Source organism: Electrona antarctica (genome assembly GCF_951216825.1).
Source record: "Electrona antarctica genome assembly, chromosome: 17".
Taxonomy (NCBI): domain Eukaryota; kingdom Metazoa; phylum Chordata; class Actinopteri; order Myctophiformes; family Myctophidae; genus Electrona; species Electrona antarctica.
Window position 1 is genome coordinate 35,761,839 of NC_136798.1, and position 60,948 is coordinate 35,822,786.

General features: G+C 42.0%; 4 protein-coding genes across 10 annotated transcripts; 1 reads left to right on the top strand and 3 right to left on the bottom strand.

Moving 5' to 3' along the window:
- Positions 1 to 11,702: 11,702 nt before the first annotated feature.
- On the bottom strand, positions 11,703 to 22,443 carry LOC306941094 (polyunsaturated fatty acid lipoxygenase ALOX8-like; the record flags this gene model as incomplete). The annotated part of the gene is made up of 14 exons (XM_079526400.1): positions 11,703 to 11,949; positions 12,220 to 12,387; positions 13,302 to 13,402; positions 13,547 to 13,668; positions 15,265 to 15,431; positions 15,600 to 15,683; positions 16,500 to 16,703; positions 16,919 to 17,062; positions 17,509 to 17,681; positions 18,258 to 18,361; positions 19,254 to 19,376; positions 19,619 to 19,700; positions 21,591 to 21,738; positions 22,309 to 22,443. The coding sequence occupies 14 exons, from the start codon at positions 22,441 to 22,443 to the stop codon at positions 11,770 to 11,772; spliced, it is 1,935 nt and encodes a 644-aa protein (XP_079382526.1). The 3' UTR covers positions 11,703 to 11,769.
- An 8,010-nt stretch (positions 22,444 to 30,453) lies between these two features.
- Positions 30,454 to 42,349, bottom strand: epm2a (EPM2A glucan phosphatase, laforin). 2 transcript variants are annotated; one of them, XM_079527102.1, is made up of 4 exons: positions 41,986 to 42,349; positions 40,322 to 40,496; positions 32,871 to 33,115; positions 30,454 to 31,781 (listed from the first exon to the last, which is right to left on the bottom strand). In XM_079527102.1, the coding sequence occupies exons 1-4, from the start codon at positions 42,233 to 42,235 to the stop codon at positions 31,498 to 31,500; spliced, it is 954 nt and encodes a 317-aa protein (XP_079383228.1). In that variant the 5' UTR covers positions 42,236 to 42,349; the 3' UTR covers positions 30,454 to 31,497. The 2 variants fall into 2 exon arrangements, with proteins under 2 accessions (XP_079383228.1, XP_079383227.1); XM_079527101.1 differs by having other exon boundaries at positions 30,454 to 31,821.
- On the top strand, positions 42,267 to 51,033 carry LOC306941568 (kelch-like protein 23). Of its 6 annotated transcripts, none has more exons than XM_079527093.1 (13): positions 42,267 to 42,394; positions 43,373 to 43,601; positions 44,288 to 44,422; positions 44,513 to 44,704; positions 44,850 to 44,993; positions 45,163 to 45,361; positions 45,498 to 45,617; positions 46,133 to 46,264; positions 47,117 to 47,308; positions 47,466 to 47,597; positions 48,489 to 48,645; positions 49,188 to 49,450; positions 49,635 to 51,033. In XM_079527093.1, exons 2-13 carry the CDS (start codon positions 43,395 to 43,397, stop codon positions 49,688 to 49,690), a joined length of 1,929 nt encoding a protein of 642 aa, XP_079383219.1. In that variant the 5' UTR covers positions 42,267 to 42,394; positions 43,373 to 43,394; the 3' UTR covers positions 49,691 to 51,033. The 6 variants fall into 6 exon arrangements, with proteins under 6 accessions (XP_079383219.1, XP_079383220.1, XP_079383222.1 ...); XM_079527094.1 differs by lacking the exon at positions 42,267 to 42,394 and adding an exon at positions 42,593 to 42,701; XM_079527096.1 differs by lacking the exon at positions 42,267 to 42,394 and adding an exon at positions 42,760 to 42,871 and having other exon boundaries at positions 49,188 to 49,460.
- A 4,956-nt stretch (positions 51,034 to 55,989) lies between these two features.
- LOC306941095 (cysteine-rich venom protein TEL1-like) lies at positions 55,990 to 60,388 on the bottom strand (the record flags this gene model as incomplete). Its single annotated transcript, XM_079526401.1, has 8 exons — positions 55,990 to 56,156; positions 56,656 to 56,738; positions 57,305 to 57,399; positions 57,669 to 57,820; positions 58,147 to 58,237; positions 58,365 to 58,462; positions 59,207 to 59,304; positions 60,381 to 60,388. The coding sequence occupies 8 exons, from the start codon at positions 60,386 to 60,388 to the stop codon at positions 56,041 to 56,043; spliced, it is 741 nt and encodes a 246-aa protein (XP_079382527.1). The 3' UTR covers positions 55,990 to 56,040.
- Between the last annotated feature and the right edge of the window lie 560 nt (positions 60,389 to 60,948).

Here is a 60,948-nt window from a genome sequence, read left to right on the forward strand (position 1 = left end):
AGAGGAAAGGAAAGAGAATGATAGTACAAGATTCAGTGACGGGTGCTCCTGGGCCCAAACGACATCATTAATTCTATTGGGTTACTGACTGTCTCACCTGAGTAGTTTGCAATCAGAACTCAGCGAAACAAAGAGGAGAAGAACAGGAAGTGAAGACGGAGACAGTTGGAGGGAAGAGTGATAACAAAGTTTAATGTAGTTTGGAACGTTTGGAAAAGAGAGAGATGTGAAGGAGGGGTGTATGTGTGTGCGTGTGCACTTGTGTGTGTGCGCGCGTGCGTGCGTGCGTGCGTGCGTGCGTGCGTGCGCGCACACCTAGTGCGTGCGTGTGTGTGGAATAGATGAATTGTTCATCCCTATCTATGCACCTCACCCAGCATTGATTACGCCAAGCTGGCACTCTTTAGCCAACCACAGACGAACAATAAGTCATGTCTTAGTGAACTGCAACCAATCTTTGTCCAAGGAATAGTCTGCCGTGCTTCTTAATGAGCTGGCTTCCATGCTATACGTCAGTGCTATAATAATCGTCAAAGGGGTGATTTAGCTAAGCCAGTGAGCTAAAAATAAACAAATTGTGTATTTTATGCAAATGTCTACACAAAAAAAGAGAGAAATATCAGAATAACCTTCAGATGAATACAAATGTAGTATTTGCAGACATGGGTGGTGTAGCTTCTGTCCCTGTGGGCTATAAGTTATTATCTGTCATGCTGGAAATGTGACATGAAATTACCCACAATCCCCCTCTGTCCTCCCATCAGCCTGGCAGTTTCACGGCCCCTCTGGCTTGCAAGATAATTTAGAGTTTTGAGGTAAAAATGCATGTATCTGTGCATGTGTCTATTGTGTGTATTTCGTGTGTGTGTGTGTGTGTGTGTGTGTTTTGTGTGTGTGTGTGTGTGTGTGTGTGTGTGTGTGTGTGTGTGTGTGTGTGTGTGTGTGTGTGTGTGTGTGTGTGTGTGTGTGTGTGTGTGTGTGTGTGTGTGTGTGTGTGTGTGTGTACACTATGAGGAAAAAAAGACGTAGAGAGATATTATGCAGGTCGACAGATTGACAAAAGAAAATAAGACTCTTTCTAGAGAAAGCATTTGGAGAACAGTGTAAAAAAAATGCAAACTCCTCTGCAGATATATAGTTCTATTTGTAAAAACACGATGAATTAAGTAATTTGGCAGGAGAGAAAAATGCTGCATAGCTTTGTGAGCTATTTAACCACATGGTCCCTGATGTCCCTATATTCCGGGCATGTCATAGGCAAACCTTCATCGACCATATCATTTTTGTTGAATAGATTAGGTGTAGAGGGGGAAAAAAGTGGGCCAGGTACAGACCCCTGCGGGACCCCGGTCAGAGAAGTATGCGTTTAAGTGGTCCTGTTATACTGCTTCACAACTGACCAAGATCATCTTACAAAAATGGCTTTGATCTGATTCTGATCTGTGCTAATTTACACTTCAATGTTGCGCCAAGGATCTTTTTCTGCTAGTTTCTGCTAATAGTAAGAGAAATCTATGAAAATCGGGGAACTAAATCGTTACCAAGAAATTTCTTCACCAATGTGTTTCTAAAGGTGTCTAATAACATGTACTAAAAGTTTGAAATTCAACTCCCGTGGGAAAGTTGAGTTATTAGCATAATATGTGACCATACCCATAACATCCTATATAAGGCAAAAAAGTCCAAATTTCATCATTCTTTAAGTAGCATATGAGACATATGAAACTAGGGTGTTTGCATGATTCTGAATCCATTCCAAGCATTAGTTTTGCACAAAAAACACTCCTTGGGAGGAAAACGGCCACACAAACGTGATGAGGTCAGCACATTTGGTCAAGTGGATATGGCCTAATTTAGCCCAAGGAGTGTTTTTTGTGCAAAACTAATGCTTGGAATGGATTCAGAATCATGAAATCACCCTAGTTTCATATGTCTCATGCTACTCATGAAATTTTGACATTTTTGCCTTATATAGGATGTTATGGGTATGGTCACATATTATGCTAATAACTCAACTTTCCCACGGGAGTTGAATTTCAAACTTTTAGTACATGTTATTAGACACCTTTAGAAACACATTGGTGAAGAAATTTCTTGGTAACGATTTAGTTCCCAGATTGGTCAAATACCTGATAAAATGCCCTTACTATAAAGGCCTTCAACAATGTCTGAGGAGAGTTGATTGAGTCAGGGCAGGCAAATACATCCCTGTTGTACTGTAAGTTGTGAGCACCTGCTTGGTTCCAGTTTAAAGACAGGCCTCATCTACCCTCCATCTGTCCACTTTATGAGGCCCAGATGTGCTGATCAGAAACTAATGAAGGTAAGGCAGCAAGATCAGGAGACTGGGGGTAGGCCTAGGGGCTTTGAGGAGCGCAGGTACCATGACGGTGTCCTTGACAACACAGCACTCAGATTGCATTGCACTTTCGCCATAAACGTTAACATGTCGGGAGCGATGCGATACAAAATCACAAATCCCATCCGAACCTTGGATGGATGGATCATCATAACCACTGACAGCGCTCATAGTTTCAGAGATACGAGGCATTGAAGATCCTACCTTGACTGGAGGTCTATGGGGGCCGGGTGCAAAAATCGGTGACGGAGGCGTCGCAACCGGGCCAATGTTAAAGCTTTAGGTATGAACATTTTCGTACTTATAGCAGTAAAAGAAAAAGCCAGTGCAAATAATTGTCTCCACCAGGCCGAAGGCATGGGGAGAGAGTATTTGTCTCCACCAGGCCGAAGGCATGGTGAGAGAGTATGTTTTGCACTCCGTCCGTGTGTGTGTCCGTCCGTCCGTGTGTGTGTCCGTCCGTGTGTCCTTCCGTCCGTCCGTTACCAGCTAATCTCCGGCACCGTTAACCCGGTCGATGCCAAACTTTGCACACACACTCCCTAGATGCCAACGATGAACCTCTGCCCCGCATTTTCCAGAACGGCCTGTTATAGCGCCACCATGAGGCAGCTTTTCACATTTGTTACCTAAAACTGCACCGATCTGCGTGAAACGTTGCATGCACACTCCCTAGAGGCCAAGGACAAACCTTTGACCTGCATTTTCTGCATCTGCCTTTTATAGCGCCACCAGGAGGCCGACTTTTGTAAAACACATTTTTGGATATTACTCCTCCAGATTCTGTCCAAAAATCTCACAAATCGTTACACAGTATCTCTATGGTCATGTGCTCAAGTCGGATCTGTCCGATATTTCATATTCCACCCTAATTGGCTATAATTGCCTTTCACAGTTTGCAAGATTGCCCCGTTTTGAACAAAAGCCTCAAATCATGAACACAGCATGCAATTTACGTGAAATCTTTCACACATTTTCTTACTAGGCTGAGGAATATATCCCACCCTTTTCACATTGGCCTGTTATAGCGCCACCAACAGGTTGATTTTTGCAAAACAGGTTGATTGGAACAAAATGCCTCAAATCATCCAATTGCCATACAAGGCAAACATGTTTATATTACTACTAAACATTTTGCCAAACATCTCACACAGTCCTATCCTCCTGGTGGAGACCTGTGCCCAGAAGGGCACTTTTTCTAGTTTGCACTCCGTCCGTGTGTGTGTCCGTCCGTGTGTGTGTCCGTCCGTGTGTCCTTCCGTCCGTCCGTTACCAGCTAATCTCCGGCACCGTTAACCCGGTCGATGCCAAACTTTGCACACACACTCCCTGGATGCCAACGATGAACCTCTGCCCCGCATTTTCCAGAACGGCCTGTTATAGCGCCACCAGGAGGCCGACTTTTGTAAAACACATTTTTTGATATTACTCCTCCAGATTCTGTCCAAAAATCTCACAAATCGTTACACAGTATCTCTATGGTCATGTGCTCAAGTCGGATCTGTCCGATATTTCATATTCCATCCTAATTGGCTATAATTGGCTTTCACAGTTTGCAAGATTGCCCCGTTTTGAACAAAAGCCTCAAATCATGAACACAGCATGCAATTTACGTGAAATCTTTCACACATTTTCTTACTAGGCTGAGGAATATATCCCACCCTTTTCACATTGGCCTGTTATAGCGCCACCAACAGGTTGATTTTTGCAAAACACATTTTTGGAACAAAATGCCTCAAATCATCCAATTGCCATCAAAGGCAAACATGTTTATATTACTCCTAAACATTTTGCCAAACATCTCACACAGTCCTATCCTCCTGGTGGAGACCTGTGCCCAGAAGGGCACTTTTTCTAGTTATTACTGTTATTTCAGCTGTGTTTAACTGGGCAGGTTATTAAGAACAATGTCTTATTTACAACAACTGCCTGCAGGCATGAGGCATCGGTCTCTCGGGTAAAAGCTGTAAAGAATTAAATGGAATGCATATGAAATTCACCCCTCTTATTTCGGATGCATCATTGTGGTGGCAGCTGAAAACACGTAAATGCCATCTTATCGCAATCTCACGGCTCATGGGTGGCTATTAGAAGTAAGGTTTGTGGTTCAAAAGTACCAATCAGCTTATTTATTCAATCAGTTTAAAAAATAATCATAATAATCACACCCGTGTGAAGTGAGGGGTGCTCTTGTACATCATCACAATCCGGCCAATCACTATTGGCGTCCTCACTTTTCTGTCCTCACTTTTTATCCTCAATTCTGTGGCTCAGCCAATCAAATCATAGCTATGGGGTACACACACACAAAGCTGGGCAAAACTGACCTATACTCGAACACCGTCTATCGAGCCCAGACCATGTGTATAATTACTCTTGATTTTCCTGAACTCTCTTAACTGTCTCCAGTGCCAACGTATACTGTACTGTCGCTTCAGAGACATTTCTGATAGATCTGCATTCATTATGTGCTGTCATCAGTGATTTATGGGTCTATACCAGTATGGGGTTCTGGCAGCCATATGTTGGCTCATCCAGCCAGGGGGGCGCCATAAGTGGCAGGAAAAGCTGAATGATTCAGAGAAGTCCCATAGCTGGACAGGTCGAGACAGCTTGGTTAACACAAAGGAGAGACCATGTGCACCAGGATATCAGAGTGGTTTAAAAGTGAACCATGTTGTAGCATATTTTAAAATGGTGCATTTATATAGCGCCTTTATCCAAGGCGCTTTACATAGATTGTGCATTACATTCACCCATTCACACACACATTCATACACCGATTGCGGCGGAAGCCATGCAAGGTACCAACCAGCACATCGGGAGCAATTTGGGGTTCAGTGTCTTGCCCAAGGACACTTCGACATGTAGCCAGGAGGAGCCGGGATTCGAACCACCGACCCATGGATCATTGGACGACCTGCTCTACCTCTTGAGCCACAGTCACCTGTAGGATCAATCAGGATAGAATATGAAAACCACACCCGTGTGAAGTGAGGGGCGTTCTCATCATACATCATCCTACATCAACTCCTTCCGGCCAATCACAATTTGCATCCTCAACTACGTCTTCAATGTTTGTGTTTACACAAACCCTCAAAGGTGGACATGCAGGGATTGAGAGACTAAACTGAGCCTGAACTGTGTGTGTGTGTGTGTGTGTGTGTGTGTGTGTGTGTGTGTGTGTGTGTGTGTGTGTGTGTGTGTGTGTGTGTGTGTGTGTGTGTGTGTGTGTGTGTGTGTGTGTGTGTGTGTGTGTGTGTCATACAGTGTAAGGGCAGTGCCGTCTCCAGTCACAAATCCGCAGGGGGGCATACTTTTTTTCCAAAGGGGGCACTTAATTTGTCAACCCCCCCCCACCCCCCCAATGTATAACAAATAGTCGCCTATTAACAAAGTGATGCTTGAAAAAGGCTACAATTATGCAGCAGTACCAACAACAAACAAAGAAATACAAATATGTAAATATGTTAAGCATTATAATGTCTTCTGCATGCATATATTACCTTGTATTTCTATTAACTAATCAATTAATTTGAACATGTATATATTTACAATAATCATGGAGAAGTTATAGAGTTAACATTTGTAAAACATTAAAATATTGGTAGGCTAGGGTACTACTGGCCAATCTGGACTGGAGGGGCACAAAATCCAATCTGGGGGGGCAATGCCCCCCAATGCCCCCATGTAGAGACGGCACTGTGTAAGGGTGTCATACAGTGTCATACAATGTCATATATATATAGTGTAAGGGTGATGAACAGGCTTAAAACCAGACACAGTCCTTGTCAGCTCAACGTAGAACCCCCCCCCCACACACACACACACACGCACATACACACACACACACCCCTCTTCTCTCTCTATCTCCTTCAGTGGCCTGGTGGTGAGGCTTTATAATATTGGACAAGGAATACACTGGGACCTCAGATGGGATCACTGTCACATTCAAGCTTCCACTGCAGTGACATAGATTCCCTACCTGAGTTTGTAATACAGACATTGAGGGACATTAAATCGGTCATATATACCGTACCATTGTGGCTGCTGCCAAAGGCTATCCTCTAGCTCGTTCAGTTTACACATTTATGGACGGTTAAAAACACATTTTAAATGGCTAAATGCCTTGATAATAGTGATGATGTACATATTGTAGCCTAGTATACTCTCCCTGGGGTACAATGCTATCCGTGTAGTACAGGGAGTACTAGGGACTTCAAAAACATATTTCTTAACCAAATAAATGTAAATAGGTGTAATTACTGTAATGTGTATTGCGTGGCAGCCCTTCCTTCCCCAATGGAGCCATAGAAATGATGGACTTTTCTTTCACTGGGTCGTTTAGCGCTCATTGATCTCGTGATTACCGCGTTAACGGAGCTGTCGGCTTTGGCATCTGGCATTAGTGACTGAGGCGAGAGGAGAGGAAAATAGGCAGCGAAAGCCACTTATCATGCAGTGCCACACGCTCTCTCTACATGTCCCTCCTCATTTAAAGCCGAGCTACAGTACTTTAATTACAGTTATAAATTGGTTCAGGTTGGCTATATTTCCATATACTGTACCCCGTATACCTGATCCAGTCCAGCAAGCTTATCTCAAGCAAAATTTTGATTATTGTGTTGTGGATACACCTTGTACTGAATGTATATACTGTAGTAGTAATAATAATAATAAAAATAAATATACTCAAATAAATATATTATTATTATTATATTACATATATTATTTTGTGTATTTTCTATGGCCCCCTTTCTGTGGAAGCAGCATGATGGACTATTCGGACAGCAGACAATAACCAAGATGAAGTGCAAACCTAAGCATAAAAAAGTGATTTATAGAAAAGAGACATGTGACTGATGCGTTTTGATTAACCTGTCAAACGCTTACCCCTTCCTCTATTTTTGGATGGTGAGTAGCAGTAACAATTTAATGACACTAACTTATGGCCATTGAGGCGCAGGATTTATGTAGCTGTAAATCCACAACGCAGCAACCACTAAAAACAAAAACAAAAGCATAAAAAAATACCCCTATATCTACCTCCACACGTAGAGAAACCATAACTTCTTTCATCTTTAAGGCTTCCCAATTTGATTAACAGAGACTCGAATCATAAGAAGCTCTTAGTATGATTAAAACACAAACATAATGCTCATTCGTCGACATCTCGTCTAATCTGTCAGGCTGTTGAGGTTTCTACTTTAAAAGAGTTTTTAAAATTCTTTGCATTTTTTACATTCCCTTCTCCCTCAACACCTAACCATTGCATCGGCACTCACTCTTGATAGCAAATATGCTCAAAAACCATAGAACAATTATGCAGGAAATGGTCATGGATCAGAGTTTAATATATTTTGCTACCAGTGCTCATATATTCACTTCACGTAGTCTAGTCCGCAGCACAGAATTTGAGAATTAATTTAACAGCTAATAAGTCTGAGTGCGGGAGTAAACGTTATTATCTCCATCCATGCTGCGTTAATTTAATTGATCAGAGCTGGATGAAAGGAATCAGGTCCAGTATATGTGCTGAACATCAAGAAGTGTTGCAAGTGGTCTAATTTAGACTTTAGCCAAGATGAAATATATCACAAATCATGATTTTCCCTTAAGCGTAATGTTCACATGGGCAGAGGCAACGACGCAGTCTACCATTCATTGTCAATGGAAGCCAGCGGCATGACGATGCAAAGATGCAATGATGCATGTACAGTAGCTGCTCCAAATGATACCCCCATTCGTCTTTGCGTCTGCCCGAGCGAACGCACCATAAGCCTCTCATTAACACCCACCGTAACCTCAATCAAGACCTCGCAAATTCGCAATATACCATATTATATAATACAGCACTTTCTTCTTTTTTGTGGATGACAATTTTAGAAGAATTCAATTTGAACTTGAATCAACTGTAAGGTGTTATCAATACTCAGGTGAGTCGTAATTGATGTCAGTATATGGCCTCTCGATCTCCTAAAGGATTCCAACTGCACACAAGCAACATGCAGTGTTGAGAGACAATACATAACAACCCCGGGGTACTACAGACATGACCCAGCGGGGTCAATTAAGAGATGAAATGTATCCATTTGTGATCTATCTCTGTTAACCCATTTTGACCTGGGAACGATTCTATAAATGTCTTCTAAATCCTGACAGTTTTCTGAAAAAGCTGTGTTTCTATGTCAGTAAGTTCTTCGATTTTTCAAAAATAGCAGACCTACAAGCTCGTAGCGCAGATCTGCTATTTTTCAATAGCTAAAGCATAACATAACCCAAATGGGGTTCGCGCCCAGATTGGGTTAACCAAGTCCTGAGGTCAATGAACCTCTGTCTAAGAAGAAGACAGTGTGCTGTCAGTCTCTCTTTGGTATGAGAAATGGTATGACATCTTCACTGACGAATGGCATTTGATCCGCTGCGGTATAAAGGATTGAATTTCACGACTTCATAAGCAAAATGTCACCGTCCGCATAGAGAGGAGGCAACTTGTCATTCTTAGTATTTCCATATATCTTGTGTAGAAAACAATCATTGCATCCTATCATTATATCGCACGCACGCACGCACGCACGCACGCACGCACGCACGCACGCACGCACGCACACACGCACGCACACACACACATAACTACAGATGGCAAAGCTTTCTATGCATATTGGGATATATCCGACTGACAGACAGTATCAGGAGGTTGTGTCTGGATTAAGAGAGTCTGCTAAATGCTAAATACCTGAATTGTAAATAGTAAATTGTGTGAAAGATTTGGTAGAGAGTTCACCAGAGGTATTGACACTAAATGGGTTCTACAGGAATTCAGCCACTCCAGCAGCCCATGCACTGGTTGTCCTTGGTGGAGGCTTGTTACAGCAAAATGACTGTCCCTCACCCACCTTCCTGTCTCTTTTTGATGATAAAACCCTGACATGCTTCAAATGAGAACCCTTCAGAGTTGATCTTTAACCACTTCAACCCGAGTGCACCCTACAGTTGGGTGCCACCGATATTGTCCCTTATCATTTGACCCATTTAGGCCTGACCTCAAAATTTAAAAAAATCCTTCTAAATCCTTTTCACGATTTTTCAAAAATAGCAGACCTACAAGCTCGTAGCGCGCCACCGAGTGGCGCGCTATGAGCTTGTAGATCTGCTATTTTTCAATAGCTAAATTATAACATAATGTTTAAAACACCAAAAGGGGTTCCCGCCCCAAAATGGGTTAACTTTCCTTTTGCGCAGATCACGCAAACCTCAGCAAAAAGAAAAGGACAATATCGATGGCCTCCAACTGTATACTGGGGGGGGGGGGGGGGGGGGGGATTCCGCAGAAATTGCAGCTCTACAAGCGTCACAATGCGATCTGCATGTAGTCCATAGGTAGATCTGCTATGTCTGGCGAAGCGATTTTAGCATATTGTGCTGTATTTTTCAGTAAAATATGTGTTTTTTTATGTATATTCAAGGAAATAACATGGTCACTGCACATACTGTAGTGTATGTCAAAACTGTTCACTTCCATTCTATGGGAACAAAAGGATGGAGCTTCGGGTTCTAAAAATCTATATTTTTTATGTTCTAGCCTATATCAAATACTCTACTGTGTTTGTGGGATGGCATTTCTGAATTATACTTATTATTTGCCAAAGCTGTATGATGTAGGCTACTGCATGATCGCATCTATAAGCTCATGGAGGGCATACAATCTCACCGTCTGCATAGAGAGGAGGCAACTTGTCATTCTTACCATTTCCATATAATCACTGCAAATTTCAAGCACATTTACATGATCCATTGCAGTTATACAGTATTCATGCTGGATGTCACCTGGCACCCACTGTGATACAAAGTCATTGCATGCAGGGATCAAAGCACCTCCCCTTTAGACTATGGAATATTCTTTGCAGAATGTTAGTACAAAAATGACATTTGCAATGCCCAGAGAACAGGTTTAATGGGCTATATATGCACGCATAGCCATTTTGGAAAGAACCAATGGGGCCCCTTCCCTACTTCCTTCACAGGTGTTACCGATGATACTAATGAAGGTTCTGTTCCATTCTGGTCAAAGAGCCAGGTGCTGCTATTGTGGATGTTGGCTCACTGGAAACACTCTGGTGCACCTACACCAGTGGGTCTCAAAGTGTCCTTGAGTGCGTTCCAAATGGCCCCATACGGGCATGTGCAACTCTGAGTGTACAAATGGAACCAAATGGACCTGTAAGGGTCCATTTGGTTCCATTTGTACACTCTCAGAGTTATGGGGGTCCTTGAAATTAAAAAGTTTGAGAACCACTGCACACTGAATGGAACAGACTAGAGCCTTAATTAGTATCATTGGTAACACCTGTGAAGGAGGTAGGTATAAGCGGCCCAGAGGTAGGAAGAGTTATTCTGTCAGTGTGCAGCCCATTGCCTCTCTGTGGAGAGGGGCTGTCCAGCTCTGATGGACTAAGCTCAGCTGGCATACATGGAGGGCAGCCAGCACCACCACGGTCAGTTCCACTCTGTTACCCTGCCAAGTGGCCAGTTGGTTGGTGGCGGCGGCACAACACCTGAGCCACAGAAACTTGTCAGCCACAGCATTTTAGTCCCAACGGAGGCTTTCAAGGGGAAAGGAGGCCGCTCACTAGCTACCGGTGATTTGGGTTTTCCCATGTTTTTCTGTCATCCCTTATCGGCATTGGATTCGGTAGGCAAGGAGAAGAAAGAGCAAGGTCCCCGGGAAGAGAATGTTTAATTTCATCCCTTGAGAGTTTATTACGTGGGCAGTATTTTAATAGACATTACCACTTGCTTGATATTTACTGTGGCAGCAATACAGTCGTCACGGTTACCATACTGTGGTACATCATTATGCAGGAATTGTATTAACACAATTTGAAGGGAAATGCAGGTATTCTGAAATCATGGAGCAATATTCAAAAAGGCGAAACATGATAGAGAGGTGTAGTGTGATGCAAAATGAATGCCTTTACAATCCAAGCGAGACAAGGACAGTCTGTTTTTTTAAAGTTTTTTTTTTTTTTGCGGCTTACGCCTTTTATTGGTTTTTTGAAGGGACAGACAGTAGGCTGACAGGAAACGGGAGAGAGATGGGGGAAGACATGCAGTAAAGGCCGTGTCGGGCTCGGGAGTCGAACCCGCGGCACACTGCGACTGGATTACCAGTCGGGTGCCCAGACGGTTACGCCACCGCCTGGGCCAAGGACAGTCTGTTGACGCACGAGCCCGATTCAACTATCAGAATCCCAATGAGATAGCTCTGATATCATTATGTACTGTAGTGGATCTACAACAATGACATAAACATGAATTAATTTATGTTCTCACAGGAGAGGACAGTATTAACATAAGTAAAATAAAAATAATCATTATGTAACGTGACCACGTTCAGAGGCCTACAGTACTTAAACGTATGTACTGTTTTCTATCTCCGCCGGGTTTAAATAGTTGTAGGGCACGGGGAGCTCGGAATTCCTCTTTGCGACAGAGTCTCTGAGGCGGGACAGCTCTTCTTGGAAAGCCTTGATCATCTGCTTGGGCGCCGCCTCGTCAAAGCACTCGTCCCTATATGAACCCAGAGGAACCTGAGGAAGATGATGGGAAGAAGCAATTAATCAATTTTGGCCTGACCTCGAAATTTAAAAAAAATCTTCTAAAATCCTCCAGTTTTCTGAAATAAATATTTTCACGATTTTTCAAAAATAGCAGACCTACAAGCTCGTAGCGCGCCACTCGGTGGCGCGCTATGAGCTTGTAGATCTGCTATTTTTCAATAGCTAAAGTATAACAGAATGCTTGAAACACCAAAATGGGAGTCATAGGGTTGCGCTCTTTCGTGCAATGTTGAAACGTACAAAGTCAAATCTCTGGCTCAGCATCCATGCGGTTGCCAGACACCTAGCGGTGATCCCCTTGTTTGGCAACGTCTCCAAAATGGTCTCCATGGTAGAGTTCCCCTTAGTGGTTGGAGGAGCTTTGCGCAGCACGGGAGGGTTGTTGGGCATCCAGCTGTGGTAGTCAAACTAAAAGAGAGAGACAGGTGTACAAGCTTATTGCAACATCTAAAACATGGGCTTAGTCTATCAGGGCTGCCTCTGGCTCATCCATAAAGTTCCGTGCATAAAATGTGATGTGATGCCTCTTGGAACTATGACTGGTGGCCTTCTGTTGGCATTGTTTCTTTATTGTCTATGTACTGTGTGATCTGTTTGTTTGTATATGTTTTATGTATATCCTGATGACTGCTGTGCACAAAACAAATTTCCGAAAGGACAAATAAAGTATCTATCTATCTACATCTGTGCAGTGGTGAGAAAAGTACTCAAATGTTTTGCTCAAGTATAAAAGTATTAATTACTGCAATGTAGAATTACTCTGTTACAAGTCGGAGGCTGGAATTCAATTCATTCATTGTGCATAATTGTGCATTGTGTTTCAAGTTTTCAAATGTATACAAATATTTTGAAAATGGCAGATCTACAATATTTAAAAACAAAAACAATATTTGGATCCGAGATGTATACTGTAGAAGTAAAAGTACTGGAAATACTTGGAAATACTCAAGTAAAGTGCAAACACGAAACACTTCAAAATTTTACTTAAAGGGAGACTTCACCCCTTTTCCAACCAGATCTTATTTTAATGATGTTTGGGAGACAAGAAACACGTCCCTTTCCATGATGTCATGGACACTGGGCTCACTTCCTTCCTGGACTACAATTCCCTTAATGCTTTGGTGCACTGCTCCTCCTTGTGGATAGGGAGAGGCTGTCTTACTGAGACAACATGTAGTCCAGGAAGTAATGACACTTACCCACATAAATACCCCAGAGAGTGTTTCTTGTTAAGTACAGTATAAAGTAAATGTACTTATTCCACCACTGCATCTGTGCATGTTCCCACAGTCAGGGAAGCGTTGATGACTCCTTCGTCTCACCTGGCCACCGTGGACTGCGGCATGCTGAGCTGACACTGTGAAGATCACCATGGTGATGTACTTGATGACCTCCTCCACATTGAGAAAGGTCGCAGGAATCCCTGTTTGTTTGGGTCACCGACACGTCCGTCCAGCAGCCATTTTGATACGGTATATACGCTTTTGTCAATGTCCAGTCATGTTAAATATTCACTCACATATTTGATGTTTACTCACTACTAGATGGACACTTTAAGTTACATTACCTGAGCTTTCGTTTCCTAAGAAGCCATGGGTGAATATGTCACTGACCCAGGCCTGCAGCTCGGTGTCCTTACACACGTCACTGTCTGAGGGGTAATAGTGCCGCACTATTTCCTTCACAAAGCTGGAGAGGAAACACAGTACCGGTAGATATCAAAAACTTTGTTGTGCAAAATGCTGCATGCGTTCTGTTTTTTAACCGTATTAATGCCAAGACCGCGTTCTTCTCCCGCCTGTGCCAAATCGAGGGACCTCGCCTTTCTTTAATTTAATTTAATCGTGTAATTAAAAATATTTTTATTTATTTTGCTTTTACTCACATACAGCCTGAGCCTACATACGGATCCGACATGCACGCACATGCACGCTTAAAACTCCCCTTTCTGCTCAAAATGAGCCAAAATCCAGTGTTTGGAAGGTTATTATTCCCTCTTCTTAGATCCGCAGATGAAAACAACTCAGTGCCGGTCTACCACAGCCTACAGTTTATTTGCATATCTATCACCTCTCTCTCTCTCTCCCTCCCCCACTCTCTCTCTCTCTCTCTCTCTCTCCCCCACTCTCTCCCTCTCTCTCCCCCCCACTCTCTCTCTCTCTCTCTCCCCCACTCTCTCTCTCTCTCCCCCACTCTCTCTCTCTCTCTCTCTCTCTCTCTCTCTCTATAGAGCAGTGGTTCTCAAAGTGGGTTCCGGGGACCCCCGGGGGTCCTTGGGGGGGGGGTGGGGAGTTCCAGGGAGTCTTCAGCTAAAGTATTGGTAATTAGGAACCAAATGGGCCGTAACACAGGGCTGTAACTCAGAGTTTACAAATGGAACCAGATGGAGCCTTATGGGTCCATTTGATAAAAATGTTACACTTTCAGATGTATGTGGGCCTAATATACCAAACTGAGGGTCCTTGAAATTACAAAGTTTGAGAACCACTTCTCTAGAGAGACTACTATTTATTTTAAGACAATTACCTATGTGTGTGTGTGTGTGTGTGTGTGTGTGTGTGTGTGTGTGTGTGTGTGTGTGTGTGTGTGTGTGTGTGTGTGTGTGTGTGTGTGTGTGTGTGTGTGTGTGTGTGTGAGAGAGAGAGAAACCTGTAGCAGCAGTTATTGCGACAGCAGGTCGCATTTACTATGAAAACCTGCATTTCCCGTCAGTTCGTCAGTCAATCCATCACCCCACGCCTCCAAATATGGTCACACATTGTGACATCGCGTCTCCATATATGGTCACGCATTGTGACATCACCTCTCCATATATGAACACGCATATGTCAGTCTGACATGATCAAACCCTCTACACTCAACAAGACACGATATATATGGCCATGAACCCTGGCCATACAGTACATGTTTTTCATTGTGCATTTTTTTGGTCAAAGATGATCCCATGCCAAAGCGACAGCACTCGCCCAGCAGTCTGCCGTCACCCAAGCGGATGCGTGCACACGCTGATCTGCCCCAGCAGTGCAACCTCCACACTCTCACGGAGGCTCTCGCCACCGCCAGAGTCTCACGCACTAGCCGCCTCTTGCCACGCCTAAGCAGAAGTTCTTAGCCTGTGGCGTCTGCGACGTCTGTAACCGGCCAGCAACTCCACATCTGACCTCACTGACACCAGATGAATAGTTTAACTCCTGCTTCTCAACTGTGCCGTATTAAGAAGCTCTGTTGTTTCAGCCCTCAGGCGTCTTACTGGTATGTCATAACACCAAATTGTATTCTGTTCACCTGGTGATGATATCCCACAGCTTGAGTCCATCATCTCTGTAGTAGTAGTTAGGGACAGACTCCAGTCCTCGTGCTGCGATGTTCTCTGGCAGACACAGTGAGTTGTAAGTTGTCTGAGCATGAGCCCTCCTCATCAGCTCCGTAATCCCCTCTGTTGCCAGTGTACTCTACAGAAAGACAGCATGTACATGTATGCTAGTAGTATCCCTTAATTACTAAAACACCAACAATGATTTTCAAAATAAGTACCGGTAATTCAAGTTTAAAATGTTCATGTTTGTGAATGTATTTTCCGTATACGCGGATATATTTCTATCCTTGTGGAGGGTTCATACTTCGGCCATAATTCCTCCTGGCCCGAGTTGCTCACGACCTTGAACATTCAGTTGGAGGGTGTAACGGAAGTGAGGCATCAGCAGCTGGACATAAAACATAATCATGAATATTAATAGAAAGGTGAATATTGATGTCAAATATTCAAGGCAAAAAAAAAAAAGTGATCTGTCACAAAAGGTGCTTATTTTTCATAGAAGACTTTAACCCATTTTGGGCGGGAACCCCTTTTGGTGTTAGCATTATGTGATGCTTTATCTATTGAAAAATAGCAGATCTACAAGCTCATAGCGCGCCACCGAGTGGCGCGCTATGAGCTTGTAGGTCTGCTATTTTTGAAAAATGACGTAGATGGATGTAGAAGACATTTTTAGAATCTGATCTCAGGTCAAAATGGGTTAATCAGAGGGTTGATAATGAAGCTGTAGTATACTGTAGTAATGGCTTTTGTTATATGGTCTAAAGAAATAATAATACTGGCACATCTACTGGATGGCAGGACCAACAGTGGATAAGGCAATATAAAGTCTGCACACTGTAACACTGCAAAGCTCCCAGTCAAGGCTTTATATTTATAGATTGCTTCGACACAGTCTTTATCAGACTCATATTATGGTCTGACCTTATTCACAAAAGCTTCATTCATATACAGACATATATTTAGCCCATATTATAACTTCATGAAAATAGAGTATAATATAAACTCTATTTAAATGTATCACTGGAGGGGCTTTTAAAAAAAAACCTGTAGTAAAACAACACGGCCAGTTTGTGCTACAAAGATTTATGGTCTGAGAGGTTTGACTTTGAAGCGGAAATAAAATGCCCTGTTCGGGCCATAAAAACGGGACCAGAGACAAACAGATCAAATAGCTGCACAATCTCTCGCCGCATGATCGTACCTTGTAGATGGGATGAATACCCGGAAGGCATCGCAGAGTGGCAATTGCAAAGACCTCTGCCAGCAAATGAGTATTCAGAAGGTGATAGACAGCCTGATTTAGGAGGGTATCTGCATTTTTCAGAAAGATCTTGGCTAGCAGCCAGTCGGTCTCTGGGTCACAACGCAGATAAATTGCATTTTCCTCTGAAGGTTGCTGATTCAGCTTTAGGATGTCAAAAAAGACACATTATTATACATTTTAATGCAATATGTCATTGGAACTTTGCACACTTTTTTTCCACCAAAGTATATTGATAGTTTACATAGCACTTTTGGTAAAGTGCTATGTGTCAAATAATGATCCAGTGACTTCTATTCTTTGACTCTTTACAGTAGGAAGCCAGGCAGTGATATACTGTATGAACATCAGCAAAATACCTGAATTGCAATGGGCATCAGTTTCTCCTCAGAGTTCATGTAGAACAAGCAAAGACCAGGCGTCAGAGGCAACGGTGCACCTTTGTCCTCCCTGGTGGGCAATCCATCCATGTTCTTGTAGTCACAGATGAATATGTTGCCTTTCTGTATGGGAGAAACGGGTAGATTACGGCAGTGGTTTTCAAACATGTTGTGCCCGAGGCTCATCAAACAAAGGGCAAGTTAAAAACTGAAAGCACACCTATATGCTATATTCATATCTGTGGAAAAATAGCCTCTAGTCTGACTATAACATGTGTTTATCACTATAGTACACTTGTTTTTATTTACTAATACCAAATAAAATGTTTAACCAACTTAAAGCCCTATTTCATACTTTCACTTGTCATAATATTGAAATTCGAGAGACAGCTTCTTCACCCTGAAGAAGGCAGCTTGACTGTCCGAAACGTTGGTCTTGTCTCTGTGATCCACACTCGCAGCTATACATACATACATACATACATACATACATACATACATACATACATACATACATACATACATACATACATACATACATAATTATTATTATTACTACACTTCCATACCATCATCTCAATCTGCAGAGAGCTGCCATCCTCTAAGAAGGCCTTCACCATCTCCTCTGTGACTGGAAAGTTAGAGGGAAGCTTCGAACAGCGGCAGATCACATTTGGATTGGTTGCGTTCAGAAACTGGTATCCATAAAATGCATCTTCCATCCAGTGCTCACAGACGTACTCTGGAAGGAACAGTTTTAATCTATTGTTTAATTAATGTATTTATTGTAATGTCTCTAACGAAGCTGTGAAAGTATGTCAGTTTGACCAAGTACGGTATTAAGAAAAAGCGGATATGTTGCTTAAAAGTTTTTTAAGAGAATGATGCATTAACCCATTCAGGACGGAAACCCCTTTTGGTGTTTTAAGCATTATGTTATACTTTAGCTATTGGAAAATAGCAGATCTACAAGCTTGTAGTGCGGCACAGAGTGCCACGCTACGAGCTTGTAGATCTGCTATTTTTTTTTAATCGTAAAAATGTGGCAAATCTTTGAATATATATTCTTTCAGAGCGAACATTTTTAACTCAAATCTTTGCTTCTGGAGGGGTCCCTGGAACAACATATTTTCAGATGGGGGTCCGCAGCCAAATACATATATAATTCTGGAGGTCCTCGAAATGAAGAAAGTTGAGCACCACTGACATAGAAACATAGGTTTTTCAGAAAACTGTTATACGATTTAGAAGCAATTTTTTTTTTTTTAATCGGCCTCAATTCTAAATGGGGGCTTGACAACCTGCAGGCCAATCGTACCAGAGATGGGTGTCTTGTTAATGGAGAAGACCTTTTTCATGGCCTCAAGGTCTTTCCACTGATCAGTAGAGTCTTTTAGTCCCTTCAGTACGAGTTCAGCATTACTGAAAATGAACAGAAAGATGAAAACGTTTCTGACTCTGCACATAGTTATCAACAGATGATGATCCCACAACCTTTTATTTTTATTCTACCGTTATTCAGATTTGAATTATATCCATTAGCTTTAATTGCATGGCATGTTTTGTTTCTAGCTAAGTTATAAGGTACATTAATTAACAAAATACAAGGTTTGTGTGTGAACAATAATCACAAAGAAATTAAATTACAATAAAGAAAAATATGCAGGGATTTACATGCCTGGCCTACTCGCAGTGTGCACATTAAAGGACCACTTCACCACTTTTCAACTTCTCTTCCTATAATTGGTCCTAACTAATGTTCATGATAAAATACCACCATGTTTTCCTACTCAGTCTGTGTCTCATAGGAAGGCTGTGGGCAGTTCAGAAACCCGTCCACCAGTGACATCATCAATGGTGAATCCAAGCTAATAGAAACGGCAGGCTTTCTTTTCCTGAAAAGTTGCAATGCAAAAGTTGAAGCCATCGTTCTCACGATAATACAAATCTAAATACATTTTAAAACAAATCTTGTAAATGATGATGTCACTGGTGGACGGGTGTCCGAACTGCCCAAAGCCCTCCTATGAGACACAGACTGAGTAGGAAAAAATGGTGGTGTTTTATCATGAACATTAGTTAGGACCAATTATAGGAAGAGATGTTGAAAAGTGGTGAAGTGGTCCTTTAAGAAATGTGGCACTGATCGGGTCAAGTGGTTTGCAAGATTAGCCGTGGAAAGACACACAGAGAGAAATTAACGGAATTTACGGAAATCGACACCGCCTTCTGTTTCTACGTTACCCCAATCTGGAACATATGGCCAGCGGATTTCATGTTTCCTGTGGAATTGGGAAACGGGTTATTAACTCACGTTGTTTGTTTGGAAATAAAACGCTCTGATCTATATTTGAAGTTGAAGCACATTTCGTCTGGGAGCTCCGAGCTATCCTTGAAATTGCTGATGTATGGCAGCCCTTCAGCATATGTCTTCCACCTGCAGACCGAGAAATGACAGCATGTAAAATCTAGTGCTTGGTGGAAATAAAAACGTCTGGGTTTCCGAGGCTAGTCTAAAAGAGACTTCTGGCACTACAACCTAATTCATACTGTGTTGTATGACCCTTTCACTTGCTGAGAACATTTATGGCAACACTGTTTATACACACACAACAAAATATAAGGTTTAAAACAGCAACGTAACGTTGATTTGTACTGAGCACGCACACAAAAACGTACTGGTACGTGGCTTGGCGACGTAACAACTCTTTTTTCCGAAGGTCAATAAGCAGAGAATGGTCATCCTCAAAAAGCTTTGTGGCTGAAAATGGCAAGGACAAATAAGAACAGATCATAAAGAATCCAATACATCAAAAACACCAAAGGAATGCTTTACTAGAAAGGTTAGAACAAAAGGAATTCTTAAGAACCTAATAAAGGGATAAAAAAAAACACTTTTGGTCATTTTATCATTTACTCAGGTTTATGTGAACACCCCAGACAGTTTTAAAGTTGCTCAATTCAGTATTAAGATATTTGATATTGTAGCTGCCCCGCCCCCTTCCAACACAAACCCATTGTAACTTCAAACTCAATTTTAACTATGATAGATTAATCGAAAACACCTGTGCTTTATTCTGGTGACTGATACTGCCCATACGTTTTTTTTATTCCTGTTTTCCATTAATTGTTAATATTTTTTGGGGGAAATGAAAAACATCGGGGAAAGAATACAAAATACAAATTGTAAATAAATGAAAAAAGTAATAATAATAAAAACATGGGCACCTCACATATTAGGAGGACACTATGAGTCACCAGAAAAAAAGGAGGTTGAAGTTGCAATGTGTTTGTATAGGAAGAGGGTGGGGGAGCTAAAATGAATATCAAAAATCTAAATACTGAATCAAGCAACCTAAAAACTGTCTGGGGTGTTCACATAAGCCTGTGTATAGACGATGGCATTTTGTTTAATGTGTACTGTGTGCATGTCTGCGATTGGCTAGCCACACCGGTATCCCATATACTGTTGGGACAGAAGCGTTGTAGTTGGCTACTTCGTAGTATAGATCCCATAAGCCGGACAGACAGGCGCACAATCGATTGGCTATAGTCAAACAACAACTGGTCAGCCAGCAGACAAAGGCCAATAGGTCAAACTTGATTGCTGTTGACTGTGGCACAAACGTGTGCCAAACATGGTTCCTTTGTTGTTTGTGTTATCAAGAATCTGCACCCGGTTTGACCGTAAGCTCTTCGAGTTGAACGTGCCTAGTCTTATAAGTGAACTTGCCAGAGTCGCTATAGTGCCACGCCATAGTATTGCGGGACGTGTTTCCCATATGACACAGGGATGATTGCTCTGTCATTATTAATTGCGACCACAGGTTGTATTTTTAATTGCGACTGCAAAACGCATTTACTTTGAAATCGTGCATTTCCCGTCAGTCCGTCCGTCACCCACCCCACGCCTCCATATATGGTCATGGCTCGTGACATCATCAAGGATTGAGATCCCTTCATCGTCATCAATATTAAGCCCATATATGGGAATGCCCATATATGGAGATCCCTGATGTCATCAATATTGGCCAGCAACTTTAAATCTGGCCTCAAACCCTTAGATCTCCATATGGAGCTGACCTGTTCTGACATTCCATATGTTGATCCTTCTCCATCCATCCTTCCTCTTCGATGTCTCCCTTTTGACTGATAGCTGTCCATTTAAACTCTAGACAGCCTAGGCCCCAAAGTTATTAGTGCAGCCGTGCCCGGCAGCCGGTGAAAACATGCCCAAAAGTTAAGGCCCTCATCAAACCCTGTACACTCAAGACACTGAACCCTGTAGTGTACACGCTGCCACTTTTAGATCTCCATATATGGAGCTGCCCTTTGGGGCGAGCTCGCTTCTCGCCCTCAGGGCGTCTTACTGGTAAGTAATAACACAAAAACAACGTGCACAAGAAACCAGCTAGCCTATAGTTTTTGCCAGATTCACTGTGGAAAGGCACGCACGCACGCACGCACGCACGCACGCACGCACGCACGCACGCACGCACGCACGCACGCACGCACGCACGCACGCACGCACGCACGCACGCACACACACACACACACACACACACACACACACACACACACACACACACACACACACACTGGGGGTGAATGAGCTAAGAAACCTTATGTCCATTTGGCCCATCATAGGTACCTCTTCCTCCTCTAAGCTCTACGGGGTCCCCCCTGGACAGCCAGCGGTGACAGGGGAAGAGGATCACATCGTTCTCTGGCGTCGTCAGCGCCACCTTGGAGCAGAACCATTTGTCTTCTGGGTTCAGTAAAAATGGCTCTTTTTCAATCTTTACAACAAGGATTTGGCCCAGAGGCGAAGATGCTCTCACAGTGTAGTTCCCTGTCTGTTGGTTGGCGATATGTATAGGAAGATATGCAACAGCTTGCATATTTGATGTATATTATGCATACAGTATGTATGCAACAGGTACCAATGAATTTGGAAACAAATCTTTCATTGTAATGTATATTCACAATTTCACACGCACGCAGTCGCACACGCACGCACACACCCCTTTGTATTTTTGATTTTTTTCTTTTACAAAACATAACCACTTCAGCCCTATATGGCCTACATTTCGGCCATTCGAAAATAGCCGAACTACATGCTCACAATGCTTCGCAATGTGACGCATTGTGAGCATGTAGATCTGCTATTTTCAAAAGATTTGTATACATTTGGAAACTTGAAATGGAACATTCTGCACAATGAGTACTTTCTACTTTTGGTACTTTAAGTAGCCTACATTTTTATGCCAATTAATTTGTACTTTTACTCAAGTACATTTAGTGGTAATTTGAGTAAAATAAAAACCACTGAATATTACCTGCCACACATGGTTTCAATAATACTGTACCTCTCCTGCCTCAACGTTGTCCAGTTGCGTGCGTTTGCTCTCCCCTTCAGTGCCGAACAACGTCACATATATCCGGTCATATGTTCCTGCAAAGGCCTCGTCTGCTGTTGTCACTGCTAGCTTGTACTCAGCCATGATGGCTTAGTGCAATTACAGTCTGCAATAAAACATAGAGTTATACATTCCATATGGCCGCCTGAATACATATCGTTATAACCTATATAAAAAATCATGTTTGATTAAAAATTGAAAACATTCAGTATGATAAAATATATTATGAATATTATCTAGGCCTACACAACATACCCAGTTTAAAAATAATGTAGCCAAAGTTGTCCAATTCCTTGCACTCACTCGCCACCTTAGCTCGAAGTAAGGTGAAATGAAACCAGATCTGTCAACCACAACACTGTCACAATCGTGTCTACCATGGTCAAAATGGACGTGCGTCTTTCTTTTTATACTTCAGTAAGAACAGTTGGCACAAGCACAAGTTCACTTGGTTCTACTCCTCGTTGGGAGGAGACTGACATCATATTCAAATACTTCTAGTCTAACTATACAATAAACCATGACGTTTCATAATTGATGCAAATTGATGAACAGTCCAACCAGCTGACACTTTGACACAATCATAGTGAATAAATGCACTGTTATACTGTAATACTATTTGAGTGAGGGGCGCTCTAATCATTGTACGTCATCTTACATCATCATCAAGAATGGTGGTCCCTTATTGGCCAAGGCCAAGGGTTCCCTCCGACAAACATATGCCGATTTGTTCAGACACATATGACGTAAAATCTCCATCCATTCATTGTCAATGGCAGCCATTTAATGTCTGTGTTCAGACAGAATCCACACTATAACCCCTCAATAATAAATCCCCTCCCATCCACTTGCATGCAGTTGCTCACCCAGTGCATACTCCCTTTTCACCCCTTCTTCCGGGTTGGAAAAGTGATGGGCGCGGCCTGTTTGAGTCCTCTTGACGTCATAAATTGTATTCACGAACGGGCTGGGGCTCGTGTCATGAACGAGTACGAGCTCCGTTGTATCGTGTAGTGTATCGCTCGTTCATGTGTTTGGCCCAAGCTGCGGTGGTCTATGATCGGCCAGCATGTAGATTTGGCTTCAATTCTTTTGGTTAAAAAAAAAAACCTTATCTCAAAAAGTACTGGCTAGATAGCCATGCCATATTCTATGCACTCATGCTCCCTGGAGGATGAATCCTGCTGATTTTGGTAACCCCATAGCCTTGCTTCTAGCCGCTAGTGGATATTTTGACCTCAAGGTGACACTCCGAGAACTCTAGATAGAATCTAGCAACGTCCTGAGGTCAAAATGTCCATTTGCACAGAAGATATCTCAAAATGAAATGGGTGAATTGCAATTAAACTTGCTGAGTGCACTTGCATCCATGCATGGTGAATATCGTTGCTGTCGGAGGAAACCTCATAACTCCATTTTTGAGTTTTTTTATTTTTTGGGCATAAATCAGTGCTATTGAACACCCTTTACGTCTGTGTGTTGTTTCGAAAATATTGAACCAATGGAAAGTAGTAAAAAGTGCTTTGGACAAAACCTCTTAACTCCATTGGACCCTCAAAATGTCTGCTAAAGCAACTAACTCCACCACCTCTCCCCCTCTCATGGAAGTAATTGACAATATATAGTTACAACACCAACTTTGATGAGGCTGCATATTGCTTTGTTTTAAAAATATAAGGTTTTCTTCATTTCCTGAAAACATTTTTTTTGGAGTTATACGTTTTCCTCCCGACCGCAGAGATATGAACCATAACCATTTGAGCACCAATAGGCATACAGTATGACAGGATGAACCCGTTAGTGAATGACCCTATATAGATATAGATAGATCCGACTTTTTTGCCGCTGGATTCTTAGATTGTGCAGTGGTTCATCTTAATCCCCCTTATTTATCAGTATATAAAATATCACACAATGCAACTGAAACCTTGACTTCAAGCTACATTTTTCACTACATGCATGAGTGGCCAGTGCATTTAGGTAAAAAGACTTTTCTGCATTCAACTAAAGATATATTACTCTTTTGTTTCAGGGTTGGTAGCTCCCTGCATGACTGGAGGTCAGTGTGATGTTTTATCATAAGCACATACTGAAACTGAAATTGCTACCTAAATAAAGTGCCCCTCGGGGCACAGGTCTCCACCAGGCCAGGTCAGGTTGTGGCCTCCTGATGGTGCTATAATAGGACAGGTCTCCTCTCCACCAGGCCAGGTCAGGTTGTGGCCTCCTGGTGGTGCTATAATAGGCCAATGTGAATAGGGTGCCATTTCTTCTTATGCCTTCCTCAGCCTAGGAAAGTACATGAAAGAATTCAAATTGCACGCTGTGTTCATGATTTGAGGCTTTTTGTTGAAAACGGGCCAGTCCTGCAAACTTTGGAAGCCAATGTTAGCCAATTAGGATGGAATATGAGATATCGGACAAATCAGTCTTGAACACATGACTATAGAGATACTGAAATGAAATTAAATGATTACTATATTTACCCAGGGTATCTGGGCTAAGCTCAAGAACTTGTTTCCAGCCAGGCCAGTCATAGAACTCATTTCATCGGAGTGGTTCAATGCCTTGTTCAAGGGCACTTCAGCGGTGGTAATTTTAACGTGTCGGACCGCTGATTCGAACTGGCGACCTTCCGGTATCAAGACCGCTCCGCTATCCGTTCGGCCACCGCTGCCACACTGTACACTACTGTGTACCGATGTGTGGGATGTTAGACAGAATCTGGAGGAGTAATATCAAAAAATGTGTTTTACAAAAGTCGGCCTCTTGGTGGCGCTATAAAAGGCAGATGTGAAAAATGCAGGGCAAATGACGGAGGGCTAAAACATACTCTCTCCCCATGCCTTCGGCCTGGTGAGACAATGATATGCCTGGGTCCTGAATAGAATAGACAAATGAACCTGGAAGTTAGTTTGTGATCATAGGGATTAGGGAAAACTTTACTGTTTAGAATAGATCACCATGTTTTTCATAAGCACATGCTGAGGCAATGCAAATGATATGGGCTCAGAATAGATTAGATAAATTAACCTGGAAGTCAGTGAGTGAGGGCAGTAAATGTAAATCACACATTTAATAATTTACTGTGCATGAGAGATGTCTGTGTATACGAGAAGGCTTTTGAGGAGTGAGAAGGCACACTTCCTGACTTCCATGATGAATGGAATGAGTGTCAGGTGCACAGTGCACACACTACCAAGCTAATAGAAGCCTATGGAAGATGAATGGCAAATGTTTGAAAAGCCAAAACATGTGCCTTGGGCTTGGAGGACAGAAGAAGCACAATTCTCTTTTCTGCAGTCATAGGGAAATGACTTGGAAGTTTTAGTACTTTGGCATTCAATTTCCTGAATGTCCATGACTTATTTGCACGTACTTCCTCTCTGGACTATTATTATATATTTTCGGTGTCTTATTTCAAATTGAACATGCCATCCATCTTGCAGATGGGATACCGGAAGCTGAGGAAAGTGCAACGAGCACTGCCTGTCAAGGCGGAATGTGTGTTCGGTGCCTGGCTAATTGGGCTGCTGAAAACAGCCTGTAGCCAAACAAACAGTTGCAGGAACTGAGGCAAAAGTTGGGTAGTATTTTCCACTGCACAAAGCCATAGAATAATGAATGCTGGATGTTGAAAGACAAACCAGCATATACCGGTACTGTGGTACTGTGATTGTCATGTAGTTTTATCTTTACTGTACATGATTATGATTCTTAAGGATTCTGATGTATGAGTTGTTTCATCAAATTATTCACCCGCATACCCTTTGTCTGCACAATCCCAATTCACCCTTTGTCAAGTCCCGCCCGTGGTTGTGCCCCTCTTCACACCCAGTGGTTGTCGTTTCGTGGTTGGACAAAAATACTTTTTCTCCATCCACTACCAATTTTCAGTTGCTTCGTATTGATATTCTGTGCATTCAATTCTTATTTTAAACTTGGTGTCATATACTGTCAGTTAAAAGGTACAACACAGGTGCAGCCATGGTGACTGGGCATATCATGTTTGTTTTTAGTTTTTGACAATAAATCATGTTTTAGCAAATTCAACATGAACAAGGTGGAACAAAGCAGAAAGAGCCTGCTGGTTAGTCAGTCAGGGAGCAATCAGAAGGCTGACAAATGGTGAATTGGATGTGATTGCTAAAATAAATGCAGGTAAGTGGCATTTGCATAAGTGTATACACAAGAATGAGTTCATAATTTATTGTCTTTTTTGGGGGGCAGGGGGAAGTGAGCCCGTGACTTGATGTCAGGCAAGGTACTGTACATGTGGTAAGTTGGTAACCACTTGTCTATCGATGCCCCAGGTGTTCATAATATGTTGTGATTAGTTGTCACATCAGGTTTACAGGTGGGGGAAACACTTTTTCCCCCTACTACATCGTTTTGTAGTATTCCGTGAGAAAAGGATAGATAGGAAGAGTGAGAGCATAAGGGAAACGGATAGATAAAACAAATATATAGTATACAGAGAGGGCATGTGATGAACATGTATAATTAATTATATACATGGTGTTTAGAACATTAGCATCATATGCAGATGTGTACATATTATTTTAGAGACATTAGCTTCATTTGTTGCCGTCGGGAGGAAACCTCATAACTCAATTTTTGAGGTTTTTGACTTTTTTTTGGCATAAATCAGTGCTATTGAACACCCTTTATGCCTGTGTGTTGTTTCGAAAATATTGAACCAATGGAAAGTAGTAAAAAGTGCTACCCTCAAAATGTCTGCTAAAGCAACCAACTCCACCACCTCTCCCCCTCTCATGGAAGTAATTTTGGAGTTATGAGGTTTCCTCCCGACAGCAGAGATGTACAGGTGTGTGCATATATGCTATGTGATGTGAACAAAGTGTATAATAGGGTCTAGATTACTGATGTTTGCCTCTAACTTGTTCGTTTGTGAATGGCCCTCCAAATTACACTGCTACGAAGATATTAATATTATATTAATGAATGAGTTTTCATTCTCCTCCTCGCCTAATGTTATTAGTGCCAATTAAAAGATCTGAGAGCTGCAAAGACCTTGATATGAATGTATTCAGACTAAGGCAGCCATTATTAATTTCATAATATCAAATACTGACACTTTCAACTCGCAGGATTCCAGTAAATGAGAATTTCTTTAAAAGATGGCTTGAATTATACTAAATACTCTTTAATGAATATTTAACAAAGTCCCACAAATTATTTGTGACTGGTTATATTATAATCATGGTTGACAGGACACAGTGTATCATTTTGGAACAGCTCTTCCAGGCCAGCTGTCCTGATCATGTCCTAACATCACTGGGCCCCTTCTGTGAAGTCATAGGTTTATTTGGCCCATAAACTGTGGCCTTTCACCCCAGGAATGATTTTCCATAAACTATGGTCTTCGCCTTATAGGAATGATTTTCCATAAACCTTGGTCTTCCACCCCAGGGAGGATTTTTCTCTTAAAGGTTTTTATTTCATTTCATCTTACGGTATAGAGGTATAGGACAAAACAGTAAAGGGTTTTATTTCATTTCATCTTACGGTATAGAGGTATAGGACAAAACAGTAAAGGATCCATCTTGGGTGGCGGATCCATTAGGGGATAAACTGGAAGGAAAACTGCAGAGCCGAATCTAAAGAATGGTTCTGTGACGGCTTAAATCAGTAGAATGAATGTCTGTAAAAGGAAGGAACGGCAGGAATAAATACAGGCCGATGGCATGCTTGGCCCGCTGCGATATGTCCAGAGCCAGTGGCGTGCACAGATAGACACTAGGGGGTGCTAGAGCACCCCCTGCCCTTTTGGCAATGTGCCCTTTTGAAAAAAAAAATAATAACTTTTTTTTTTTTTTTTCCCAAAAATAGCAGACCTACAAGCTCGTAGCGCGCCACTCGGTGGCGCGCTATGAGCTTGTAGATCTGCTATTTTTCAATAGCTAAAGCATAACATAAGGCTAACACCAAAAGGGGTTCCCGCCCAAAATGGGTTAAGGCAACCGGCCGGTTCCACGCGCTGCACAAGGTGCCCTTTTTTTACTTGAGCACCTGCCCCTCTAAATGTCTGTGCACGCCACTGATCTACAATGGAATAAGGAGGATTAAATTGCACAAAATAGCTTTGGCAGTGGCATGCAGACATTTAGAGGGGCAGGTGCTCAAGTAAAAAAAGGCACCTTGTGCAGCGCGTGGAACCGGCCGGTTGCCTTAATAGTGTGAGATTTATAGATTTTGGGGCATAAATAATATATTAGAAGCTATTTTATCAATAATTGATCAATGTCACCATGGTCCACATATTGTACACTATAATTTTTTTTTTCAAAGGGGCACATTGCTGTCCAGAGGGCAAGGGCAGGTGGTGCTGTAGCACCCCCTAGTGTCTATCTGTGCACGCCACTGAGCTTTGGTAGAGGATTAACATACTGTAGCTAATACATCAATACCCATTTATCTAGCGCAAGGGTTTTCACCTGATTGTGAACAAGGGACCACCACCCTGGCTTAGAATCAACCCGGGTACCACCGTTGTGTTGGGAGGTGACAGGTGATATGAATGAATGTTTATTTCGATCTTTTTCAGTTAAGACATTACAAAAATATTTTTTTCTTTATAACGTCGAAAAGGTATAGGCAGAAGCTTATAGCTTATTAATGCCTATCCTTATTACATATTAACAAAGAAAATGTGAAGAACCTACTGTACAAATGGGCTAAGATTAGTAACACATCTATCCATCTACCAACCTGCCTACCTACCTTAGTTCCTACCTAACTAGTATCAGACCCAACACCACAAAAAAGGGTGAAAAGGTTTGTGAAAAGCGACATATTATCCTTTCAAAAAATAATCCCCCCGCATATGCTCATTCCACCTACCCCTACTCGTGTCACCAGACTTCTGAGTTCCGTCCGTAACCAATGAATGCAGGCCCTCATAACGTGCTCTTTTCTAACAGTTCTAGAATAGTTATTAGAAGTCTAAGAAATCTCCCTTTTTTTCCCCAACTGATATTAATATCCTCTTAAGCTAGGCAAAGATTTAAAAATGTATTCAATGCATATTTCTTAAGTAATAAATCCTATAAGTAATAAATCCTAGGAAGCCCAAATTCTGAATATGCCAATAAACAGCATAATCTAAGGCCTCACTGTGTATGCATCAAAAAGTCCATCAGCAATGTTCTTTGAGCAGTGGTTCCAAACGGTGTGGCCAAGGCAAACTGGTATGCCTTCATACAAGTCCAGGTGTGTGTTGGGATTTGCATTGCAATATATTGTTTTGTAATTTACTATATCAGTACTTTGTGTGCACTCATTTCCCAATATAGAGGCAGATTGTATACCCTTAACATATATTTTAAGCAATCTTATCACTGGCTTAGCCCAGATAGGCAGGAAAATCCCCTCCAGAATGAATAAAGATGAACCGCTATCATGCCCTGATAGCTTGGCGGAGTTTAGTTGTTCTCTATCCCTGAGGATAAATATCTGCTCTGACAGAAAGTGGATGTACAGTACAGCAGTCTGCGTTTAGTTTTTTTAAAGAATTTAAAGGAATAATCTTTTTGAAGATGAAGACCATAGGCAGGTGGAGAAATTGTATAGAATTCCTTTGCACTGCTGAGTGCTGATAACCTGACTCCGCCAGATGGGGCAGCAGAGAGTACACTGGGTTCCCCCCTCCTGCTCCCATCTGGGAACTCTCAGGCAGACTTGATGCTTCGGCCACAAAACGGCCTGGCCAATCAGCGGCAGCTAGAGGCGGGATCAAGGCAGCACTGTGTATGGGTGCTGCCACACTATGGAAAGAGCCGCGCACGTCCTCGGCTGCGCGCAGCTTAAATTCTGAGTTTTTAGACAGCTGGTGGATGGAAAAGAAGCGCCACCTCCGCTGACTTTTTGCGCGACGGCCAGATTCCCGGAAACGATCTCCTCCGTGCAAAAAGTCCGCGGAGGTGGAGCTTCTTTTCCACCCACCAGCTGTCTAAAAACTCGGAATTTAAGCTGCGCAGAGCTTAAGTAGTGCGTGGCTGTCGACCGTTTTGCGCTTAGGTGTGGAAAGGGCTTATGTGTATGTATCTGGCGGAGTCAGGTTAGAGTGCTGACCCTGCGCCTTGAACTGTAAGATTAAGAACACTCACATTTACTATGATGTGATCATCTGGCTGTGAGTCCCTCTCATTCATTAATGTTCACCCTTTAAATCAGCACAAAATCAATTGCAAGTTGCCTTTTGAAAATGTCGGCTCTGTTCATTGATTTATACAAACAATACAAGGCAGAAACAAAAGGTCTTTTTTTAATGGGTGGCTCTCAACAGGCCCCTGCTGTGCAATTAATAACCATAGCCTATATGCTAAATGGCAGAGAGTATTTCCCATAGCTAAACACTAACACAGTAGGATTAATTGCCGACAGTAGCTTGCTGTGGGGACTGCCCATAACTCCGACAGTGGTGGAACAAGTACTCAATTGTTTTACTTAAGTAAAAGTACCAATACTGCAATTTAGAACTACTTTACTTTAATTGAAAATGTACTTGAGTAAAAGTACAAAAGTATCTGCATCAAAATGTACTTAAAGTACTAAAAGTAAAAGTACTCATATTGCAGAATGTCCCATTTCACAAGTTCAAAATGTGTACAAAATCTATTGAAAATAGCTGATCTATTTTCAAATGGCCGAAATGTATAGGGTTGAAGTGGTTACTGTATGTTTTCTAATCAAAATTAAAATCTCCAAAGTAACTAGTAACTAGAGTTTTCAAATAATTGTAGAGGAGTAAAAGTACAAATTTTGCCTCCGAGATGTAGTGGCGTAGAAGTACAAGTACTGGAAATTGGAAATACTCAAGTAAAGTACAAATACCTCAAAATTCTACTTAAATACAGTACTTAAGTAAAAGTACTTAGTTACTTTCCACCACTGAACTCCGACATCCCATTACCCCGACTACGTGGCTTTGCGTACGGTTAGGGTTAAGGTTAAGGATAGGGTTAGTAATGCGGCGGGTCGGACCAAAGCGCAGTCGGAAACTAATGACACGGCACCCTTGCTGTCAGCCAGCATAACTGTCTCTGGATACCTGAAAATCAACTTGCTTATCCAGAAGCACTTGAACATGCATTTACGTGACAATTCAGCACCAACTCAACACATCTCTGGAGAGAGCGATGATCGCAGCTGTCCAAATTTCTGGACGAAGTCGGCCTGGGCTTGAACCAAAGCCTCCTCGTCTATGTAAACCGACGACCTCCTCGCAGTGACAAAGTACTGCACTTTCCTTAGGCTCCAGCCGAGGACATACATGAGGAGGCCACACACGGCTGCGGTTGACCTTCCAACGCCGGCATTGCAGTGAACATAGACCGTGTGGCCGTTCTCCAGGAGGCCGTGTAGCAAAAACACAGCCTGAGGAAGCATCCTGATCCGACCTGTCGATGGAGACAGGAGACCATGATACGCAAGGAGACACTTTGATCACTTTTCAACCTGCCATCCATATTTTGGGATGGAAATTATAGGCAACACTTCTCAAAACATGTATAACCATTTAAACAAATATTAAAAACATGAATTTTAAACGTCTAACATTTTCTAAAATAGTATGAATAACAGATTTGGGTCCACTTTACGTTAAACAGCCTGTGTGAAAAGTAAAACAGTAAAATCTTGAATTTGATCCAACTGGACAGGGACAACCAGTTTTACCCCAACAACTTGATCATAGAAGTCAAGTGAATGACACAGTTAATACTTAATATCCCACCTGTGGGCCCTTACTCAACCCAGTAATTTCTGCAATGTTTTCCTAATATCTGATTGCCCACGTTTTCTTTCAAATCCTTTTGTTCCTCAACTAAATGTATTACCATTAATGTCGCTCTTTGGGGATTTGATTTGCAATTGTATTTTATTTACCAGAGGCGCTGAGCAATATGCACCATTCTAAGTTTCCTTGTCTAAGCATACACATCTCTCTGGTGCAGTGTTGATTTTGACAGCAAATTTAGATTTTAGTCATAGTCTCTTGAATAGTTTTCATTTAGTTTTAGTCATAGTCTCTAGTCTTGAATAGTTTATTTAGTTTTTGTCATAGTCTCTAGTCTTGAATAGTTTATTTAGTTTTAGTCACATTTTAGTCACCTGGAATGTTTTAGTGGAATTAGTCTAGTTTTAGTCGACTAAATATCATAAGATTTGAGTCTAAATCTAGTTGATTTAGTCGACTAAAATGTATTTTGGCGGGCCTTGACACAATAGCTAACTGAGTTAGTGTAAAATAACTTGTGTCTTTTACTTATACTGTCTTGTCCACTATTTTAGTCTAGTTTTTATCAACAAAATTGTCAATATATTTAGTCTTAGTTTTAGTAATCATAGCTTAGTTTTCATTTAGTATCCATTTAGTTTTCCTCAGTGTAAAACGGTAGTCGACGAACATTTTCCGTCATAGTTTTAGTCGACAAAATCAACACGGCTCTGGTGATTGACCGGACAAAGCGTGCACTAATTCTCCTCACCCTCAGTGCTCATATCTGGTGTTGGCATCCACACATACACCAGGCCGCAGTCCCTGTACAAGTGCATCATGGTTTCTGGTGTCATGGCCTCTCCAGAGTCGCGCTTGCAGCCCTCGGAGTTGTTTACCACGTCCCGCTCCGTCTGAAAGTTCATCACCGCAGTAACGCCAAGTTCCTGCTTCAATTTGAACGTCACATGTTCAACCTGCCGTGGACAGCTACCCAGCCACACGCGTGGCAGCACCCTGGAGGGTGACAACAATGAATGATTAGGGGGCGGTGTGTGTGTGTGTGTGTGTGTGTGTGTGTGTGTGTGTGTGTGTGTGTGTGTGTGTGTGTGTGTGTGTGTGTGTGTGCACTATGAGGACAAAAAGGCGTAGAGATATATCTGATATCATATTATGCAGGTCGACAGATTGACAAAAGAAAATAAGACTCTTTCTAGAGAAAGCATTTGGAGAACAGTGTAAACAAAATGCAAACTCCTCTGCAGATATATAGTTGTATTTGTAAAAACACGATGAACTAAGTAATTTGGCAGGAGAGAAAAATGCTGCATAGCTTTGTGAGCTATTTAACCACATGGTCCCTGATGTCCCTATATTCCGGGCATGTCATAGGCAAACATTCATCGACCATATCATTTTTGTTTGTGTGTGTGTTCAGTGGGTCCAAATGGAGCTGTCATACAGACCACAGGCAAGGTGGCCTGTTTTCACCAATCATATACTTGTGAACGGAGGGGACGATATTATCAGAAAAGCCAGCATCCGTCTCCTTCCCTCCCGCATTGCTTGCCTGCAGTGATATTTTATAATCGCTCAAGCCAGCATATCTCTTCCACAATCTTCGAATGCTCCAGAGTCCACTCGGTAAAAAGTTTTGAAAAGGAAGCTGTCATTTTCCAAGACGACAGCTAGCTTCCCCTTTCTTAACTTTGCAAAGTTCAGACTTTGCAAAGTTCAGAAAGAGTTGAATCAAAAATATATTTTTGAATTTCCATTTCTGGCTTTGACTCATTCGTTTGGTTTCCAGTAGGACAACTGCACAGGTGACATGGAAGTGGGTAAAATACCGAATGTCCCGCTTAATACGCATCTTCAGGGCTTCTGAATTATAGATGGATAAGCGGAAGCGTTTGGAAATTGTGAGAGTAAATGCATCTGCCCCTTAAAAGACTGTATTTTATTGACTTCAGCCCCAGTCTCACTTTCTCTGTGGTCAGATAATGGTTTGACTGCCGCAGGCTCTATTTAGCACTGACAGCATTAGCATTCATAACCTCCACAGCCAGAGGACATTACATAAAAGGAAACGATGTGGAAGAACTGCTACTGTCCCAGTAGTGATACCGCAGAGACCTCTCTGAGCTTTATACTGACTGTTGGCTATACGATCAGGAGACCCCTGATTTGTTCTTGAAGAACTGCTACTGAGCCATTCTGTGAGACACATTCAGAACAGTGTTACCCACAGCTCATCTCAAGATTACTCAACAAAACTCCTTAGACATCACTAATTAAGTTCCCCATAGTCCCGGCATCATATTTTTAATACAGCTCGCACACTCTTAAAGGCGTAGTGAAACGGAAATGGTGGACATTTTATTTTGAAGTTTCAGACGGTCTCAAGTTGAAACACCGCTATGAAGTTTCTGAACCAATCAGAGCGTCGCATCCCTTCAGGGGATGGGACGGTAGCTAGGGACGGTAGCTATGCTACGCAGGACAGCGTGTGGATGTTTGTTTACAAATCAGATAATCGTCCAGCTTTACCAGTTTACTCTTATGTGGCTTATTTCTACCCTATAATGTTTTCAGATACATTTTTTAGCGTGATGATTAAGTTAAAACCGAGTAATACACTCTCTGGATGTTATCTTGAATGGGAATAAAAACGGAAGATATCTGTAATCAGTAGCAGCTGTGCAGCCTGTGCTGGACGGATGCGGAGATATGGGGAATTAAACGGGTGAGCTTCATTTTTATTGGCTTTTATCGCTGTGGGCCTCGACACGTCATCACGCAGCACGTTTTCGTTTTCAGGAAGTAATAAAAAATATATTTTTATGGACGTTTGATATAAAAACACACAAAAATGAGAAATTTCCCATTTTTTTGGCATCCATTGTTAGGTATGACCATATGATGACCACGGATATGGTCTAAAAGTGTGAAAAACGTATTTTTCATTTCACTACACTCTTAAAGCCACTGCCTCTGTGTTAACCCAGATCGGCCACCCTAAAGTCCTCCCACTGATACTTTGTCCATGCATGCTGCTCACGCTGTATCTTAATTATGCCTGTTTTTCTGCTATGTTTTAATATTAATTATATGATATGTCTTAAATGTTGTTTGTTGCGCTCCCCGTAGATATCTTTCCTAAATTCGTCGGAGAGCATCCTCGAGAGCAAAGCCTTTTCTCCAAGTACAACTGTATAATAAATTATTGCAAAACATTGTACTAAATCCTTTGACCTGCGATTGTCCAGTGATCTCTTAACAGGGCAAATTTGGGAGAAACTTCCAACTATCCGTGTGCTCCAGTGTTCTGTTTTGGACTAAACGTCTGAATCAATAATCACACAACAAGCAATTAGCACAAGACTGCATGTGCTAATAACAGCAATGTCTAATACAAGAGGTTAATAAATAGACAATAGTAAAAAAAAAAAATATGTTTTCTGTAGTTTCCCCCTAATTGATGTTTTAGAGTAGTTGTTTCCAATAGAAATTAAGCATTACTGAAAATAATCATTTCTGATCTCACAGGTATGGTCCAAATAGTAATAGTATACAGCAAGTATAATCATTAAATTGCCCTCAGTGAAATGCTTTGAATCGCTGGCATCTAATGAACAGAATGGGCTTCATTAAATTGAACGAAGTGTGTGGCATTTACCTAATTTACCACTACCAGTGTAAAGTGCACTCCCCTCGCACCATTATTATTACCATCATTATTATCAGCATCATTAGGGCTTATGGCCTATGGCTGCCTGCTACGCTGAAATCCTTGTGACCTCAGATTCCAATTATACTCCCTTAAATTGACATCAAATGTATAATTTACAGAATCAGAATGGGAAAGAACTCTTAGGAAAGGAGACCTTTTTATATTTTTCAAATATAGAGCATATTGGAGACAATCCAGGCTGCATGAAGTGAATTAGTTTGACAGCTCGGTGTCGAAGGTGGCTTGACAAAGATAACCTTAATTCACAATCGCTGTGGAATTTTGGTCTGCTATGCAGCATAAACTGTATCATTGTGGAGAAAAGAATGCCTGGCCTAGAATATACCCTTTCTCACCAATCTGTTTATTTTTAGAAATACCTCAACATTTTAGTACTTAGTAAATGTACTTGGTTACTTTACACCACTGTTTTTAGGTATTTACACGGTACACATACCAGTATGCACAATGAGACCAAAGGGGCGTTGTCGGCACAGATTGTGTAATTACTAATTATCTTCAACCTTTGTAAATTAGACATTAGTTCCGTTGTTACAATCTCAATCCCTTAACCATGCCGATTAAAACCGCAGCAAATTCTCTGAGCTTCAGTTGGCCTTATAAAAGCAAATCAGGGGCCCGGGCGGCTAGTGTAGCAGTGTAGCATTCCACTCCCGATCCCAATTTGCTGCGTGTCTCTCCCCATTTCCTGTCACCATACTGTACCCTATCCAATAAAGGCAGAAAAAGCCCAAAAATATATCTTAAATGGGAATTACCAATTACTTCATTAATTGAAACATTTTGATAACCTTATCGACCGATTAACCAGTTAGTTGATAAGAGGCGAATCTTAATTTCCCTCAATGTCCCTCAATAAAAATCTACATTTTGCTGATATACAGAAAGAATACAAAAGGCATATTATTGCGACTGCAGGTCGCATTTACTATGAAAACGTGCATTTCCTGTTGGTCCGTCACGCAACATGCATTTCCCGTCGCTCCATCAAGCTCTGTTGTTTCAGTCCTGAAAACGTCAATTACAAAAAAGAAAAGAAAAAAAAGGTCCATATATGGGCATTCCCAGACGAAGCCCTAATACAATCCCTGTTATGCCCTGTTATATGGAGATCCCTGATGTCATCAATATTAATAAACATCTGACTTCGCTGACACCAGATTAATATTAACTCCTGCTTCTTAACTGTGCCGTAATAAGGAGCTCTGTTGTTTCAGCGTGACCTCACTTCTCGCCCTCAGGCGTCTTACTGGTATTCCTTAAACAAATATTTCTTTGACCATTTGAGATACAGGGCCAGGCAATGGCATCTTTTATGAGGAATGAAATTAAATGAAAAGTGCACTGTCTTGTCTGTCACATCACATGCAAAAGCAGAGACGTTTCTCGGACAGCATTACATTCACAGAAAACCGCCCAATGACGGAACCGCAGAATTTTCAATGAATTGTTTACTGTTAGGTTTAATTGAAGAATTTCTTAATGGCGATTAACGATGAACTATTAACATCCCTAAAGCAAATCATCGAAAGGTTTTCTATGGCTCACATTATTACTTATACAGTTACATGCAGGAAAATACAGTGTGACATCTTGCAAAAAATACTGTGCAACAATAATAATAAAGGGAGATTACTAAGAAAAGGCACCATGAAGACAATAATGTACCATTTCAATCAGAGCTACTAATATATGACTTGTGATTTTCAGGAATAGAATTAGAATCCTATTGTATATCATAACTGCTCTGTATGGATGGCCTTGAGATTCCCCCTCCGATTTTAAACATTACTGGGGAAAGCACCCATAAGTGAATTAAATTCTCTCTATATAGCCTACACGTAAATCTGTATGATACTTGGGGCAACACTGTCGTAAGATCAGGGAGCCTAATTTAAAAAGCGATTAATAGGAAGGAGAGATACAAGGGCATGCGGTGCCTCCAACTCAACACAGGTCCTTGACATAAAGCTTGTAAGGTCTTCAGACACCAATTAAAACCTCATTGCACCAGGTAACCATGCTCATTTTTATGCAAGACAAGTGCTCACTGCCTTAAGGGTATTCTAACTAATTCCTTCTGTGTCTGGTATACCATAGTGTGCTTTAAGCAAGGAGGGCAAATGTGGGTTAATTGACTGTTGTGCTGGCATTCTCCGCTTCACCCAATTTGTGCTGTCCGCATTTGACCACCATATATGGAGCCAAAAGCTCATAGTAGAATAATTCTCTGATTAGCTCCATTTCAATAGTAGAATGGAGCATTCAGTCTGAAAGCAGTGAGGTAATTTAGCCAAACCAAATGGCTGTCTATTTCTCTATGAGGAGAGGACATAAACCCCAATGAGGAAGAGGAGGATGAAGATGAGAGCCGTGTCATATGCACAGGATACAATCAATCTCCTTGACCAGGTTTTCCATCCCTCTTAGACAAATTAATTTACGGTCTTTTAGGACTTTTAAGTTTACTATGTCATTCGTCTAATGAATTTGGCACAGGCTAACAAAATGAGCTATCTAAGCGCTACCCAGAGGACAAAACCCAATACTGACTCACTTTCCTTCTACCCATTGCAAAGATTGAGATAGGTAACTGCTAATGATTTAACTTTTGAAGGGACCTCAAAATGGTTGTCCCTTTAATTAATTCATTGAAAAGTGCTTCAGAAAAGTTAATTTACAGAACTAGAAGGGGGCGTTCTGTCACGCCCCCAAATGAGACAGCGTCCCCACTTCTGGTCCGTTTCAACTGTGTACTGCAGCTGCCAATGCAATCCCTATGAGAGGCATCGTGAAATACCCTAATTTCACTGGTTCATTACTGAGGCTATAGCGATTTTTTTTGTGTTCTAATAAAGTGTCCCATATGTTTGATTTGTCATTTTCACATACCTGCCATCTCAATATACATCCTACAATGTACTATAATATACTCCATCAGTTTGTGAAAAGTGCTAGCATTGTAAATCTCAAGTACGGTATATACGTCACGGTTGCATCCCTTGAGGTTTTCAATACCCAGATATATTTGTTGTATTTCGTTTTATGTATTTGTTGAAAATGATCTAAACAGCATCTTGCAAGTCTATTATTAATACTCATCTGGAGAATTCACTAGGTAGTTGAAAATGTCAGGATGTCACTCCTCCATTTAGCTGGGTTATTTTCCCATGCAACTATTCAGCAAAGTTAATTATACAAGTTGACAGCGGTAAAACACACCGTTGGAGCTCCGTGGTAGGTAGAACATATTAGTAAGCCCGTGACATGTTCAAAATATAGACATGAATAACAAAGTCAGTCGGGATCGGGATGTATATGAGAATTCCACTCTTCAAAGTCGGCGCTCGTAGCCTCGTAAAGGCAGTGACGTCCCTTAAAAGCGACAGGTTCTCTGTCTGCCGTCTCCCCTCTGCTCCGTTAACATTATGGGTAACTCATTCAAGTGGTAAATTAAATTTGAAATACATCCTCTATTGAGAAAACAACAATATATGTTGACAAAGACACTTCATACATTTGGAAACATATTTTTATTCAAATATAGTCTTCAGTTAATTTCATATTATTTTAAAAGTAGGCTAACTACAGTTGAATTTCAATGGACTTCTATGGGCTGGCCTGCAGTATCCGTGCCAACGGACCAGAAGTGGGGACGCCGTCTCATTTGGGGGCGTGAAATTTGTAGTCCCTGTGTGTCTCTATGCCAATAAAGCTCCTTTTGGATTGGAAAAGACGCGCTGTGATTGGCCAGTACTCACTTGAGTGGCAGCGCCGCAGCGTGCCTACCTAGCACTTCCGCCTTACTAGTGCGATACAGTTTGCTCCAATGAACTGCACCGGCCAATGAGACATCTAGGTTTCTATAATATCTATGCTCCTCTAAGACACTTTCTTGTCCTCGTGGTTTTATGCGAGAACTTCTGGGAACTAACCTCGCGTCACCAGCCTTTCCACCTTGGAGTAAAGCCTGGTATTCGTTCTAAACTCGTCCGTGTGATCCGGTTTAGAAACAAGCTTTAACTCTGATGAATGAATCCCCCATACATTACAGGATCTGACATTGAACGTGTTCATATTCCTGAATCCTGACACCATCATGCCAGTATGAGATACCTGGATCAGTGGTTCTCAAAGTGGGGTCTGGGGTTAGGAACCAAATGGGTCTGTAACTCCGAGAGTGTACATATGGAACCAAATGGACCCTGACGGCTCCATTTGGTTCCATTTGTACACTCTCAAAGTTAGATTAACATTGATTTCACAATATAAATTGGGGTCCCAGAGATATAAATGCCATTAAGTGGGGGTCCGTAGCCTAATGCATGTCAAACTGGCGAGAAATCACTGCTAGTCGTCGTCAAAATCATCTCTTATGGGGGTCCTTAGCATAAATATACAAATGCGGGTCCGTGGGCTAAAACATGTGGATTTGGGGGTCCTTGACTTGAAAAAGTTTGAGAACCACTGACCTGGAAAAATGCATGGCCTGCTGACCGGCCACGCCAAAGTAAAAGTCAGTGGTGTGCTTCATCTCATCCGTGTGGCCCGTCTCCCCTATCCAGTGACCGATCGGGTGGCAGTACACTCCATCCACGACGTTTCTCTGGTCATACATACAACATCTGTCATGATGCGGGCCGTTGCCTGGTGGTAACAACGAGACAGAGGAGATAACAGGACAACATATTAACTAGTGGTGGGAAAAGTACTCAATACAGCAATGTAGGAAAAACTAGGTAAAATGAGCATTGCGCCCATTACAGACATGCACAGAGCAAGTTCAGTCAGGAAACTCAGTGCAGTTGCCAGCGGCCGTTCATTGGTCCGCCTCAGCATCACGTTCTCATTCACATAATTTACTTCATCCAATCACACAATCATTCCATCTTCATACTGGCTATTTAAACTGGAAGTTTGCACTGCTCATCCTGCTTGCTTGCTGCACACGGATACTGCTGCGCTGCTGTCTGCTTAAACTTTTGCTGCTCACCCTCCTCCACCTCAGCTGCCACCTGTCGTTTTGGACCCGCTGTTTAGGCTCATTTTATATTCGATAAATATATATTCCATCCATTCATGAGTTGTCCTGACTGAAAGTTCCGTAATCAAAATGTACGCACAAAAGTAATGGCATCAGGCACCCGCTGGCCTAGTGGTCCAGGCGCATGCCACATATAGGCTCTGGCCTGACAGCGTGTTGCGTGTTCGAGTCCCGTTCATGACGACCTTTGCTGCATGTCTCTCCCCTTCTCTCTCTCCCTCTTTCCTGTCATTCTTCACTTGATACTATCAATAAAGGCAGAAACGCAAAAAGAAAAGTACCAAAAAAAAGGTGGAAAGGACTAATTATGCAGAATGTCCTGTTTCACAAGTTTTCAAATGTATGAAAATCTTTTGAAAATAGATCTACAAGTTCACAATGTGTCACATTGCATTTGTTAGCTTAGATTGGCAATTTATTTATTTATTTTTACATACCGTATATATTTAGGGGCTTTTTCTTGCTTTATTAGATAGTATACATTAGTCTGACACGAAACGAGGAGAGACAGGTGACACGCAGCAAAGGTCTGGCAGATTGGCTATTTTTAAATGGCCAAAATGTATAAATGTATGAAGTGGTACTGCAGTGTGTTTTGTATAAATCAAAATCTACAAAGTAACTAGTAACGAAAGTTTTCAAATAATTGTAGTGAAGTGAAGACTTGTTAGTCATAGAATAGCTAAGGTTAAAACACATATCAGGTTATCTTTTATCAAAATAAAGGGATAATTTGTAAGAGGATGCCACATATGACATATCCTTCTATGGCACTATTAGAGAATTGCTTCATGCATTCTTTAAACAAGCAAGTATCCATTGATTCCATGAATTATCGCATGTCAGTCAAATCTGAAGCAATGTATAGCTATGCAATTTGAGGTGTGTCTTTACCGCCACCAAGAGGTTAGAATGAAGCATTACAATAGCAGAATCGTGAGATGTTTGTTGGTATTCGGGAATATCTAAAAAGATACCAAAGTATTCTATACTGTAGTGTACAGGACGCCTCGCAGGAGGCATGCGGGCATACAGGCGAAAACATGACTGTGATGCACGACAATAAGAAGTCTAGAAGACTATAATTTCTACCTTCCCAGACGTAACTGCCCCTCACTCTTTTGATGAACTTAAACCACAGACTGTCTGTGCAGGGCTCTGCCAGCTGCACGTCGCCGATCCAGAGACAGGGCTCGTGCTTTGACAAAACCACCTGCGTCGCTTTCATTTGGATCGCTCCGTTTGGTTCCCATTTACCCATTTCAGGACGAGAACCCAGAACAAACACCTCGAGACTGTCCGAACAATCAGGAGTGAGAATGACACCGAATCTGAATAGCATTTTGCCGAAATACGTTACTTAAGTTAGGTCCCCGGCTGACGCTGTGTTGTTTAATAGCCTACACGGAGCCACACGGGTCGACCTACCCAGGCTATGTTGTCTGAAATGTCATGGGTCGTGGGCTCGTGGAGTCTGTTTTGACAGAATACAGTGGCCGAGGTAGGACTTTTTCCACCACCAGAGCGCAGCGCATAAAAAATAATTCATTCAAAAGTGTTGCAGAAGCGAATCAAGTTTCATTGATCGAATTGATTGACTGAAATAGTTTATTAGACCGAATGTATAAACAGCAACAGAGTCCTTGCGGTCTTGTTTCCATTTACGCTAAATGGTAAAGAAGATGTGTTCACGTTCATTCTCCCATTGGATGATTGGAATGTTTATACCATAGATATATATATATATCTATGGTTTATACCGTGTCCAGAGCATATTTTGGTCCGCCCACTTCATGCAGATACGGGAAGTAAGTAAACCCAATCGCGTGTCTTGCTTTTCGGCTTTTCTGGTTTATAAATCTAGACCACGCAACAACGTGGAAACTGCAGGTGAACTTTTAGTAAACAAACAATACGTTAGTTTAGTTATAATATATGTACTGTCTTCATTCAGGACGCTTATAAACAGCACAACAAGGTAAGAAGCCGGGGCTAAGCAACATGCTATCTAAATATCATTCTGTAATCTGTAGCCTACATTATGGTAAATAAAAACAAATAACTAATACAAACATGTGAACTAAGTAACCAACATCAGAGAGAGAGACAGGACTGGGTGGGTGCATTTATGCATGTTTTCCTAGACCAGTGGTTCTCAAAGTTGGGTCCGGGGGCCCCCAGGGGTCCTTGAGGAGGTTCCACTTCCAGCTACATTATTGGTCATCCATGATCTCGACCGCGGTAGAAAAATGATGATGATATGTGAAAGTCTGCAAAATGGACCTGTAAAGGGTCCATTTATCTTCTATATTATCAAATACCAATTCAGTGAATACACCAGACAATCTCCTTATTTTTCACAGTCTAATGTTGGCAGGTTTGCCCTAACTGCATCCATGTGATGCTGCCGTCATTTCTCTCCTTGCATATTCTGTATGGTTACTATGTGACCAATGTATTCCATCTCCTCTGTCCTCAGGCTGCTCTAGAAGGGCTACAGCATGGCTAAAAGGACCCGGGGCGATGCTGCTTCACCCTCCTGTCTTCTGGAGGAAACCAGGAACCTAGACAAGCATCCTAACAAGCTGTTAGAGGGACTGAACCGTCTACGACTCAACAAGGTGTTCTGTGACGTGGTTCTGTGCTGTGGAGGAAAGGAGTTCCCCTGCCATAGAGTTGTGCTGGCCTCCATCAGCTCTTACTTTGAGGTAAACGCACACATGTAATGGCCTGGTGTTAACACCCTGAGCGGCAAGGACGGAGTTCTCCGTTCAATCAATTAGTAACGCCCAGCGCTCAGGACGGAGATTGATAAAAAGGACAGAGATTATTGATTATATCAAAACCGATCGCATCGCTCCACAGGCTGGGAGCGTCTGTTGCGCAACATTCAATGTTATTTTCCGGTGGGACGTCATCGAAAATGTTCCCCCCCATTTTAGCCGACGAGACCGAAAATCTTAAAACGGAATGATTTAGATTCTAAATCATTCCGTCCAATTCTAAGCAAAGATTATGTGTTAGACGGCCCGTCACGTCGCTAGTCGCGTTAGAATTAATCATACCACCCGTTGTTGTCGTTCGCCACGGGAGTGTTTTGGCTACATCAAGCTATATAATTGTGGAAACCCTGTCAGCCAATCAGCTGAGCACATTACGTGCTTATACACCCAAACACACCCCTCATAAAGTAAACAAACCTTGAGTCAACGACCGTGGCCATCTTGGATTGCCGGATCATAGCAAGTTTACATCACGCTAGCATTCCAGAGCTAACCAGATGAGCTTAGGACCGCAATTAACCTTAATCCACATAAAACATTAAAAGATGGAGCTCTCCGTCCATGGCACTCACATTCTCATTTATTTAACTCCACGTTTTCAACCCACACAGGGGATGTTTACGACTGGCATGTTGGAGTCCACACAGGACAGGGTCAACATGGATGGAGTGGAACCTGAGGTGGTGGACATGTTGGTGAGCTTTGCATACACTTCAGAGGTGTCCATCTCCACAGACAATGTGCAGGTAATGTTTTATCATCATCATAAACTTTATCCGTGGACTCCATTTCTGTCCTCCATCTGTGTTTAGAAACATGTTTATTTGGTCTTCTAGGCCCTGCTAGCAGGAGCAGACCTGATGGATGTCATAGGTGTTAGAGAAGCCTGCTGTGACTACATGGAGCGTCACATGACCATTTACAACTGCGTGGAGATCCACCTCTTGGCTGACAAATACTCCTGTGAAAAGCTGGAGAAATCCAGCTTGGATTACATTCTGGAATACTTTAGTGTCATCTACAAGCAGGTCAGTGGTGTCTAGTGTTGTTGATCTGTTGTTGGATGTTTCTCCTATGAATTAGTTTTATTATGATTACTCAACCTGTAGCCACCACAACTGACCCAGGCCTGTGTGGATAGATTTAATCACTTCACACAATCACTTCTTTTAGGAGGAGTTCCTCTCTGTCTCTGTGGACAAGCTGACGGAGATCCTCTCCAGTGATCATCTCAATGTGCCAGAGGAGGACATGGTGTTTGATGCGGCCATCTTGTGGTTAAACACATGCACTGACCGCAGGCTGACCTTTGACAAGGTCAGTCTCTACTTGGTGTCATGTTGCCACACCACACTGGATATCCTGTTGTTAACCCAGTATCCTGTAGAACTAGTACATAATGAGTGTTGTTCAGTTGAACTATAATGAGCGTTGTTCAGTTGAACTAATCAATAGTCAATACTGAGTGTTGTGTCTGTTGTTGAAGGTTCTGGAGCACATCCGTCTGCCTCTCATCCGCCCCTCTCACCTCCACACTGTGATTGAGTCTCTGGATGTGGTGAAAGAACACCAGGGCTGTCAAAGGTTCATCTCTGAGGCCAAGACCTACCAGAGGCTCGTCTCTGAGGCTGGGGTCCAGCATCTGCTGTCCTACCGTAACACAGCACGCCCCCGTAGGACCACAGGTACCTACTGTAGTGACACATCACACCACATCTACACTGTACTGTAGTAATGCATCACACCCCTGCTATACCTATTGTAGTAGTATTGTGTTTTCTCTTTGAACTCTTAAATGCCTTCTCCCACTGCTTGTTGAAGTGATTGTGGTGGTGAAGGATATGGCACTGAGGGTTTACAGCTTTCATCCCCGGACAAACCAGTGGACGATTCTGAGACGGGTGGACTTGAGGTCCAAAGCAACACGCGTTGTTGCATCAGGTGAGGAATACCATCATCAGAAAAAATGGCCTCCGGTTGGAATCAAACCCGAACTGACTGCAGCAACGACATTGTGTTCTACCAAGCTGACTCACCGGGGGTGGACCTATTTTAATACATTTCTGTGGTTTTCTAGGCTTGATAAGAACCATCACATAACACAGAAGTACAGTCAAAACTAGGGGTTGGACGATTCACTTGACTCCCGATTCGATACGATTATGATACCTAGGGTGCCGATTCCTAATTATATTACGAGACAATAAGATATTGTGATTCACTGATTTTTGCCCCCAAGTTCCTTTGCTTTTTTATACTAGAACATTTTAAAACAATTATGAACAATATAAACCATAAAGTTATTAATAAAAAAAAGAAATGGCCAAAGCATTTCCGGGGGTCCCTAGCCAAAAACGTTGAGAACCCCTGCTGTATGGTATGTGGTAACATCACATTAGTTATTTCTTTAACAATCAAGTCATAATACTTTTTATTTTAATTCTGCTCTTCTAAAGACACAGGCTCTGTTCTCTATGTGGCTGGAGGACGATTACCTCTTAAAATCAGGAAGGAGATGTGGTGCTATGACCTTCACCGTGGCAAATGGTTGAAGAGGGCTTCTATGAATGAGGCACGCTATGGTTTTGGTAAGACTTAACCCATTTTGACCTGAGATCAGATTCTAAAAATGTCTTCTACATCCTGACAGTTTTCTGAAAAAGCTATGTTTCTATGTCAGTCGTTCTTCGATTTTTCAAAAATAGCAGACCTACAAGCTTGTAGCGCGCCACTTGGTGGCGCGCTATGAGCTTGTAGATCTGCTATTTTTCAATAGCTAAAGCATAACATAAAGGGGTTCCCGCCCAAAATGGGTTAAAACACATGAACTGCCGGGTATATTATAATTAATTAACGTGTCTCGAGATGTGATCCGGATGCTGTGTGGTTGAGCGGGTGATCACATTTTTCTTTCCCCCGAAAATACACTTTGTAACCACAATCATCGGTTCTTTAGTTATGGGCCGTTGAGTAAAGCTTGTTTTGACCAAAAACGCAATCTGGGAAATTATCAGTCGAGATAAATCTATTTTTGAACTTGGAGGTGAACGACAAGCAACATTTTCACCCCTGGTTCATTTCCAGTTGTATCTGTCGCCTAGCAACCGAGAACCATTCATACGTTGGTGAAGAGCGCCATCCATTGTAAACCACTGACAAGACCATTGGATGTCTATAGACGTCTTTGGCAGTGAAGCGTTGGATTGGATAGACGTCTTCTTTCTAATGTGTCAAACTATGTCATTCAATTTGTTTTGGAATAACCACTGTGGGTTGTTACCCAAGGTCATCAATTCTAATTTGGGGTGCAACTTCTTGATTATTCACTTAATCGAAAAAGTAATCATTAGACCTAGAATAGTTGCTAAGAAGATAATGGATAGTTATAGCCCTAATTCTAATGACCAGGTTTATTCTATCCCTTGCACAACCTCACATAGGCCTAGTGATGCTGGATGGCTGTTTGTTTGCACTGGGTGGCGTGCATGACAACAGCACCAATGAGGAATCAGTGGTGGAGCGCTACGACCCAAACTCCAACACCTGGCAGCGCATGAAGTCTGGCAACATGCTATACTTTGATTATGACGAAGCTTCCTTGATGGCTCTAGATGGACTGATCTATGTTTTTGGTATGAAACAGGTTTATGCAGGACAGGTTCAACCTGCTGCTATACATGCAAAACATATTGGCTCACTGAAATAACATTTAGAATGATTACATATTCAGCCTTCTCCTGTTGACAATGAATAATGTGTGTGTGCGTCCGTCCGTCCTCCTGGCCTTAGGTAGCACAGTGTACAGCACCCCACCTGTGAGATACAACCCTATAACTGGTGAATGGACAGAAGTCGTTCCAATGCAGAATCCACGAATATGTCCAGCTGCATGTACGCTCAATGGAAAGATCTACGCTATAGGTATCTTAACTGTTCACACATTCCCCGCCAGCATAAATTATTAATTCACACGTTAACCACCAGCAATTTTCAGTGAAACCCTTATTTTGAAGGATATCGATATACAGTATACTTTGCAACTGTGAAGCATCATTATTCATGTATTCATTATTTATTCAGCAATACCCAATAATAGTAATATTGGAAACGCATGTCTCCTATAAACGTCTCAAATGTGTATTTACAGACTTTATATTCACACATAAGACATCTGCATAATCACAAGCTTACTAGTAGCATTTCTAGTTTCATACTGTTGTGTAACATTGCTTACAAAACAAAACAAAACAAAACACATTGAGCAAATATGTAATGAGTGGCGCCAAATGTTTATTTTCTACCAGGACACCTGGAAATAGCTACAGAAACAGCAGAAAGCTCTGAAACCAGAAGCCAATGGATCTTAGTTCAGTGGCTAAGTGGCCTTGTGGTTAGAGTGTCCGCCCTGAAACTGGGAGGTCGGGGTTCGATCCCCGGCCGGGTCATACCAAAGACTGTAAAAATGGGACCCAATGCCTCCCTGCTTGGCACTCGGCATCAAAGGGTTGGATTGGGGGGTCAAATCTACTAATCAAAATGATTCCCGAGTGCGGCACGGCTGCAGCTCACCGCTCCTTGGCTGCGGCTCACCGCTCCAAGAGATGGGTCAAATGCGGAGAACAAATTTCACCGCGGTAACGTGTGTGACAAATCGTACGACTTTGACTTTGACTTTGACTTAGTTCCATAAGAAATTAGAGTCTAATTTATACACTTGAACTTCACTGTAGGCACATAATAGACACTAACAGTCACTATCCTGTCTATATATATATATTATATATATATATATATATATATATATATATATAGGTGGTCAAAATACAGCAGGTTACGTAACAGCAGAGGTGGAATGCTTCAATCCTAAAACCAACCAGTGGACCATGTGTGCCCCCATGCGAAATGGATGCCTCTCCCCTCCCGTGGCTGTGGTGGATGAAATGATCTATGTACTAGGAACAAGTAACAGGTAAGAGGATGCTGCTCCATGGAAGCTTGAGAAAAGGTGGATTCATGTCCACACCAGACATTTCTCTAATGGCTGTATGGCTGTACAGCCTGTAAATAAGATGGGAGAGACCCTACGGTTGTGCTGTTTGTGAGACAAGCTTGTATATATCTGGAAACCCCTTATTTGTATTTGTATTGTGAATCAGATTGGAGAGACCCTACGGCTGTATCGTTTGTAAATTAGCTAAGAGAGAACTATGCACAAAAACGAATTTCACACCTTTTTACTGTGATGTGGGCCTGGGGCGTGGCTCAGCGGTCCAGGCACCTTGACTGGTAATCCAGCCTGGCAGTATGCCGCAGGTTCGACTCCCGATCCCGAAAGCCTTTACTGCATGTTAACCCCCCCCCCCCCCATCTCTCTCCCCATTTCCTGTCAGCCTACTGTCTCTGTCCCTCTATAAAAAATAATAAAATAAAGGCGAAAGCCGCAAAAATACACTAAAAAAAAAAACAACTGATGTGACAATAAATTATTCTGATTCTGCTATTGGTCTCCAGAATCATCGAGAGGTACTGCGCAGAGACGGACATGTGGGAAACTATCGGGAAGACGCCCTTTGGTGGTGACTGTGTCACTTTGTCTGTCAGGCTGAGGAATGATGCACCCTCCAGGCCATGTAATACAGCTGATGATGATGATGATGATGACGATGATGATGATGACGACAACGGCGAAGACGATGAAGATTTATCAGAATCTGTTTTTGTGTCACATGACAGTGACAGTGAATCAGTTGTTTTGTCACATGACAGTGATCCAGGTAAAAACAAGTGGGTGAAATTAGTTTTTATGCGGTAGTTCCCATCATATAATTTTTTCCAAGAAAATCTAAGAAAGGGAACAAACGAGGGGATAGGGGAGGGGCAAGGAGATCAAGGCAGGAAAAGAAAGAAAGTTTGAGCACTTTTACCACAAAGAATAAAGTACTTTTTACTCTTATGCAGAGGACGAAGACGAGGACGAAGACGATGCAGATGATCTGCCCCCCTGGCGCTACTAGGATACTAAACCTCCCTGTGCAACCACCATGCTTCAGTAGGTACTGTATCTGTACCCTCGATAGAGGAAATATAATCTTTGTTACTGTTTGTTACTTTTGACTTACTTTTGAGCCCAGGTCCACCGTACAAGTGCTGAATGAGTATTTGACCACTGAGCCAATAGATCATGTCTGCTTGCTCAGGGGAGATGAGACATTTAATGTTGACCTTCAGGCAGTACCACTTAATGTCAACATGACCAAAAACACTCTGGTTGCATCATAATGATGTAATAACTCTGTATGTTTTTGTGCTATTTGTGTCACGCTGGTTTCACAGCCTCTTATCTCAACACTGTCATCACTAGCCATGGTTCACATGACGCTTGTCCTTCACGGGCGTCATGGCGGAACTATACCTTGTTTTGGGCACCTTGCTACATTTACAACGATCAGTCTATATAAACGTTCAGGACCTGGTGTCCCCCAGGGTCTATACATGGCTCCCTTCATTTTTCCTCTCCGCTCTCAAGTCTCTTCAATGAAAATAGTTGATCTACAAGCTCACACTGCATTACAGCACAAGCTTGTAGATTTGCTATTTTCACCTATTTTGACATGGCCAGAATAGAGACTCTAGGGTTTGTGTAGTTAATGTCTCCTAATTAGTTCCATAATAGGCTCCAGGGGGTCCTCGCTAAATTATTACTGTATCAAAGTCACTTTAAATACGTTAACCCAATGTTATAATTGGGCTACGGTATTTGAAAATAGCCAATGTCACGCAGTGAAGTTGTAGATTGGCATTTTTTGCGAGGTTGTGGAACTATTCCTGACTTGCATATTTGTTTCTTTTTTTACACAATAAAGCTTTTGTATTTTTCTTGAAATGTATTTGCTATTTTGTATTACTTATTGTTTTGATATAAGCTGCTATTGTTACTTCTGTGTTGTGTGCTTACATACACTAATTTCTTTTTCATTCAGTATTTGTTTTATATTGTTATTTCAGAACCCTGTCTCAGTGACATGTTTGTTCTTTTCACATAATGGCTTCTGTCTATTATAGCAAGCTAACTTAGAAGAGATTCTAAGCCTGTAGTTTCAATTAGCTTGGATTCCTCATCGATGATGTCACGGTAGGCAGGTTTCTGAACTGTCCACAGCCCACCAATGCGACAGACAATGGTACCATAACGAGCATCAGTGAGGATCTAGTCTCGTGTTACCAGACGCTTGCCTCGCAATTTCCAAATGCTTTCATCATACATTCTATAGCCTCTAGCATTCGGAGATTGTGGAATAGTTGTCTGGCTACGCGAGACTAGTGAGGACCAGGCCAGACGAAGACCAGGTTTAAAATGTGTTAAGTGGTCCTTATATGTCTTTTTTGAGGGGCGAGATACAGGTTTATCTTGTCTAGACAAACATTAAAATGCCATTGACAATGATGTTTGTTTTGTCACTAACAAGCATTAAAGGCCATTATGAACAGAGTTTAATGTTTGTTTTGTCTGTCACTGAGCAAATCGGCATATGTGTTATGTTATCGCGATGACGTAAGATAGGGTTGGTAAAGCGCCCCTCACTTCACATGGGTGTGATTTTTTTTTTTTAACTCTTAACGCTTTATTGTCACATCACAGTAAACAAGTAAAAAGGTGGGTGGAATTCGTTTTTGTGCATAGTTATCTGCTATTGCTGAAACAAAGTATTTTTACTCTGATATTGCTACTTTGTAACACAGTGACCAATCAGAGCCCATGCAATTGATGCAAAGTGAGACTTTTTTGCTGTTGGAATCTGTTCATAACTGCCTCTTGGAAATAAATCTTCCACACCAAAGTTCCAGACTAATATCTACACAGTGATATGATATTAGTCTGGCCATCCCATTTGCAGACCGCGGCCGTGTTTCCATCAGAGTTTGGAAGCACGCGTTTTCAGTAAAGCAATGTCCTGGCCCTGCTGCCTCTTGCATTATGTGCTAATTCAAAACAGGTGGCAGTTGAGTGATAGGCTATCTAACGAGCACTTCCAAACTCCAGCACTTAGAAAAAGAATCACCTGCAAGGACACAAAGTAGCTCATAACATGTCTGCAGTGGATTTTTATGAAACAAACACTTTGAGGATAGAAAGAATAATTCAAGCTTTCCGTACAGCTGCAATGTTGGTGAGTTTGACATTGTTTAATACAATTAGATAGGACGTTTCTGTTTGGATGAATGGGCTACCATTAGAAGTAGCACCCACCTTGCCATTAACTTATATGGTAAGATGGCCGCAGTCTGCATATGGAGAATACTTGCAGCTCCACTGTCTGTCTCTCTGGAGAAAGAAAAACATTTGTGGTGAAACATTTTATTGGCTCCACAGTATCTCTGTTAAAAAAGGTGGTGATAGGGCGTCCTCTTCGGGTTGAAACATTTTACTGCATTCTTGCTGTGGAGCGTTTGCGTTTTCATTCCAGTCCAACATCATGATTTCAATGTCTATGTTCAAGCAAACATTAATTTGAAACAAAGATACAGTACAATCCTGTTGTGATAAGAAATATGTTGCAGGGCAGCGGTCAGAGAGAAAACAGAATATTATTTATATATTTGCCAACCGGTGTGTATAAGTAATACCAGTTATCAGCTAAGCCTAAAAGGGGCTTTCCTCTGAGGTGGAAAGACTGGTGATGCGAGGTTGGGATAGCCTGGCTAAAGCCAGACGTGAATGGCCGAACGGATAGCGGCGCGGTCTAGATACCGGAAGGTTCCCAGTTCGAACCAGCCGTCCGACACGTTCAAATTACCACCGCTGAAATGCCCTTGAACAAGGCATCAACCACTACGATGAAATGTGCTCTATGAGCAGGGCCTGGCTGGAAACAAGTTCTTGAGCTTAGCCCAGATACCCTGGGTAAATATAGATTTCATTTCATTTCATTTCATTTCATTTCATTTCAGCCGTTGGCAAAAGTCTGGTTTATTAGCCAGGCTAAGGTTGGAACTTAGGACAGGTTGCACAGACCTTTGCCAGCAGGTGGCGATAAGCATAAAATTATCACCGTTATTTTCACCTGACATCAGACAAACGTTAACCCGGAAGTTTCCGAGTTGTTTATGTTTACGTTTGCGACAGAGAATCACAGATGAAATCAGAGAATTCCATCAAAGAGACTCTCTTTGTTTCCATGCATCCAACCGATACTCGAATTGGAGATTACAACCAAACTAGCTACTAGTGAGTTAGTAGTGCCTCGACTTTGTTACTACTTAATAGAACAACAAATCATTCACAATGGCTGAGATTGAGACGCTGAGATTGTTCGTCAATGAACGACTGACTGCTGTTGCCGAAGATATATTATCAGTCTTCATCAGAACTATCGTACAGTACCAGCAAGAAATAATAGACCTTCAGCGGAGACGGTTGGATTATTTGAATCTTGGAGTCAAATCTCGTATATCAGGTTTGTAAATGAACGTGTGTGTGTGTGTGTGTGTGTGTGTGTGTGTGTGTGTGTGTGTGTGTGTGTGTGCGCGTGCGCGCTGATATAATTGATTGCCGATATTACAGATGTCGATATATTCTCATTCTGTTTTTAAAATTATAATGATGTAGTCCATTCTGAAAATTAGATATGGGTACATAGGGTATCTATATTTAATATTGTGAGCTTGGCCTGGGCCATGGCTCAGTGGTCCAGGCACCGTGGCTGGTAATCCAGTCTGGCAATGCATGGTAGGCCACCACTACTGAGGATAATCTCCATTATAGACGGCAACTAACGTCACACAACCTCCACCAGTACTACAACGAGAGGGTCTATATGAATAAATATAACTATTTAATGGATCACTGTTTCTTTCGTTCTCTATTCTGCCTAGATGTCCCCCCTCTCTGTGAAGAGGTGGTTTCACCTGAACAGCAACAGAAGAGCCCCAATCAGGCCCTGGAGGAGCCAGAGCCTTCACAGATTAAAGAGGAACGGGAGGAGATCATTAATAGGCCAGCGAAGGCTGATCTGTCAACATTGACATTTTTATCAGTGAAAGGTGAAGATGGTGAAAACAGAGAGACAGAGCCTGTAGCCAGCACCTCAACTGAACACATGGCAATGACAACACAAGCAGATGTAGAGGACTGTGGAGCATCACAACCAACTAGTGATGTACAACTCCTCTCTTCAACTAGTGATGTGCAGCTCCTCTCTTCACACGGTTCTGAATCGGACACCGAAGACAGTGATGCGTGGGCGGAGACCAGAGAAGCTTGGGCGGAGACCAGAGACGCTTCGCCAGTTTTGAACGCTCTGAAATTGCACGAGACACAAAATGTGGAAGGACAAAGGTTGTCTTTGAGCAACAACGACCTCTCCCAGGAACTGAATCCATCGAAAACAACTTCATTTACAAGAAGGCTCACAGGGGATAGACCCTTTAGTTGTACAATTTGTGGTAAAGGCTTTGGTGGAAAAAACGACTTAAAAAAACACGTGAGAACTCATACTGGGGAAAGACCCTTTATTTGTACAGTTTGTGGCAAAACATTTAACCAAAATGGAAATCTGAAGAGACACATGGTAATACATACAGGGGAGAAGCCCTTTAGTTGTAAAGATTGTGGTAAAAGTTTTGGTAGAAAAAATGACTTGAAGATGCACATGAGGGCTCATACAGGGGAAAGTTGGTTGCACAGTTTGTGGCAATAGATTTAACCATAATGGAAGTGTGATAGTCTGAATACTAGTTGGCAGCACTCGCTGTATTGCTCAGGTGCCAGTGTAAGGGTTTCTCTACATGTTCTGACCACAGAACCCCTTCGACCTCAAAGGTCCAACTGAAGTATACCCCCCCTATGATTTTAATTTGTGCGCAATAGTCAAGGGATATCATTGGGGAACGGGTCATTATTGAGAAATAACCCCTGACGGGTTGATTAGACTTCGCTGTGAATATCCCACTTATTACACGGCTATTTAACTCATTCAGTACCGTTGACGAACCTATCCGTCATTTCAATCCAAGGCGCAGACGACCATTGACGTATAACATTCATCATATGTTGTTTTCAGTGAAACTTTTACTTTACTCAAGTAAAGTCAAAGTAGCTGACTGACAGACTCAATTCAAATCCTTTCCCACATGTATGAACCATTTCACTGTATGTTTTGTAATAGTGTCACACCTCCACAATGAATGTCAGTCCAGTGGCTACTAGGGATGTTAATCGATTAATCGCCGTTAAGACATTAAATTAAACTCAACAATGAATCGAAAATACTGTGGTTCCATCATTGGGAGAGAGAGAGAGAGAGAGTGTGTGTGTGTGTGTGTGTGTGTGTGTGTGTGTGTGTGTGTGTGTGTGTGTGTGTGTGTGTGTGTGTGTGTGTGTGTGTGTGTGTGTGGCCGAGGAACGCACACGTGGTCCGGTTAAAAAAGTGCCCCCCACCCTGGTAGCCACAGAAACATCTCTGCTTCTGCATGTGTGACAGACAAGACAATTCACTTTTTATTTCATTTTATTCCTCATACAAAGATGCCATTGCCTGGCCCTGTATCTCAAATGGTCAAATAAATATTTGATTAAGGAATATAATATGCCTTTTGTACTATTTTCTTTATAGTGACATCACCAGTGACATCATCGATGGGGAATCCAAGCTAATAGAAACTGCAGGCTTTCTATTCCTGAAAAGTTGCAATGCGAAAATGGAACGGTTTGGAATAGAATGGTTTCTGAATTGCCCACAGATCGAAAATTGTGGTATTTTATCATGAACATTATTGTGGAGGACAAATTATATGAAGATTGGTTGAAAAGTGATTGAAAAAATTCCGCTTATCAACTAACCGGCTAATCGATCGATAAATTTATCAAAACTTATCAATTAATGAATGTATCGATAATTCCCATCCCAAGTGGCTACAGAAGATTAACAGAATAAAACCATGTGCTTTTATGCTGTTGAATCAGACAATCTGATTCCAATAGGATAAAAGTCTGATTTGGTCTGCCAGTATTATTATTATTATTATTTTTACAATTAACAAAACAGGCAAAAAGAAATAAAGAAAGTCAGTATTGTAATGCTTTATTTTCTAAAAGCACAGAATGATATTTCCATTGGATACAGTATATAGTACACAGAGAGATAGTATGATAGCCAAATAGCAGGTGCGTAGTTCCAACTCCGGCCAACTTGCTAATGGGGGACCATTTACAAAGGCGGGTTGGTGTGGTGTGATTTTGGACATGTTGTCTACAGCAGAAATGTGCATGCACAGTGGTGAGGTTTGCATAATAAGGAATATCATTGAATGTGGATTCAATCGTGTTCTTATGATGCGTGTGGAGTCGGCGTGGGCAGGCCGGCGTTTAGATGATCTCATTACTGGTGCACTTGCAGGAGGCCTCGCACTTGTCTCCTTTGCACCCCCAAGCCCCCAGCTCAGCACAGTTGCTCCACTTATCCTGATAGGGACATGGGTTGGCTGATAGAGAGAGAGAGAGAGACAGACGATCAATTGAGTTGATAGTGGTAGATGTAACAGTGAAATATCATATTTATTATACGTTTCAACTTCTCCTGGATATTGTGTACAGTGCACCCCTCAAGGTTAAAGGGGCCTGTTCTCTCAGCCTCAATTTACGGTTGGGATTAGGCCATTAGGGTAAGGGTTATGGTTAGGAATGGGGTTGGGATTAGGTTTTGGGGGCTGAAGGAAAATATGTACTCTCTCTCTCTGTGTGAGAGTCTATAGATATAGTATATAGTATAGAGAGTGTTCAGTAACAGGAGTGTCCATGTCTATCTACTAGCTCAGAGAACTCAGTCATGATGTAGATTAAACAAGTGAAATGGGAAGTGATGACACAAAGAAATGAGCAACCAAAATTGGAACTGGAAGTTTGGAACACCATAAAAAACGGTCCAGAATAAAGTGGCTTTAACCTTTTTAACCAAAAAAGAAAAACACTGTGGTCACTTACTGCACAGCTTGTCATCACAGTCGTTGGGACAGTCACCACAAGCTGTTCCGTTCTTGTAGGGGTGAGTGTACTGGTAGTTACCGCTGAAATGAGGGAAACAACATCAAATACTAAACATCATCTGTCTGATGAGACAGTGTCCATCTCATGTCCATCTACACTAGTGGTTCTAAACCTTTACCGGATCAGGACCAACTAGGAAAATCTTGCTAATGTTTGGTGATTTTCTACTTGCTTCTCTTCTTTTTTCTCTCTCCTGCGTACCACTAGAGGGGGCATCACGTACCACTAGAGGGGGCATCACGTACCGCCGGTTGGAACCATAGGTTGGGAACCACTGCTCTATTAATGCATTTGAAAGTGTATTAATTTAATAATTTGTATTAATTTAACACTGGGGATTGTAGATCTGCTTTTTTATTTGTATTTGTTTTAGTTAGGGAAGCAATCAGGTAGACAGTTTTGAAATGACCTAAGCGTGATCAAGTAATGTTTTCACTCTCAGAGTTACAGACTAGCAATGGTCCACTTGGGCTCCTGGAGGTCCCCGGACCACACACTGAGAACCAGTGATGTGTGACAGGTGTCGTTGCTTAAGGTGGACAGTAGTGACACACATTGTACACAGTGTTGGGACAGTAGTACTTACGGTGTACAGTACTGACACACGTAGAAGTATTTGTACTTGGCATCGGGGCAGTGAGCCACGGCACATCCTATCTGGTTGGAGCGGTACCACACAACCTGTAGAACACACACAACACAACACCACTGTTTAAATGTTTTCATGTCAGGGACAGGGTACAGGGGACAGGGGACAGGGGACAGGGGACCTGTACAGGGGACAGGGGGCACCATTTGAGGTTAGCAAATGGCTCCACGCGCCTTGTGCGGCGTGTGGAACCGCCAGCTGCCTTAATAGTTGTGAGATTTATACATTTTGGGGCATAAATAATAGCCTGTATATTAGCAGTTTTTAATCCAGAATTGCACTAATTATTCCAGTAGTGTACCTGTGTGAAGTGTCCCACTGTTTCTCCATCGACAGAGCCCTTCCCGTACTTCCAGTCCTTCACCTCATCGTACCACATCTGGATCGTATCGGCCCATGAGCTCTCTGTATGGCTGTGGCCCATGGCTATGTTCTCACCACAACCAATGTCTCCTGAGAGAGAGAGAGAGCAGCAAATGCACAATTTGAATAGTTTTGTAAGATAGTCTCCCCTCTGAGTTGCAATGTAACACAGCTGTCATTGATTGATTCCCCCCCAAATAAGGAACATAGTATTTGACTTTGATAAGGGACACGTGACACGTGATTCAGTTTCCAAATGAGGGACGATTCTGTATTTCAATTTCACCATAATTAGTGTGGTTGCCCGAAAGGGCTTTATAGATAAACTTTATGTTGCCGCTCTACTCCTCCCACAGTTATTGCGGCACACTTATAATGTTAATATTTTATTATTAATTATGTTGAAGGGGTCTTACTGCTGAGTTTCCTTGACTGACTGGGGCTGTGGCCCAAGGTACACTTGTCGGCCCATCTCTGAGCATTGGCAGCAGCTACCACACTCCATGACTGTGAGAATGAGAGGACATGAGAGGATGTGTTTCCCATAGCATGTGATAACGGTATGCATGTTTTTACATGATATGCGCGATGATGCCATTAAAGATGTCAGATCAAACCTCCAGTAGTGTCTTACCATCTTCAGCATGTTGCTGGCGGTAGGCTTCACACCTCTTCTCAGCTCATTGTGTCTGTTCACAATGTATGCCTTGTCAGCTTCGGTCACAGTCTCCCCTGGTGGAGAAGAACTCACAGATTGTGAAGTCACAGCCTCCCCTGGTGGAGAAGAAGAAGGCACAGTCTCCCCTGGTTGAGAAGAAGAAGTCACAGTCTCCCCTGGTTGAGAAGAAGAAGTCACAGTCTCCCCTGGTTGAGAAGAAGGAGTCACAGTCTCCCCTGGTTGAGAAGAAGGAGTCACAGTCTCCCCTGGTTGAGAAGAAGGAGTCACAGTCTCCCCTGGTTGAGAAGAAGGAGTCACAGTCTCCCAAATAAATGAACCTGTACCTGAACCTGGTTGAGAAGAAGGAGTCACAGTCTCCCCTGGATGAGAAGAAGGAGTCACAGTCTCCCCTGGTTGAGAAGAAGAAGTCACGGGTGCTGGTTTAGGCTCGGTCTCGGGTGTTGGTTTAGTCTTGGGTTTGCAGGGTTTGGACACGTAGACAATTCTTTGGCACTCTGCCTTGTACAGTCCTGGCTTCTTCAGTGTCCCTGTCCGGGGCTTAGTACCAGAGGTTGCGTCACATTCACCCCAGCTGCCAAAGCGATACTTACAGTCAGCTAAACGACAGAACAGAATCAATGTTAGTCAGACAGACAGACAGACCACAAGCAACATTTGTTTGTGTGTGTGTGTGTGTGTGTGTGTGTGTGTGTGTGTGTGTGTGTGTGTGTGTGTGTGTGTGTGTGTGTGTGTGTGTGTGTGTGTGTGTGTGTGTGTGTGTGTGTGTGTGTGTGTGTGTGTGTGTGCGCTTGCATTACCTCCAAACTCCTTCTTCCAGTTGCAGGGCACTCTACATTTAATTTTTCTGGTCGCCTTCTCACACACGCCCACCCTGAACCCCTTACCACAGTCTCCCCTTTTAGGGACACAGGGACACGGTACCGAAATGGGAGCATTGGTTTTACCTAGTGAAGGGTGGGGGGGGGGGGGGGGGGGGGGGGAGACATAAAACGTTTTGTTTTATTTATTTATTTTAATACTGTTTTTATTGGGCATTTTGTATTATGAAAATTACATCAGAATATAATCCAACAAATAAGCAGTATATAACGAGAAAAATAACAGTGATGGATAAATTATGTAAATATTCTATTTGAGTACAAAAAAATGCATAGTGTTTACCAGCAACATCATGGTTCAAGATGGAAAAGCTAAGGACTGGCAGTGGTGGAAAGTAACTAAGTACAGTACATTTACTTATACTGTACTTAAGTACAATTTTTAGGTATTTGCACTTTACTTGAGTGTTTCCAATATTTACAATTGTAAATTTACAATTTACAATTTAAAATACTTTTCTACTCCACTACATCTCTGATCCAAATATTGTACTTTTACCCCACTACATTTATTTGAAAACTTTAGTTACTAGTTACGTTCTAGGCCATTTGAAAATAGCTGATCTACAAGCAAGATCTACAATGCGTCAGAGGTTGAAGATCTGCTATTTTCAAAATATTTGTTATACATTTAAAAACTTGAAATGAGACATAATGCACAATATTACTTTTGGTACTTTAAGCACATTTTGATGCCAATACTTCTGTACTTTCACTCAAGTTAACTTTTAATTCCGGACTTTTACTTGTAACAGAGTATTTCTATATTGCAGTATTGATACTTTTACTTATAGGTAAAACATGTGAGTACTTTTTCCACCACTGCACCTACATGAACACACCAGAAAGATTGAGTAATAACTATTCCTATGTTTGAACGTTATTAATTGTATTTACTCAAGTAGAATACTACAATCTATGTTGCATAAGGCAGTAGGGAATCGATAATAAGGCAGTATGGAGTCAGAAATAAGACCGCATAAGGGTGATTATAGAAAAATCCTTTGATCCTCATATTTATACTACTTAGTTCTTACCCTTAGCTTCAGTTCCAGCCAGGAGAGCAAAAAGGACCGTGAGAGCAATTATGTACACGTTCATCCTGAAAGCCATAAGAAAACAACATGCTCTGAGTGGATGGATGGATGGATAGATAGATACAGTAGATAGAGCAGTCAAAATAAAGGTAGACACATAATTGTTATTTTTGTACCAAGATAACGATTAGTAGAAGATTAAAGCTGTGGTCAGGGTTAGGATATAACGACAACAGTGTCGTAATTGCATTATTACAGTTAACTACAACAATGAGACAAAACAGGGGGAAACTAAATATGAATAATAATTAACAGAAGGAGCAAAGAATAAAATCGAAAATCACCATGATGAAAGAAAAGCTCTGAATATAATTCCAAAGGGTACTCTATTAGGCTATCTGACACCAACATCTAATTTAAAATAACGTACCTCCAATAGTTGTGTGACGGCTACTGTTGAATGGTATCGGCTGGTCTTATGTGGTGGTGGTATTTATATGCTTAAACTATTAGCTTTAGGTGTGCATGTCAATCTGTGTTGTTAGACAAACAGACATGTATGTACTTTAAGGGCATGTATGTACTTTAAGGGCATGTATATACTTTAGTGTCCCATCATATTGT

What these genes read in the sequence shown, in the direction of transcription:
- epm2a (XM_079527101.1), bottom strand. Translation starts at nt 42,235, where the DNA reads ATGCTATTCAGATTCGGTGTCATTCTCACTCCTGATTGTTCGGACAGT. An exon ending in CAGGCCATGCATTTTTCCAG is followed by an intron (nt 33,116 to 40,321) that starts GTCAGTGGTTCT and finishes GTCACCCTCCAG; the next exon opens with GGTGCTGCCACGCGTGTGGC. An exon ending in ACCAGATATGAGCACTGAGG is followed by an intron (nt 31,822 to 32,870) that starts GTGAGGAGAATT and finishes AAGTGATCAAAG; the next exon opens with TGTCTCCTTGCGTATCATGG.
- LOC306941568 (XM_079527093.1), top strand. Translation starts at nt 43,395, where the DNA reads ATGGCTAAAAGGACCCGGGGCGATGCTGCTTCACCCTCCTGTCTTCTG. An exon ending in ACGCCCCCGTAGGACCACAG is followed by an intron (nt 45,362 to 45,497) that starts GTACCTACTGTA and finishes TGCTTGTTGAAG; the next exon opens with TGATTGTGGTGGTGAAGGAT. An exon ending in GTCACATGACAGTGATCCAG is followed by an intron (nt 49,451 to 49,634) that starts GTAAAAACAAGT and finishes ACTCTTATGCAG; the next exon opens with AGGACGAAGACGAGGACGAA.